Below are 72,089 nucleotides of genomic sequence, written 5' to 3' on the forward strand. Positions count from 1 at the left end.
TCTCTTTATTTAAACAATTTTAATTAAAACAAATTTCCTTCTTCACTCATACAAACTACTATTTAAAAAAAAAAAAAAATAGTATTTATACTTACACATCTTCTTTTAAGCAAAAAGTATACTACAAATGTATCACATAGAAGACTTAACATCCTAACTATGTTGGTTTTTCCTAATTCAACCATCAATCATATGTTGCACCGTAGACAATATATATATATATATCAAAGAAAATAGTCCCTTTTGGTATTTTTGGGTTTTTTTTTTTTTTTTAAATTACTCTCAATTTTCAATACAAATAACAAATATTTAAGAGTAAATTCAAATATTAAAAAAAATGTAACAAACGTAATTATTTTTTGTTACCACACAATATATCGTGTAACAATATATGTCTATTTATTTTTTATTTTTATCCTTAAAAAAATGTAACAAAACTAGATCAAGTATATTTATATTTATACTATATACTATATATAAAGAGAATATGAGATTTTGGGCTGACTTTTTTGTTACCCTTAAACAAATTTTTCTATAAAAATGTTATATTCTTGGTGTTATTAAAAAAGATAATTTTTTTGTTTATTTGTTATATTATTGTTGTCGTTGAAAAATATAAATATAATTTGTTGAGTTTGTTACATTTAAAAGTCACAAATATCTATACTTATAACTTCAAGTATATTTATATTTATACTTTTATAATATATATATATATATATATATATATATATATATATATATATATATATATAAAGAGAATATGAGATTTTTGGCTCACTTTTTTTGTTATTTCAATTATACCCTTAAATTTATTTTTCTATAATAATGTTATATTGTTGGTGTTATTAAAAAAAATTGTTATATTATTGTTGTCATTAAAAAATATAAATAAGATATGTTAAGTTTGTTACATTTAAAAGTTATAAATAATCTATACTTATAACTTCAAGTATATTTATAGAGAATATGAGATTTTGGACTGACTTCAAGTATATTTATATTGATACTATATATTTAAATTTTGTCCGACTAAATTTGGATGATCTTAATTACTCCTAGCATTAAGTAGAATCTTTTTCATAAATCATACCTATAGAATATTCACATAAAATAAAATAAATTTGACAATACTAATTGAAGGCAAAAATGTAACTTTCAGCACATAATAACGAGAAGATTAACTTCTTGTTAACTATTAATTAATTCTTTTTGTTTATTGTTTTTTAGATATCATTTGATAAAATCAACACAGTTATCGAGTGTTTACTTAATTTTCATCGGATCAAATGGTCATTTCCTTAAGTGGAACACACCATGACAACCAAGGCAAAATAGAAGAGAATAAGCAAAATAAAGAAGTGACACGTCATTATTCTGTCATCCATAAACTGCAGAAGCGACACACCATTATTACGATGTCTGTTGTTTTGTCGATAAAAGAAGAAGTCATTGATCACCGAAGATACGAAGAAACTTATGTACTCATATTATCAGTAGATGATTTTAACTATACTAGGTCACGTGGGACTCGTATTGAGGGGTTTTCCACATTATGAGGTGTGTGACTCGTATTGATGTACCCTCGTATTCAGGACCGTCCTTGAGGGGGTGCAAACAGCTCTACTGAGCTGGGCCTCAAAATTTTGGGTGCCCAAATGTTTTTATTTTTTGAATAGCGCGAACTTGTTGTTATAATTGTTTTCTCGTTCTAGCAGTATGGTAGCGTGTTTGCCATTTATGGGTCAGGTGTTCAACACCCACAATCCCTTTTTTCTTTTAAATTTGCCTTTGCTTTCGTTTGTTTTTTTTTGGGATTAATTTTTCTTCTTCTTTCTTCTTTGATTGATTTTCTATCCCTTTTTTCTCTTTTCCTTTTTTTTTTTATTAATTTTTTTTTTTAATTTGAGTCTATTCTATCCTTAATACACTATTTTTTTTTGGTTAAATCTCAATACTCTATTCAATTCAACCAAATTCTCCTTAACATATTAGATTATATATTTACAAATAAAAACGCAATATAATTTTTTTTAGAGCATTACTTGTAATTTTTCATCCATACTTATTGTATAAGATAGTAAAGTTCTAATTCTCTAACAACAAACATCATAATTTTTTTTTAAAGAACAAACATTATAATTATTCTCTCAAATAAAATATTATAAACCTTTTATTTTTACATGTGTGCAAATTAACTAGGGAAATTAACAACCTAAAAGATTGATAAAGATATTAGCTTCAAGTTGTGTTTTTATTTTTACGGATCTTATTTTCAATTGAAATAGATAATTGCTCTTTTAAAAAAATTACATTTTTATTTTATTAGGGGCCTATTTTTGATTGAGAGCCGAGCCTCTAAATATATAGGGACGGCCCTGAGTCGTATTGAGGATTTTAACAATTTAAATCATAGCCTTTCAGGAAAGAATTTAAAAAATAAAAAAAAATAAAAAAAAAACAAGAACATTTGGGCTCACTGTATCCCCTCATGTCATTTTTTTAGGAAATGCTTATGATTTAGACATGAGAGTAAAGTGCGAGCTCTTACCATTCAAACTCATTAACGTAAAACTTCTCATAAATACATTCACCCGAGACTGAAATCTCAACTACCCCTATGATTATCAGCCCGCTAAGTCCCGAAGAATACCCACACGGCCACACCAGAGCAAAAAGAAACATGCTGGCCAAAGCATACCTAAACATATTTACGCACAAGCTCCAATCCACACGCAGAACACAATTACATTCACAGGCACAAAGTTGGATTCCAACACCACTGATAAAAGAGACGTTGATTTTTTATCATTCTAATCAAAAACCATTTCCACGGTAGCTTCTTAATATCGTAGACTGCATCGGCCGCTGCACATGGCTCTCTCGAGAAAACTCTCATGTTCCTTTTCTCCCATAACACCTATATCACAATTTGAAATATAAGAAGCAATATTTTACAAACATATTTATTTCCCCTGTAACCAAGGACGCTGCTTAGCCTACTATGGCCTGGTGGGATGACCAAAACCAGCCCTAAGTACTAACGGAAAATCACAAGATCATATCAAAGGGAGCGATGTGATGCCATTTCAGGACACTCTCCACAAAATATGTACACTAAATTCTGCTTTTCTAATACCACTCTCCTAAGTAAATTGTCTCATAGGAGCCTTTAATCTCAAATGTGGCACTCTTGGAATAGAATTATCATTTGAGAATTCCTTCAGCCATTATAACTACTCTAACTCTTTCTTAGATATTAAACTGTCTAGTATCTTCCTTTAAATCAATCATGTTCAAATTCTTCTGTGAAGTAAAAATTGACCCCTTCTTAAAACCTCAAACATAGAAACTACAATCAGACCACCTAAATATACGATTGCCATTTCCAAAACCATCGAAGAAACTACTCCCATTTGCTTGACATCAAATATTCATTTCCATTGAAAAAACCATTGTTTGGTTGATAATATCCATATAAGTGTTTTTGAAATCACCTTCGTAGGTGGTCCCACTTAACCTACTAAAGCTACATTTTTAAGGGCCCAACTGGCAATGTCAAATTGCCAATATTGTTACACCAGACACATTCACATGAATGCGAACTCGGAACCTCACAACTGTTTATGTGATTTTAAGTGGTGTTTGTAAAATCACCTAACACGCTCCTTTAAACACACACCAATCAATTAATAACACCTCAAAATTTTGAAAATAAAAACAACGTTTGGGCTCACTCTTACATTTTCCAGTGTTTCATTATGATCTTTTTAAAAAGTTCATTCATTCCATCAAGGAGGACAAGTATGTATTTGAAGGGGACGATATTGTTACATTATTTCTAAATTATTGATATTTTTATTTAGTTGGTCAGTGAGTTAGACATCAATCTTTATTCAAAATTTTAAGACATTGTGTTTATATGTTGTTCAATCACTATTCTGTCATTAAATGTAAAACTTTAAACATCTCTCTCTCTCAAATATTTTGTATCCGTAATCCAACACTAGGAATCTTTGACGTCACTCCCCTTATCAAGTCGATCAATGGTTTAATAGTCTCGTTGGATTGGATCATCACATGAGACTACTAAAGTGGCTTAGACACCACATCTTTATCTAAAACCTTAAATACTTGGTTTTATAGTTCCTCTCACTTATTTGTTTCTCAACTTCAACTCTTACACGTTTGGTAGAGTAGAAATAGATAAGAGAGAGAAGTAGGTCAGAGAGAAATTGAAGAGAGAGTGATAACTTCTCTTGTTTGGTTAGGAGAGAAGATGAGAAGAGAGAATAAAAAACAGTGGGTCCTACAACTTTTACACTTCTCTCCACTTATGCCGAGAAGAAATGGAGAATTAACTATATTTTTTTTTGTTTTTTTCTCTCACAATTTTTAGATTTCATTTTTTTGGTTCTACTTCAATTTTCATTTTACGGTGAGCCATTTTACTCATAGAGAAAAATATAAAATATACTTTTTTTTATACGGTTGTTTAATTAAACATAATTAAATCATATCAAACAAAGAATTAATTTAATTAATAAATTATATGTTGTTTTTATATTTAATTGTGTTTGAAAAAATATTTTAATTTCTTAATGAAGTAAAATTAAAATTAAAATACATTAACTTCATTAGAAAATTCAGCTCAATTATGATAAAATTGTATATTAACTTTCTTAGTATAAGGATATTTTGGTATTTTCAAAAATTAAACACACTTCTCTCTTCTCTATTTCTCTCATTTCTCTCTTGTAACAAACAACTAATTAAATCTACTCTATTTCTCACTTTTTTCTCTTTTTTCAAACTCTCTCTTATTTGTTTATCTCTTCACAACTTCTCTCCTAAATCAAACACACCCTTACATCCGATATGAGATTAACCCAGCACAACACAAGTGTGGTGGCAATTTGTTAGAATATTCTTCCTCTTCTAACACTCTTGCCTGTATTATGACAAGAGTCTAATGCATGCGACAACACATTTAAAAAAATAAATAAATTAATTCCTCTCTCTCTACTTAAAAATAGTCTGCGATTGAGCATTTAATTTTACTGGAATTTTCCGTAAAATAAGAATCTTCAATTTGTGATTGGAATGGAATAAATAAAAATAGACTCTCTTTTTTTAAGGGAGATAAAAATAGACTTATGTGTGAAGAACGATATTTTTTTTTACTTGATCTAGAGAAAGATATTGAAGCGGATGCTTTAAAGAATATACATAATGATAGTCCTGTTTTTGTATGGGGAAGAATCATTGCTGATGCAATTCACGATTTGGATCTTTGTAAATTCTTTTTTGTTTTTTAATTTAGTTAAAATGACATGTCTTTCATTAATCCACTTGGATTGCTCCACATCCCCATATCCATTGCCATGTCAATAAATATATGACACAAAATCAATTTTGAATCTAAAAATCTGAATGACGGACTAAAGTTGGGCGATATTAAAATAGAGGGACTAATTACGTAATTTTTCTCAACAATCAAGACACCTTTTAAGTAGTCTAAATCACGACTAAAAAGTTAAAAGGTTTGTTAACACTCAAGTTCGCTAAGATATTGTAAGCCTTAACATTCATATATGTATGCTTTTAAACTTGTTCTCAAAAATATGTTGGTGGATTCAAGGAAAGTGTGTTCACATAAACTTTTTTTTTTTTTTTTTTTTTTTCTATAACCTCTTCTTAAATAAATTAAAACCAAAAAAATAATTTTAAATTTATTTAAAAAATTTGTTTGTTTGTTTGTTTGTTTTTTTTCTTTTCTTTTTCTATAACCTCTTTTTTTTTCTTTCTTTCTATAACCTCTTCTAACACTCTTTTTTTTTCTATTACTGTTATTAGATATCATTGTTGCTTAATAAATTTATAAAAAAAAATTATAGATTGTAGTTAACTTTCTTTTTTTAACAAGTTAAAATGGAATATAATATTAACCCAAAGGTGATTCAAGCAACCAATTACACGGATCATGCAACCACTTCCACTATCATTAACATGGTCCTGCAAAACAACGTTATGTAACAAAACAGAGCACTCCCTCACACACTTATTCTCCCACGCCAAAAGTCCTTTCCGCCACACCCATCCACCCCTACCTTCCTCCCACCCTAACGCCGCCATATCAGCCACCAAACATTCTCGATGCACGGCTAAATCAAAAAGTCGACGGAATTTAGTTCGTAAAGGCACTCCGCCAACCCAATTATCCGTCCAAAAGAAAGTATTTTTTATCATCCCCGACTGCCCGACGAATGTTGTCCTCAAACCAATTCCCCACTCCCGTCCCCGCCTCTCCACAAATGTTACACAACACCCTCGACCACAAGGATAGCACAACTCGTCCTTCTCAACAATCATTCTCCAACATCACGTCCCTAAAAGTGAAAGATTAAATTCTCCTAACCACCACACCCCAAACCCCCTTCCTCCTTCGGTAAACATATATTCTCGTTCATTGTATAGATTCTCAATTGTGGAGTACCAGTAGTTTGGCCATAAGAAAGTCATGCATTCAACCATTCACTAACAAACTAACAAATAACATTTTTTATTTAAAAAAAAAAAATAGGTGGGCGTGTTTTTATCTTACTTTTAGCACAATTCTTCATTTAACTTTAAAGATTATGTTTTACAACCACTTCTATTTTATATGTATCATGGAAATTTATCCTGTTTCATTTATACCAAATATGATTATTGTTGTAGAAATAGATGACTCTTACATTCATGCATTTTATGTGAGAATTGGTGTTATATATATATATATATATATTAGAAATACAAAGTTTTTTAAAATTAAATGTTAACCTTTGGTGTAGCTTCTCTTTCAATTTATCTCTATGAATTTAAACTATTTTAATTTACAGTTTCTTTCATTCTTTACTCAAACAAACTACTAGTTTTTCAAAATATATATGTATCTATACTTACACTTCTTCTTTTTTTTGAGCAGAAAATATAGTGCAAATGTATCACAAGGAAAACATAGCATCCTAACTATATTATACGTCCATCAACAACCATCACCAGCACCCTAATCAATATTATTAAATTTGTCAAAAATAAATCAATATTATTAAAATAAATAAGTATTTGAAATAAAACGTAGGGAGATAAGTCCATAACCTAAGATAACATATAGGAACAGCAACATCAAATATCCCATTAACTTTACCATAAAAATCCATATATCTTTACTATGTAAAAATTGAGTACCAACTTTAGTGTAACCTTTTCCTCTATCCATTTTATCATTCCTTTATTTTATTCATAATTTTACACTTCTTTACTCAATCTAACAACTATTTTCTTTTTTTAATATAAATATTGATATGTAAATGGGATATCAAGCTTTTTCCTATACTTTTTTTTTTCTTTCAATTTTCATTTAGACTATTGAATGTGTATTTTTTTTATTTAATCATTTTTTTTTCTCTAAATAGCCACACAAGATTTTAAGTTCCATTATGTTTTTTTTTTTAACTTCCATTATGTTTTTAACAAATTATATATTCAGTCACTTACCACTTAAAATTGTATTTGGATCCTATCCTTTTGTTTTTCTCTCGATCTCTTCCTAACTCTCAATATCTATCTTAATTGCTTTCTCTCTCTTCACGATCAATTCATTTTATAATGAAGTGCGAGAGAGAGTGAGCGCTTAAGAGAGGGATAAACTTATATGAGAGAGATGAAAATGAAAATGAAATGAGAGGGTCCAAGTTACCTAAAATTGGAATTGGAAAAATATCATCATTAAACAGATCAAAAAAACAAAAGTGGTTTTCGCTAGGTCTAATAATGTTTGAGTAACATTTCTAATAATAATAATAATAATAATTTTCTTCAAAAAAAAAAATATAATTATAATAATAATAATGTTTGCCTTTGAGAAAAAATACGAAAATGTTTATTAAAAAAAATACGAAAATCGGATGGCTAATATATTCCATGGTATAGATGAAACCTATTTTGAATACCAACAAACCCTATTTAAACTCTTAACTCATCTCCCCCTCAAAGAAAAATAAACTCAACTCATTAAATTAGCACACCGTATAAACTCAACTTCAATTAAATTGTTAGAATATACGAATAAACTTTATTCTTCACACACACATAATTCTCTTGAGAACTATCCAAATTGATCGTTATCACTCATCTTTTCTAACCAAATCCAAAACCTCCTAACCTTTCGCCAAAGTCACGACACTATCTTTCTCTCTTATTCCAAATTGTTAAAATGTCAATGATGAGTTTTATTTTATGTATTATTTAGAAGACATCAAAGGTCATAATGTCATATTGATAAAATAGTTCATCATAAATTTGACAAAATAATTACCATCTTAATCATTTAAACCAAACGCTTGAAGTTTTGTTATCAATATAATTATGAGTTATTCTTATCTAACTATATCTTCTAATTGTTATTATATGAATCAAAATATTTATAAGAAAAAGAGAGAACAAAGATATTATATTCCTTAAATCATGTCCAATGGGAAAATCTCAAAGATTTAAGACCAGATAACTATATAGATACCCCTATTGGGGAGAAATTTTTTGAGGGTCCTATAAAACCCAGAGTCTAAAACAAGCGACGAATTTTTAAGTGAGCCCACAATTTTTTTTAATAAATAAATTATTCTTGCACACATTTTTTTAATATTAAATGGGACCCACACTTTTTTAGTATTAAAATTTGAAATATAATATATAAAATTATTGATAGTTGATTAATGTGTCTTATTTGACGGTTTTTAGTTGTCGTCGCGGTACACCACCGATGATGCAGCAACATCCAATCTTTCATCGTTGTCGTCGACGGATCCCCGTCCACCGATCTTTCGTCGTTGGCAACTGCCTCAAGAGGTATCGTTCTTGTAGAACTTCCAAGAATCTATATCACATCGAAAAGGATTTAGAAATGAATCTCAGATATTTTATTAGAAAAATGAAAACAAAATCTGGAAATTCGATTGTCTATGTTCCATGTAATTAATCTAAACATTGAGATGTCAATACTCTCTATCTGGATTAATATAGTAAGTTGTACGACGGGTATGGAGGGACCAAAGAGGATCGAATCTCAAAAATAAAATTAAATCACAAATCATCAATTCAATGTAATGCATAAATGACATGTTATGAACCAAAAATCATATAAACTAAACCCTATAAGAAAAAATATGTAGGTATTTTTACATCTAAGATTGTACCTTACGACGAACATCCAATGCAAGGCCAGTTACTGGTTCAGAATTTTGACTGTCAATTTTGATCAAACGCTTCAATATTTGTATTTGGTCAAAACTAAGGTGATTAGAGTACATCCACAATGTTTTCCAACAATTGGAAAGTACACTAGTTCTCACAGCTTCCTCGCCTCACAGAAAAGAAATTATAAAAGCTAAAAGTATATCAGAAAATATTGCTGATCAAATCTGCCTCTTCCTCCATAGAACTCACTTATTAGACTTTGTAAGAAAATATAAGAAATGGGTTTGGGGAGGTGATTTTTGTTTAACTCTTAGTGACATAAGCTTCACCTTTTTCCTTTATCATTTGACAAATTACAATAATAACACCTTAATCTTCTATACGCAGAAACAACAACTTGTATTCTGGCCCATTGTAAATTTCACCATTTATTATTATCTTTATAATAATAATAATAATAATAATAATAATAATAATAATAATAATAATTAAAAATACGGTTAATGGTGCTTTACCATAGGCCATTTCAGGTTTATCTCTTGTAAAATATTTTTTTTAATTTACCTCTTGTAAAAGTTTTTTTTTTTCTTCAAAATACCCCCTAATAGGCTATAGAAAAACCGAAATTTTTGTAAAAATAAAATAAAATGTTTGCTTATGAATAAAGCTAGATCAAGTATATGAAATATGTGATGTAAAATTATTTAACGGTTTGAATTTAAAGGCAACATTTATATATAAATGGCATGAAATGATATACTATATATTTTTTTTTTTTTTGACAAATTATACTATATATTTCTAGAGTGTCACTTGTAACACCCCGTTACCCAAAAGGAATAAAATAGCATATAAACATCAGAGTATTACACCAAACGGGCATGCTACATCGCAACATCGAAATTCTTATTTAATTCAACAACAGTCATAACTTCAAATTAATGCAGCGGAAAGTTTTGCATTTTCAATAGCAACAACAATATTTTAATCTCCAACAACATCTTGGCATTAAGCCTAAACAACAAAAGTTAGCCAATGAAAGGGCACATCAACAAGTTCCAAAATTTGATACATGGAAGGGAAAACAACAATGAAATAATAAAATGACTCCCAACCCACGTATCAGAGCCCTAGACACGACTCTTGAGCCACCACCGACTACTCAGGATCACCTGCAAGTTACCCATAGGAAGGGCAACATTTTCAAGCAGAAGGGGTGAGATTCACAACAATAAATATAGATATTAAAATCATCAAATGAATCTAACACCCTATAACTTCAACATGTTCACTTGCAAATATTATAATTATTCACAATCACAACAATACCATCATAATCATCCACTTAACAAGTAGTATACAATGTATATAATATCATCAACATCAACAATACACCAAGACCACAATGAATACACATATATAAGAATGTATATCAAACATCAACATCATCATTACATCAAGACTCATGCAAATGACATGACCACTGCTAAGACACCATCTTAGACTTCTGAATGAGATGCAATTATGCATGTGGTACCAATCAGGACCGAGGCCCTCACCGCTTTTGAATGGTTAAAGCATTCATCAGGACCGAAGCCCTCACCGCTGTTGAGCAACTAGTACTCCAGGACCGAAGCCCTCACCGCTGTTTTATGCATATGCAATGGACCTACTTGTGTATATCTACATACAACTGACCATGCAATGCAACTCCATGTGACTCAACTTAAACAACATGTATGATTCATTACTTTGCATACATTACATTCATCATCAGCAATCATCAATCCAGAAATCAAAACAACCACAATAATGCATAATTACATGAAACTATGCTCAATACATCAACATTAAGGTACTACCATTCAAGCACGAAATTCAACATTCAGGAACTGAGTAGCTCGCCTCGCGAGCACATCTGCTCGCCATGGCGAGTTCACAAAAACACTAGCTCGCCATGGCGAGTTCAAGGCGAACTCGAGGCGAGTGAAAATTAGGTGCTCTCGGGAAAAATGCTATTTTCTCACTCAAACTCCAATTCTAGGCTCCCTATTCATCTTTCTAACCTAAAACTTCCACCATTCATCATTAAAATCATCTAGGTACCTTAAACCATCCCCAAAACATCTTATAACAACTTTTCAAAAATTAAGTTTTAATCTGGGCTACTCGCCATGGCGAGTTGGATTGCTCGCGAGGCGAGCGATGAAGTTGCTCACTCGCCATGGCGAGCACAGCTGCTCGCGAGGCGAGCGATGAACTTCTGTACGGGCAGAAAACTGGTTTTACCCAAAAATCCCATTTTTCTTCCAATCACTCCCCAAATCAGTTTACAGATGCAAATTAACTTTCTGTATGCACTTAGAACCTATTTCTAACATCAAATTCATGCTTACAACATCAAAACTACCGTTTCATCATAAAACCCAAAATCCCCAATTTTTACCAAAACCTGTTAAACTCAAAATCAGACTTTAAATTCTACACTATTGAAGTAAACCCCACCCTTACCTTAATTCAGAATGAAAATTGCACAGCAAAAAGGGTTCCTCTGGTTCTTCTCTCTTGCTCCTGGTTTTCTCTTGTTTTCTCCCAAAACTGCTTCTACGTAAAAACTAATTCCAACTTCTCTGTATTAACCTCCCACCAAAATGTAACTCCCTTTAATTATACTTAACTCCCCATAACTTCTAATAACTCCTATTATTTCCCCAAACACCAAAATAATTACCATTTCATTCTTATTTTAATTATTACTAAATAAACCATATAATAAAATAATATACCATATAAATCACCCAAAATCACACATATAAATATAAGTATATGCATATACTCCACATAAATCACCAAACCATCATATATAAATATATATATACATACTCCACATAATAAAATAATTAAATAAATAACTAGGGCGTTACAACTCTCCCCAAATCACAGAATTTCGTCCTCGAAATCTTACCTCAAGCAAACAACTCCGGATACGACTCCCGCATCTTACTCTCCAGCTCCCAAGTCAAACTTTCACCAGTCGCTCCACCCCAAACGACTCTAACAAGAGGAATCTCTTTACCCCTCAAAGACTTCACCTTTCTGTCATCTATCCTCAATGGCATAGTCTCAACAGTCAGGTTGTCCCTAACCTGCACATCATCATCCCTCGGAATCACATGAGAAGGATCCGCAACATACTTCCGAAGCTGAGAAACATGAAACACATCGTGCAAGTTCGAAAGATGTGGTGGCAAACCAACTCTATATGCCACAGTACCAACTCTCTCTGAAATCTGATACGGACCAATAAACTTAGGAGTCAACTTCCTCGACTTCAAAGCACGTCCAACACCCGTCAAAGGAGTGACCCTCAGAAAAACATGATCACCCTCCTGAAACTCAAGATCTTTCCTTCGCTTGTCATGGTAACTCTTCTGTCGACTCTGCGAAGCTTTCATCTTTTCTCTTATCAACCTGACTTTCTCAGTAGTCTCATGCACCAAATCCGGTCCCAACACAACACTCTCACCCGACTCAAACCAGCATAAAGGAGTCCTACACCTCCGACCATACAAGGCTTCGAACGGTGCCAAACCAATACTCGAGTGATAGCTGTTGTTATAAGTAAACTCAATCAAAGGCAAGTGACTGTCCCAAGCTCCACCTTGCTCAAGCACACACACTCTCAATAAATCTTCCAATGATTGAATTGTCCTCTCCGACTGACCATCTGTCTGAGGATGATAAGCCGAACTCAACTTCAATTTCGAACCCAAAGCGTCCTGTAAACTTTTCCAGAACCTAGAAGTGAACCTCGGATCTCTATCTGACACAATGCTAGACGGAACACCATGAAGCTTCACCACACTGTGAATATAAATCTCTGCTAACTGCGCTACCGGATAACTGATATTAATAGGAATGAAATGTGCCGACTTCGTCAACCGGTCGACAACTACCCAAATGGCATCATGTCCTTTCGAAGTGTTCGGTAAACTCGTTACAAAATCCATGGAGATACTGTCCCACTTCCACTCCGGTACATCTAACGGTGTCAACAACCCTGCAGGCTTCTGATGCTCAACCTTGGACTTCTGACAAATCAAACAGGCATAAACAAACTGAGCAACATCTCTTTTCAAACCGGACCACCAAAACAGCTTCTTCAAATCATGATACATTTTTGTAGCCCCCGGGTGAATACTCAACCTACTCTTGTGACTCTCCTCAAGAATCAACTTCTTCAACTCTTCATTGTCAGGAATACAAACTCTACCTCTAAACCTCAGCACACCCTGATCATCAACTTTGAAGTCACTATCCTCAGTGTCATTACCAGAAGTCATCAAATCAACAAATTTCAAATCTTCTTTCTGAGCTTCTCGGATACTGTTCAAGAAATCACTATCAATTTTCAACATTCCCAACTGTATACTCTGGGGTGACAATTCACAAACAAGACTCATGTCTCTGAACTGTTCTAACAACTCAAACTCTTTCACCATCAAAGCAGACATATGCAAAGTCTTCCTACTCAAAGCATCAGCTACTACATTGGCCTTACCAGGATGGTAATTCAAGCCAAAATCAAAATCCTTCAGTAACTCTAACCACCTCCTCTGCCTCATGTTCAGTTCCTTCTGGTCAAATAAATACTTCAAACTTTTATGATCACTGAACACCTCAAATCTGGAACCGTACAAATAATGCCTCCAAATTTTCAAAACAAACACCACTGCAGCTAACTCCAGGTCATGTGTAGGATAATTCTTCTCATGAATACGTAACTGCCTAGAAGCATACGCTACCACCTTACCATCTTGCATCAAAACACCACCTAAGCCCAGCTTAGATGCATCACAGTACACAACAAACGGTTCTTCTGGTTTAGGCAAAATCAAAACAGGAGCAGTTGTCAATCTTCGCTTCAATTCATTGAAACTACTCTCACACTGAGCATCCCACACAAAAGACTTACCCTTACAGGTCAACTGTGTCAACGGAAGAGCCAACTTCGAAAACCCTTCTATGAACCTGCGGTAATAACCAGCCAAACCCAGAAAACTTCTAATCTCAGTTACCGACTTCGGAGTCTCCCATTGTGATACCGCATCAACCTTTGAAGGATCCACTGCAATACCACTACCAGAAATAATGTGACCCAGGAAACTTACTTCATTTAACCAGAACTCACATTTTGACAACTTAGCATACAACCTCTTTTCCTTCAACACTTGCAACACTATTCTCAGATGCTCTGCGTGTTCCTCCTCATTCTTGGAATAGATTAAGATATCATCAATAAACACCACAACAAACTTATCTAGAAAAGCATGGAAAATTCGGTTCATGTACTCCATAAAAACACCAGGCGCATTAGTAACACCGAAAGGCATCACTTTGTACTCGTAATGACCATAACGTGTCCTAAAGGCCGTCTTCTGCATATCCTCATCCTTTACCTTTATCTGATGATAACCAGACCTCAAATCAATCTTACTGAAAATCTTGGCACCAACCAACTGATCCATCAAGTCGTCAATTCTAGGAAGCGGATACCTGTTCTTGATCGTAACTTTGTTCAACTGACGGTAATCTATGCAAAGTCTCATACTACCATCCTTCTTCTTTACCAACAACACCGGTGCTCCCCAAGGTGAAACACTGGGTCTTACAAACTTCTTATCTAATAGGTCCTCCAACTGTTTCTTCAACTCAGCCAACTCAGAAGCTGACATACGGTACGGTGCCATCGACACCGGCTTAGTTCCTGGAACAAGATCAATTGAGAACTCAACCTCCCTCTCTGGTGGCACATCAGGTATCTCATCAGGGAATACTTCTGGAAATTCATTCACTACAGGTAAACCATCAACCACAGCTTGATTTTCTAACGACAATTGTGCCATTAAAGAATACATCAGGATACCATCACGTTCAAACTGTTTCATCTGTTTCGTAGACAGAAGCTCAACCTCACCTTCTTCTTCAACAGAAGAGAAATGTACCGTCTTACTAAAGCAGTTGATATGAACCCGATTATATTCTAACCAATTCATACCAAAGATAACATCCATACCCGTCAACGGAAGACAAACTAAATCAATCACAAAATCTCTACCAAACATAGATATAGGACACCGCAGACAAACAAGAGAAGTGGTTACTGAACCCTTAGCTGGAGTTTCAACAACCATTTCCCCTTTCATATCAGACACATCCAAACCCAACTTATATGCACATTCAATAGCAATAAAACAATGAGTAGCACCAGTATCAATAATAGCAATTAAAGGAGTACTATTAAAGAAACAAGTACCTCTGATAAGTCGGTCCTCGTTAGGAGTCTGCGTACCAGTCAAAGCAAACACCTTACCACCAATTCTAGTCTTCTTCGGCTCAGGACACTGTGAACTGATATGACCTTCCCCATTGCAGTTGTAACAGACAATGTCCCCACGCTTGCATTCAGCTAAACTGTGACCCTTCTGACCACACCTGAAGCACTTCCTATCATCCCTTCCACAAACATTACTCTTGTGGCCTTTCTCACCACATTTGTAGCAAACAATCTCAACAGGAGCATCTCTCCTCTTGGGCCTCCTATCATCACCCATTCTCTGCTTTCCTTTGTCAGCAGGAGCACTGTAAGGCTTAGGACGATTCTGTTGTCCCTTACCCCTCCTCTCACTCATAATCTTATAATGAGCTTTGGTGTCTTCCTCATAAATCCTGCATCTGTTAACCAACTCAGAAAAGACTCTGATCTGTTGATACCCAATGGCTCTTTTGATATCAGCCCTCAGCCCATTCTCAAACTTGATACACTTGGAGAACTCAGCGGTCTCCGCACTATAATGAGGGTAGAATGTGGCAAGCTCCACAAACTTTGCAGCATACTCTGTGACAGACATGTCACCCTGTTTCAATTCCAGAAATTCAATCTCTTTCTTACCTCTGACATCCTCTGGAAAATACCTGCCCAGAAACTCCTTCCTGAACATGGCCCAGGTAACCACCGCATCATCCTGTTCCAACACAGGTAACAGGCTAATCCACCAATCATCAGCCTCTTCAGCTAGCATGTGCGTCCCAAACCGCACCTTCTGAACCTCGGAACACTGCATGACCCTGAAAATCCTTTCAATTTCCTTCAGCCACTTCTGAGCACCGTCAGGATCATACCTACCCTTGAAAGTTGGTGGATGATTCCTCAGGAAGGTCTCTAGCATCCTGGTTCCATCACCACCAGTCTCGACCTTAGGTTGCTGTTGGACAGCTTGAGCTACAGCCTCAAGCGCAGCAACTAAAGCAGCATCACTACTCCCAGTCATCTCGAGATTCTACATGACAAACAACAACTCAGAACAACAACAAAAATCAACAATAAAGTTGACACTCTATCCTAGGTGGCTCAACACGACTCTACTACTTGGCCGGACGGACCAACCTGCTCTGATACCAAATTGTAACACCCCGTTACCCAAAAGGAATAAAATAGCATATAAACATCAGAGTATTACACCAAACGGGCATGCTACATCGCAACATCGAAATTCTTATTTAATTCAACAACAGTCATAACTTCAAATTAATGCAGCGGAAAGTTTTGCATTTTCAATAGCAACAACAATATTTTAATCTCCAACAACATCTTGGCATTAAGCCTAAACAACAAAAGTTAGCCAATGAAAGGGCACATCAACAAGTTCCAAAATTTGATACATGGAAGGGAAAACAACAATGAAATAATAAAATGACTCCCAACCCACGTATCAGAGCCCTAGACACGACTCTTGAGCCACCACCGACTACTCAGGATCACCTGCAAGTTACCCATAGGAAGGGCAACATTTTCAAGCAGAAGGGGTGAGATTCACAACAATAAATATAGATATTAAAATCATCAAATGAATCTAACACCCTATAACTTCAACATGTTCACTTGCAAATATTATAATTATTCACAATCACAACAATACCATCATAATCATCCACTTAACAAGTAGTATACAATGTATATAATATCATCAACATCAACAATACACCAAGACCACAATGAATACACATATATAAGAATGTATATCAAACATCAACATCATCATTACATCAAGACTCATGCAAATGACATGACCACTGCTAAGACACCATCTTAGACTTCTGAATGAGATGCAATTATGCATGTGGTACCAATCAGGACCGAGGCCCTCACCGCTTTTGAATGGTTAAAGCATTCATCAGGACCGAAGCCCTCACCGCTGTTGAGCAACTAGTACTCCAGGACCGAAGCCCTCACCGCTGTTTTATGCATATGCAATGGACCTACTTGTGTATATCTACATACAACTGACCATGCAATGCAACTCCATGTGACTCAACTTAAACAACATGTATGATTCATTACTTTGCATACATTACATTCATCATCAGCAATCATCAATCCAGAAATCAAAACAACCACAATAATGCATAATTACATGAAACTATGCTCAATACATCAACATTAAGGTACTACCATTCAAGCACGAAATTCAACATTCAGGAACTGAGTAGCTCGCCTCGCGAGCACATCTGCTCGCCATGGCGAGTTCACAAAAACACTAGCTCGCCATGGCGAGTTCAAGGCGAACTCGAGGCGAGTGAAAATTAGGTGCTCTCGGGAAAAATGCTATTTTCTCACTCAAACTCCAATTCTAGGCTCCCTATTCATCTTTCTAACCTAAAACTTCCACCATTCATCATTAAAATCATCTAGGTACCTTAAACCATCCCCAAAACATCTTATAACAACTTTTCAAAAATTAAGTTTTAATCTGGGCTACTCGCCATGGCGAGTTGGATTGCTCGCGAGGCGAGCGATGAAGTTGCTCACTCGCCATGGCGAGCACAGCTGCTCGCGAGGCGAGCGATGAACTTCTGTACGGGCAGAAAACTGGTTTTACCCAAAAATCCCATTTTTCTTCCAATCACTCCCCAAATCAGTTTACAGATGCAAATTAACTTTCTGTATGCACTTAGAACCTATTTCTAACATCAAATTCATGCTTACAACATCAAAACTACCGTTTCATCATAAAACCCAAAATCCCCAATTTTTACCAAAACCTGTTAAACTCAAAATCAGACTTTAAATTCTACACTATTGAAGTAAACCCCACCCTTACCTTAATTCAGAATGAAAATTGCACAGCAAAAAGGGTTCCTCTGGTTCTTCTCTCTTGCTCCTGGTTTTCTCTTGTTTTCTCCCAAAACTGCTTCTACGTAAAAACTAATTCCAACTTCTCTGTATTAACCTCCCACCAAAATGTAACTCCCTTTAATTATACTTAACTCCCCATAACTTCTAATAACTCCTATTATTTCCCCAAACACCAAAATAATTACCATTTCATTCTTATTTTAATTATTACTAAATAAACCATATAATAAAATAATATACCATATAAATCACCCAAAATCACACATATAAATATAAGTATATGCATATACTCCACATAAATCACCAAACCATCATATATAAATATATATATACATACTCCACATAATAAAATAATTAAATAAATAACTAGGGCGTTACATCACTCATTGTGCTTGTTTATTTTGTCACAGTAGCAATCAGCTTTTTTGTTCTATTTCTTCTTTGTTGTTCGTTTTCTTCTTTTTTGTTTGTTTATTTTGTTTTTCTTTCATAAATTCCTGCTCGTTTATTATTGTCTTCTAATATCCAAAAGTTCATATTGACGTGGAAAACCCTCTTATTCGAAGGAAAAAATCATTGGACAAACAACAAAAAGTATTTAGATGCTACATACAATTGAGGAAACATTGAGAAGAAATTAATAATTTAAAAAACTTTTGATATTTTCATTTGCTTTGTCCATTCTTCCAGTATTCTTATCCATCTTGTTGTCAAGATTTCGAAGAATATCATTCTAAACAACCATAGTCTCGGATTGCATAATTCTAAGTGCTTTGTGATCAAAATTGTTTTGAGAGGGATTTAAGTTCTAGTGAGTATAGATATCACTTTTTAAAATAACAAAATGGATTTATTGTCTGCAATGCATAGAAGCTTATAATAAAGTATGCAATTGGAAAATAGGACAATGTATCAAAAATCCTAGATATATAAAACTAGGAAATTAAAATCACCACTACCAGTTTGTAGTGTAATAAACAAGAGTCTAATTGAAATTTTGATGGTTCTAACCCCAAGATTTATCACAACAAAAAACATTGTTTAACCAACAAGCATTTTATTTTAGGGTTGTGACCCACTTTTCAAAGCTACCACCATATTTTCTCATATACTCTACCCCAGGTTTGAGATCAAATGACAATCCAGGAGAGAGCTTTGGATAGGAAAGCAAGCAATTTGTTGCAACAACATTAACCCATGAACAATCTTCCAAAAACCAAATAGAAATCTTCTCCAAAACTCCGCCATTTAATATTAAGTACTTAACAAATTCAACTTCAAACTCACCACCTGTGTATCCCCTTATACAAAGCGACTTTAGTTGATAAGTGACGCACCAACATGGCTCCCTCAATTGCCAAAACAAGACTCCAGGGTACGGTAAACAATCATTCTCATTCTGATCACTCGTCCCACGATCACTCGTCCCACCATTGCAATCCATATTGACCTAGAGCATATATGATAAACCATGTCAAGGAATGTATTTAAGTATACTTTAAACTGGGGTAACCTCACAATAAAATATAACTATTTCGACTACAATAATATTCTTGATACTAATGAAAAAAAAATATTGATATCATGACCACAATAACCATTGCACGCTGTTTTTAAAGCTGATTCAATTAAACACATATAATATGAAATAAAGATTTCCAAGCACACCTGATTGTTGATTTGCAGATTCTTTAGTCGGTGGCAAGATTTAACAGCGAAAGAAAGAGATATTGAATTTCTAATATTGGTGAAGTCTAAGTCGAGGCAAAGGGTAACCAAATTGTTAAATATACTTCCCATGTTTGAACCTCGGCGTCCCTAAAAAAATAAAGAAATATGGTTAAAACATATATATAAAAAAAAACACAACATTGTTAAATTTCTAAGAATTACAACCACAACATAAGGTATTTAAATAATTGTTTGCTCTTCCTTGCTAAGATTAATTAGCGTGTTACTCATCAATCTAAATAATATGTACTTATGTTAAGTAAAAAACTACAATATAGTTTCCAATTTTTTTAGAGAACATATACTGATGACTAGCCCACGACAAAAATGAGGAAAGGTGAGACACTGTGAGGGAGCCGGTCAAGAGCAAACAACAGGTCCGACAAGGCCATCGACACCCCTCTCCAACACCCAAAAGAAACCTATCGGCTAAAGCACATAGTAGGCTTCATTTCACACTTATAGGAGAAGCATATGCTACTAGGGTTCTTACTCAAGAATAATTTCCAAAAAGTGAATTTCACCATTTCCATCATATACTTGAAAGATGGTATCCCTCGACAAAGAAAAAATCATTTCAAGAGCTAACCTAACCCTCCAACCAACACCCAACCCTTGAAAACTATCAAAATGTAGTACAACACAAGAAGGGTATAACCAAGCCGCATATAGGCGGTATCAATGACATACTTCCAAGTGTGATCCAATCTAGGGTTAGCCTCTATTGGTAACCCAAGATATGTAGTGAAGAAATTGCTCTCCCACTCCTGGAAACTCGCTATTTACATTGGCATTCAAAACACTACTTGTGGAAAAGTTATCATTGTGGCAAGTTTAAAGCACCATAAGATAGCTTTGAGTGACCAATGGTTCTCCAAAAATAGATTTTCCCAAGAACAATGTATCATGTGCATACTAAAGGTAGGACATTGACATACCAAAGTTACCCACCTTTAACCTAAAGTACATATTACACTCCTCTTCGCTCAAACCCTCTCAAATCAAGATTAAGGAGCCAGTAGGTCATCTTCCTTCAACTCTCTTTGGATATTAATTTATTAGGTTCGGCTTCCATTAACCAAAATTGAGAAGTTCGCACTAAAAAACATATGTCTTCATCCAATTGTGCCACCTAACAAAATAATTTGAACCTCGTCATTATGTAATCCATAAAACTCCATCCAACCGAGTCTAATATGCATTTTCAAAATCCACTTTAAAAATAAGACATTCTTTCATCATTTTATTGGCCAAATCAATAACTTCGATAACAGCCACCACTTCATCCACAAACTACCTTTCATTGATAAAAGCATATTGATTTGCAGAACACACTTGTCTTTCTCCTTGGTCAATGTCTCATCTAGGACTTTAGCCTAAAGATTATACAGGAAACCCAAGAGAGAGATAGGTCAAAAGTTCTCACAATTTAGTGTTTAGTCCACATTGGAAATAAGGGTTATAAGTTGATATAGAAACTATGAAATAGCTTGATACTAGGGAAGAACTAGTCAAACATAGTCCCAAGTTTAACCATGAGGAGTCTTAGATCTCTTATAAGGTGTTGATAAGGTCGAGTCATCCATATACATGATTTTGTGGAACTCCATAAAATTCAACATGGGATGATCCTCCATCCATAGTCTTTGCAAAGTGACTTTTGAAATACACCTAAACATTCACTACAAAACATTGCTAGTATTGGGGAAAAATTATTACTGTTCGGTATGGTGTCAATGATATATTAGCTAAGTAGAATAATTTCACCGTAAAAATTATATAGACACTATAAATAACATGTTGTATCATCCCATAATAGCTACTTAAATATTCTACCTATAATTTTCTAAAAGTGTATTATATATTTGATAAGCTATGATATTTTCCTAAGTATTATTACTCAATAAACAAGATTTTTGACCTCCTTAAACACATTATGGGTGATCTTAAAGGGACTCAAACACACATTTGAGGGTATTATATGTAAATCATTAACATTGACAACTTTCTTAAATTAAGAGTTACATCTAGGAACATGATTGTATTATTAAATTGCAATTAAATACCAATCATATAATTATTGGTATTTATCCTAGACAAAAAGTGGTGAAACCACAATTCAAAAAATGGAATGTACACTTTCGTCAAAAACAAATTATTGATAATGATCTATTGGCCAAATTAAATACAGGTGATATGAGAAGAAAGACTCACCACAATGCCACCACAAATTTCAATAATGTCCCTTGTTCTCAAATATTGCCCAATCCTTTTAACATCATTATGAACACGAAGAATATGAAGTTTTGGGGTCTCAAAAGCTAGATCTTTATCAATACAAATGATGGATTCAATCTCTATGACTTCCATATTAGCTGCAGAAACCAACATCTTTTGCACATTCATATCCAAAATTTTAAAATATTTGAGACTTGAACTATCAATGTTAACTTCATCTCCAGAGAAATCACAGTTATTAAGTGTGAGGTTTTCAAGAGATGAACAATGAGAAATAATCTCTTGAAAATTGTTTGATGAAACACACACTTGATTGAGGGTAAGAGTTTTCAAAACCTGGTTGAGATCAAGGGAAGGTGTAGTTATAAAACAATAATGATTCAACTCAAGAACCTCAAAACTAGTGAAAATCTCAAAAGGTAAATCCAAAGTTCGTTTAGCTTGCCCCAAAAGAATATAATTTAGTGTTATAAAATATTCATAGGACTCAAGTCCCATTGAAACCTTTACCACCCCTTTCTCAAGTAGTTTCTTCATCCACCGCACAACATCTCCATTGACACAACTCATACCTAAATGCCGAATATTACAGCTTTTCAATGGACCAATGTGTTTATCCATGATTGACATAATTAACATGGATGCTTCAGCAACTGTATCCAACTTTGCATTATCTTCAGGATGAATTCCGAGAATCTATATCACATCCAAAAGGATTTAGGGTTGAATCTCAAATATTTTATAAGAAAAATTGAAACAAAATCTGAAAATTCGATTCTCTATGGTCCTCTTCAAATGAATGTAAAAAAAAAAAAATGTAAACCATTTAATTATTCTAATTATTGAGATGTCAATACTCTCTATCCATAGATTAATTTAATGGCTGGTACGGAGAAGATGGAGGACCAGAAAGGACCAGATCGGAAAAAATTAAATCATAAATCATCAATTAAATATAATGAGTTAAATGAAATGTCATGAACCAAAAATCATAGAGCCTAAAACTATATGATAAAATTCGTAAATAATTTTACATCTAACATTGTACCTTTGGATGAACATCCCTTGCAAGGCGACTTCTTGGTTTAGAATTTTGATTGTCAATTTTGATCAAATGCTTCAATATTTGTCTTTGGTCAAAACTAAGGTGATATGAGTACTTCCACAATGTTTTCCAACGATTTGAAAGCACGCTTGTTCTCACAGCTTCCTCGCCTGACAGAAAAGAAATTATAAAAGCTAGAAGTACATCAGGAAGACTACTAATCAAATCTGATCTTTCCATCATAGCTCGCATTTTTTTCTTTTTTCCTTTCGCCATAGCTCGCGCTTATTAGACTTTGTAAGAAATTATAAGAAAACGAAGACGTTGAGAGGTGAATTTTGTTTAACTCTTAGTCAAAAGCTACTCTAGTTGCCTCTATCATTTGGGAATTGGATCCTCTCCTAATCCAACTGTCTCCTTCTCCAAATCTTGGCCGTTAGATCAATCACACGGTCACAACTTTAAAAGCTAATAAAAGTTTTTAAAAAAAAGTAATAGTTAAATTCTAAAATTGTAACAAAATAAAATCCCAAAGACATTTAGGGAAGGAGAGGATCCATGTCCATCATGTATTAAGCCTTAATCATCGATACGTAAAAACCATATCTTGTATTCTAGCCTATGGTAAATTTCATCAATATTATTATTATTATTAGTATTTAGTCCCTTAGAGGAATTAGATATTCAGTACTTTAACTTGTTTATGATTTTTAGTAACTAGTTGTTATGTTTAAATCCGTTAAGGTCACTTCCGTCAATTAAATTATTCATTTTCCGTTAACTTGTTCCTAATGTCTCCTCATTAATTTTTTAATTTTAACCGTTCAATCTTTTTTATGAAAAAAAAAACCATTAGATCATGCATATCTACTATATTTAATAGTGCATCATCAACATCTAATTAAAGTTTTTTTTTTTTTGTGGGGGCGGTGGGTTGTGGGAGTAAGCTTGCTAACTTACTCCTTCATGTTTTTAGGTGGGAGTAAGTTAACAACATCAAATTTTTTTAACAAAAACAAAGTGAAATTCGTTCATTCAAATCGATAAAGTACATCAAATATAATCATATATTCAACATCGCGAAAAAATAAAGAATATATTTGTGAAAAAACCAACAACGCCCAAGTCCTTTTTAGATAAAAACATCCAAGTTAGTAGCATGCAACGATAAAATACCTATAAATAATAAGATATAATCAAGGTGACGATAATACTTATGCATCGAGATCTGCAACGGTAAAGCTCATATCAATTATTGAAGTTGATTTTTTAATACTTCACAAGACGACGTACAACATAACACCACACTTAGAGAACAAAATCATAACAAAACACAAGAAAAAAAATTTAATCTATGTAAAAACCATTTATTTAGATTTTAAAAAAAAGACGCATATGAATGATTCAATACAAATAAATAATATTTTTGTTGAACGAAGAAGAAAGATAACCTAAAAAAATAAATCAAAACCTAAAAGGTAATAGTCATTTTGGTCCCTTAACGTAGAGTAGTTAAAATAGTCTCTCAATGTTTCGATATTTCAAAGTGGTTTCAATTGTACACTTCGTTAGTCAAAATAGTCTTTGATATTAAAATAGTTCTTCAACAATGACAAAAATTCTTTTTATAAAAGAGTTAATATCACATTAAGTGCTTATAAGGACTAATATGACAATTAATAATTATATTGAGGGATTAATACGACGTAGATGACTTTCAATACATTGAGGGACTAATACAATAAAAATTACTTTCTATATACTTAAAGATTATTGTTGCTGCTCGTTACACATTCATCATAAAAACAAGACTATTTCTAGTCTCATCCCATATAATTCTAGTTACACCCAAATTTATTTAAAATTTTACAATAATACCAAAATTACACTCTTCATGTAAATTTCTAAAAATCCTTCTTTCATTATCATTCTGAACCATCGCCCCATTTCGTCCATAAATCACCATAGATGTGCAACCAAGATCAAAGATTGAATCAACATCTTTTTCATTGATATGTACTCCATTCATAAAAGTCAGTGAATTTCATAAATTTAATTTTTTAAGAGTTTCTATTTGTTTATTGTTTTTTTTTTTGTATGAGATATGTCTCTATTAACGGTAATTTGATTTTACATAGTGAGAGGTTAGTGTAAACTCAATTCAGGTTTGTATATAAGAGGTTAGTGTAAACTCAATTTATGTAGTTAATGTAAATTCAGTTTACGTATGTATATAAAATGTTTACGTAAAATGAGTTTATATATATATATATATATATATATATATATATATATATATTAGTGTAAATTCTGTTTAAGTATGTATATGAGAGGTTAGTGTAAACTTAGATTAAGTAGTTAATGTAAATTCAGTTTACATATGTATATAAGATGTTAGTGTAAACCCGGTTTACGTAGTTAATGTAAATTCAATTTACTTGTGTATATAAGAGGTTTATGAGTTTACGTATGTATATGAGAGATTAGTGTAAATTCAGTTTACGTATGTATATAAGAGGTTAGTGTAAACTCAGTTTACATAGTTAATGTAAATTCAGTTTACGTATTTATATAAGAGGTTAGTGTAAACTCAAATTACATAAGTACAATTAGGTTATTGTAAATTCAGTTTACATAAGAGGTTATTGTAAATTTAATTAAACATATCTATATAACAGGTTAAAATAAACTCAATTTTCATCGTAGTTAAAGTGTATGGTAGTCATTCCATGATGTAACTTTAATTTTATGGGGGTGTGAATAGTATCTCTCTTTTAAATTATGGTAGTATCTGTTTTTTTTGGGGTGTAACAATTATTATTTCAAATCAAAAATAATTTTTAAATTTTTGTTGGTCATCTCAGAAACACAAACAATGCAAGTTTAAAAACAAACATATCATCTACACATTCGATGCAACCGAGGTCTCTCTTCTCTTCTTAGTACCTCCGCCCTCTCTCTCTCTCTCTCTCTCTCTCTCTCTCTCTCTCTCTCTCTTCAACAATGTCACAAGTTGTAGCCACACGATCCATCCAAACCTCACTCCCCACTACAAGATCTACACATGAAAGAGTTCAGAAGCTGTTGAAACCACCAACTTTTGCTTCAAAAGTGTTCCAACAAAAAGGGAAGTGTTGTAGATTGGTGTTCAGAAGCTCTTGTATCAGTGCAAGGAAATCAGCTCCTGTTGAAGTTGTTCCTGTGTCACCTGAAGATGATTCAAAGGTTTGTTGTTTTGAAGTTTTTTGTTGTGAAAGGGTGAAAGTTTGAGGTTTTTGTGATGGCCCAGATGGTTGAAATGATGGATAATGGAAATGGGTTTTGGGTTTTGATTATACTTTAGTAAGTTCCTGAAAAGTATAGAAGTTATATGTAGTATAATCTTGAAATTGTATAAAACTGGTATTGAGTTTGAGCTATGAATCACATACACTTCTCGGATTACACTGTCCCGTGTCGGACAGGTCGACACATATAATTACACTGAATTATGTGATTTTCTCAAATTGCGTATCCGTGTCGTGTTATTAGGCTTATGACCTAGGAGTGACCTATAATTTTTGAGTACTTATAAAATTATGGTTAGTTATTAATTTCACATAATTTAGGATTAAATTAAATAGGAGACAATGAGGACTTCATGAACTGAATTGGAGGGTTACTCTTTTGTGACCCTTTTTGTGTTATGGTGGTTAGATTGCGGAGCAGTTGCAACGTTTACATGGGGTGCTGCCATTTAGTGATGCTTCGAATGGAAATGGAATGTGGTCGAAGCCGACGTTTAAGCGTAAGACAAAGATAGTATGTACTATTGGACCATCTACTGATACTAAGGAAATGATTTGGAAGTTGGCTGAGGCTGGTATGAATGTTGCTCGCCTCAATATGTCTCATGGTGATCATGCTTCTCATCAGAAAGTTATTGACTTAGTTAAAGAATATAATGCACAATCCAAGGACAATGTTATTGCAATTATGCTTGACACTAAGGTTTGTTCTTACCTCAACATTCTTTTTACCCCTTTTAAAGGGACTTCAATTGTGCAGTTTCATAAATAATGATTTTATGGAATGCGACAAATTGAATGCATCTGTCAATTTTCTATTGTATAGTGTTTGAACTTTTCTTTAAAAGTCGTCTGTAAAATTCATACTTGCTTAATTGAAATTTTCGTCTTTTCTGGTTTGATTTGCTTTTTCTGACCACTATTGTCTGGTGTCATATACTATATTAAAAAAATGAGAGAACTGCTATTATGAATGTCCCGTATGGTTCCTCAGCTCCATTTTTCTTTGTATTTCTTTCACCATTTTGTTGCAGGACCCTCCATGACAGCTGGTGTATAGTGCTCCTCTTCATTGGGTTGACTATGTTTTCTAGTTGAAAAACAGTTTGAGTTATATGACTTTGTATATCAGGGTGGCTGGTTCATATATTGAGGCCAATGTTTTAAAACCAGACCAGTAGGACCTCTGGGTCATAGTTCAATCAGTTCATACACGGTCGAACTGAATGACAAATAAATATATGAACAGAACACACAAGTATTAAAAATGCAAAAAGTTACTAACCGGCAAACTGACCATAACTTATGCTCATCAGCTGACATGTCGGTGATCAAACCAAACCAGTGAGCTGTTTGAGCCATTAATTTTCATGACCAAATCCTATTTCATGGCAGTATGCTGTTATTGAACCAGATCCTGACCAAATTCATTTGACCATGGCAGTATGCTGTTATGATCCTTTGCGTTGAATCCAGTCATAGATCTAGACAGGGTATAATCCTTTTTTCCACCTTATGTCAAAGCAAGAACCAACCTCGTCCTTGACAGAAATCCTAATCAAGCTGCCAAGGATTCTGTTATGCAGAAGTTTGTCAAGATAAATAAACAAATAAAAACTACTAGTGATAAAGATTATGTTATGCTGAATCTTACCAAGATAAGAAATAAAAATTAAAACTACCACTGATAAGGATTCTATTATGCAGTATGTTATCAAGATAAGCAAACCTTAAATTCAAATCAAGAATGTTTATTTGTGCGTTATCTGATAAAAAAGTTCTTTAATTGTAGGGTCCTGAAGTTAGAAGTGGGGATTTGCCACAACCAATCAATTTGACAGTTGGGCAAGAATTCACTTTTACTATTCAGAGAGGTGTTGGAACTGCAGACTGTGTCAGTGTAAACTATGATGATTTTGTCAATGATGTAGCAGTGGGGGATATGATTCTTGTTGATGGTATAGTTATTTACTGATAAATCAAACTGCTCAAGTTGCATATTTCCTCTGTTCTTGATTACAAGCAAAAATACATAACTTCACGGAGATTAAGAATTTTTGTTGATATTGATAACAATTAATTTTCGTAATTAAATCAAAAAGTAATTGTAATTCCCAAATTGCCCTTCACGGGAACTTGTTCCATTAGAATAAAAGAGTCATTCAAAGTTAAAGCATATATTAAATGAGGGAAATTTTATGAATAAGAATGACACCAATAAATAGAGTGAAAGTAGTTCAATTTGCTTTTTTTGCAGTTTGCAGTATATTGTATACTATCATTATTATGTTTCGAAGCAAGCATATTTGGACCAGTTATCTAGCTTTAAGTCACATTTAATTAACATCTGAAATAAACCAAACTGTTGAAAAATGTAATGTTGATATTTTCAAAAGAATTATATGATAGGCTAGATATAAAATGTTCAACATTGTCAACAACTTACTTATTCGACACTCATAATTGTATGGTATCTTCATTTGTCATTTTAATCTAAAAGCAATGGAACTTTTCGGTGAAAAGGAAATATTGCTAATTGCTTGTTGCACACTTTACAGAAATGATAGTTTGACAAACTTATGACACTTTTATGTATGATATAGGCGGTATGATGTCTATGTTGGTTAAGTCTAAGACGGAGAATTCAGTGAAATGTGAAGTTGTTGATGGAGGAGAGCTCAAGTCAAGGAGACATTTGAACGTTAGAGGAAAAAGTGCAACATTGCCTTCAATAACTGGTCAGAATTCATATGATGTTAATTAATTCATTCTTGTTGATTATAGTGGTTTCCGGTGGATATAATCATCACATTGATTTGTTGCAGAGAAGGACTGGGATGATATCAAATTTGGAGTGGATAACAAAGTTGATTTCTATGCTGTTTCCTTTGTTAAGGATGCCGAAGTTGTTCATGAGCTGAAGAATTACTTGAAGAGTAAATATCTAACAAAAAAATATATAGTTTTTAAAATTTGATTGATTAGTTTGTTGCCTGTTTATATTAGGATTATGATGAATTTCCCATTGAATGCTGCAGGCTGTAATGCTGATATACATGTCATCGTGAAAATTGAAAGTGCGGATTCTATACCAAATTTGCATTCAATCATCACTGCATCTGATGGGGTGCTAGCCTAATCCTTGCATTATTTCTTTATACGTGATGCTTGATCTTGTGGATTCATTGGAATATGTCGTAAATACAGAAATCTTCTTTAACTTAAGGCTTTGTTTGGATAAACAGCTTCACTAAGCATTTATACCATATGCGCTTACTATACAAGGCCTGGTTGTTGATGTTGACCTTGTACATTTGCCATCTTGTTTAGGCTATGGTTGCCAGAGGAGATCTTGGTGCTGAGCTCCCTATCGAAGAGGTTCCTCTTTTGCAGGTAAACTCCTTTTCAAAACCGAGAATCGATGGTATAGATGGTTATCGATTGGTATCATTTATCAAACTTGACATCAAGTTAAGCTCATCTTTTAAGTCTTGAAATCGTCAATGCCTGTAAATGTAGGAAGAGATAATCAACTTGTGTCGTAGCATGGGAAAGGCTGTAATTGTTGCAACGAATATGCTGGAAAGCATGATTGTTCATCCAACTCCAACTAGAGCTGAAGTATCAGATATAGCTATTGCTGTTCGAGAAGGTTCAGATGGAATAATGCTTTCTGGAGAAACTGCTCATGGAAAGTATGTAAAGTTCCAATAAGTCAATCACTCTTTTTAACCACAAAAAATCTATCTATTTACTTCACTATTAATAAAAGAATGTCTTGATGAAAGACGCGTCGCCTCCTGGTGATTTGGTTTCTCACCCCAGCACTTTTGTTTTATATTCATACTTCAACACAGATTTCATTGCTACTAGTGTTAAAGAAAAGCAATATTCAGCAAAAAAAAGCACATCATTGTCACCTTAAGGTAGCATAACGATGGTTAGAACATAACATAACACATGTATTTTATTCTGCTTGGCACATATTGCAAATAAAACAAAACGTGTCAAATGCCAAGAAGAAAAAAAAAGGGCTTTGGTTCCACTAAAAATATGGAAATTGGAAACAAAGATAAAATTGGTGCAAAATGTTTCTATTTTGTTTATGTGTTAACACAACATATAACACTTTTGAATTTTAATAATGTGCATATTTTAGGGTAGGTATTTGTAATTTTATATGCTTGAGTGTTACTATTGAGTCACTATATTTCAGTAGTATTAGCATGCATGTCAGTGACCTTGTGGAACAAATGGTAATGTTTCTAAGTTTAAACAGAAGCAAGGGCGTTGACTAATGGCTTGAAAAGAATACACAATTGATTTATTGTATATATGGTCAAGCGAAAAAATATCATTCAAATGATTATGAAAATGCAGGTTCCCTCTAAAAGCTGTGAAAGTGATGCACACAGTAGCGCTACGTACAGAAGCCACTATACCAGGCGGTCAAATGCCGCCTAATATTGGTCAAGTGTTCAAGGTCTAAAGTCAATCTATTGTGTACCACGTTCTTTGTTTTTTAATCCGTGGTAATCATCATTTGAATATCTGAACAAATGTTGTATATTTATTTTATTTTGTTCTATGCAGAATCACATGAGTGAGATGTTTGCATACCATGCAACCATGATGTCTAACACTCTTGGAACCTCTACTGTTGTCTTCACTCGAACCGGTTTCATGGCTGTCTTATTGAGCCACTATCGTCCTTCTGGCACAATATTTGCTTTCACAGACGAGTGAGTTATTTTCTTCGCCTTTCTCTTATTGATGCAAAAACTTTTACATGTATGGATATTTCCCCTTATTCGTTCTAGTCTTGTCAATTAGCCAGCTATAGTGTAGCAGAGTTTAAACAAACCGTTATTTTTTGCTCTCTGCAATTGACAACACTAATTCGTTCGAATATTAACTTGAAGATTTGAGGGTCCTGGTTGAATGTATGTGCATACTACGTTCAAAACTGTATGATTATAAACTTTATCCAGCGTTATCAATTGGTTTTTCATAAAACTGAAATAACGTATCAGCTTCTTTAAATGATTCACGACTATTGTGCTTCTTCTGCAGCAGTTTACCTGAGTTGATTTCTGTCGTTTTGTTGACATGTGTATGGCGAATCTGTAAAATCAGAATTTGTTTGCATCTATCTTCTTTTATATATTATGACATAATTATTAATTACCTACTTTTGCTGGACATGCAGGAAGAGAGTACAACAAAGACTGGCTCTGTATCAAGGAGTTACTCCAGTATACATGGAATTCAGCGATGATTCTGAAGAAACTTTTAGAAGAGCCTTGGATTTTCTACAGGTAACTTTAGAAGACGTATAAAGATATTGAATTATTGTGGCTTCATTGTATTTTTAACAAAGTTTTAAACCTCAATCTCGGTTGCAATCCTTTATATTGCGGAGAATCGTTGTCAAATGCAACTAATATGGCCTCAGTTGCGAACACGCTATGGTTGTACAGACAGCAATAGATTTGGTGCCGCGGTTTGGATTGTGGCCGCAAAGCCTTTTTTTAAAACCTTGCATCTGACAAGTAACATGATAAATGGTAGTTTGAACTTAATTTAAAGCCCCATCTAAGGGATGCTTTTACATTGTCTGCTTTATAATGCAACTAGTAAGTACGGATAATTGAATTGTTAAACGGATTTCAATTCCACACAGTAAATGTGCGATGCATTTTTTTACCTTAGTCATCCAATCTAAAATCAACAGTGAAGATTATTTAAAAATTATTTGGTGAAGGTGTAACGTTCACCAACTGATCTCAAACCAATGACTTAGATCAATTAATGTGTGTAACTGCATGGCTTTTTAAATGTAGGGAATCCAAACTTGTACTTAATGCAAACTCTATTTATGGTTTGATTGTTTAAATTTGTCGCAAAAGATGAAATTCATAAACTTCTCGAACGGACTTTAGACATCTTAAACTAAGATTGCCCTAATTCTTTTGGTTTCTTGATGATCATATGCAGAAGCAAGGAATGGTGAAGATAGGAGAAGAAGTTGCACTTGTACAAAGTGGTAGGCAACCCATATGGAGGTTCCAATCCACTCACAATATCCAAGTCAGGAAAGTTCAATAAACAAAAGAAAGAAATAATGGTTGGAGAAAAGAAAAAAACACTAATAGTTGTTTCATGACACTTTTATTTTATATTAGAATAACATCATTTTATTAACTCGGGTTGACCTGGTGGTATTGGCTTGGGATCTGGGAGTATGCTCAACCTCATGTTCTCAAGTTCAATTCTCCCAGTGTCAATTCGGATGGACTAATTTAGATTATTAAAAAAAAAATTATGTTATTAACTTTATTATTGCCTCTATTGGTTTGTTTCCTTCATAGGTTTCTTGTTCTCTTCCATTGGTATTAGTGTTTCTACTTTCTATTTGTTGTTTTGTTATGCTTTACAAAGTGTAATGCATGTTGGTGAAATTTTTGTTGAGAAATTGAAATGAGGAATGCATTCAGCTATCATAGGACTGACGTTTAACAACCAACTTTGCATGACTATCACATTCCACAATGTCTTGGAGATTCTTTTGTATTGTTATATTTCAACTTTTTTGTTTGTGACCTTTCTTCATTATATTAAACTTTGTTTCAAAGGACAAAGAACATCAAATGTTTTAGAATTAACAATTAAGTACATTGTTAATGTGTCAAATTGAGCAAGTCTTTGACTAAATTGCAATCTAGTTTATATTACACGTGAAATAGTCTAAGTGTAGGTTTGGGTTTACTTTGACAATAATTGATGAGTGAATTAGTTTTGTTTTATAAATAGTACCTTAAAGTAGAATTGTTTAGTCCCCAAAATTGATTTCTCAAAAAAATGTCAGACATAAATTTAGAGTTAGAATTTCTTCTAGTCTTGATCTATACATAGAGGAAGTTCAAATTAAATTGATCAACAAATGAAATAAACTACATAAGTACAATGTAACTATCAACAAGTTGAGTCTAACAGAAGGGGCTTGTCTTCCATAACATGACGATCCAATGTTCGAATCTTGGTTGGAAAAAGGGTCCATATCTCTAGTGAAGGAAATCTACTAGAAACTAAAGTAAGTGCAATGTCTCAACTCAAGTTTACAATTACATACAGTTGAAATGAAATCTCTTGGATTGATTTAGGGTTCAACACTGAGTTTATGTTTGAGCCAGGATAATGAAAAGAAAACGAATTTTGCTCTTCACCCTGCACATTTTGCTCGCGCCCTGCACTTTTTCCAAATATAACCCTGCGTGAGTTAACTCACACCGCGAGACTTAACTCACGCACCTCACAAGCTCTGCGTGACTTAAGTCATGCACCACCGAGCCTATGCGCGAGTTAACTTGCGCAAGTTGGCCGGTGGTAAAAACTGAAGCACAAACGTTTCTTGGACGGTAGTCAATGGTTTTGTTTTACACATTTTTCTTAAGTTTTTCACACGTTTTTGGACCTCATTAAGTGCCATATACTTTATACCACCTATAAAAACCCTCACATACTTCCTCTTTTCCTCACATTTTCTCATCCCACTCTCTCTTCTTCTTTGTTTCTATGGTCTCTAGGGTCTTTATACCCCTTCTTAGGGAAGTAGTGGTCCGTTAGGTTGGGGAAAAAGAATAAATATGGGGGTATAAGAGGAACCAAATTTAAATTTAACTCAAGGGGCCTTGATGTCGTTTTCCCCAACAGGACGGATCACTGTTTTCCCCAAGAGCTATTGGCATATACCGAAGAGGGTAAAATATATGTATTATATAATGTAATGTTTGAATCATATTAATAAAATGAGAATTATTTTTATTAATTGTTTTTTATTTGTATTTATTTTCGCATTTATTTTATGTTTATGCTTATGTATTGAATAAATAAAATCGATTTTATTTTCTAATTTTGTATTTAATGAATAAATAAATTAGAATAAAAATTGAATTAGTATAAAATCGAATTTATTTTAAGTGCATAAATAAATTAGAATAAAGTGACCAAATAATTTAGAATAAAATAAAATAGAATTTATGTTTAGACTTTGCGCCATATTGACTAAATAAAATAATTTATTAAATCATATTGAATAAATAAAATATTTTAGACTTAGCGCCATATTGAACAAAGTAAATAAAATAATTTATTGAATCATATTGAAGGAATAAAAAAAAAATAGGCACTTTGCGGCTCTTAACGTTCGCACTAGTTTACATTTGCGCCACTTAACATGCGCAACGCTACTTAACTTGCGCACAAGTTTACACTTACGCTAGTTAACTAGCGCAGAGGCATTTTGGTCATGGCTGCAGGGTGCGAGCGAAATGTGCTGGGTGAAGAGCAAAATTCAAAGAAAACTATATAGAATTGGGAAAGTTTTAGAACATTAGAACCATTATAGCATGACCTAGAGAGTGGTCTAGTTTGTCTAAAAATATGGTTTCAACCACATTAGAACCAGAAGCATCATCATCACTTTCAATCACAAAAGTTTATAAAAATATTGAAGAGTTAGAACTGAAGCAAAGGTGAGAAAACACTTTCAGAACCATGAAAGCTTCAGATAAGGTGTTTCTACATTTGAAATTCCTAAGAATCTCAGTAAGCAGTTTGACAATTTTTTTCAAAAATGTTAATCAAAGATTTCTTAACTAAGCTGTTACTGAATAACTTTAAAATGTTAGATTCAGCCCCAAACAAAATATAAGTGCTGCTAAGGGAAAACAAAGGGGACACCATGAAACTTATTATTAAGTTTCACCTATCTACAAAACCATGGAAATTATCTCATCATAAAACATTCTCTCTAGTCCTTTCAATAGAATGAAATTTGACATGAAAATCAATGATTTCACATATGAAATAACTTCCAACAAGGAATTAAACCATTGTATATTTTGAAAGTATAAAGCAAAATGGCTATCTATCTATGGTCCACCAAGCACAGCATTCTCAATGTCTTCTCTGCTCAAAGCATAGCTGAATCTCCTTTCTACATCTTTTTCAAGATTCCCAGGTCCACTCTTCAAATACCTGCACCAAATCAAAATGTTTCAATGTCAACATCGAGAGAGTTAAAAGCCTGTTTGGACTTTGGTTTATTTGAGCATTTCTACTGACATAAACACTTGTGAGGCTGTTTTGTAGAGTTTTTGAAAACAGCTTATGACATGTCCAAAAACTATTTTCAGCTTATTTTCATAGGCTCTTCAGAACAGCTTATGAAAATAACTTATACCTTACATCTTATTCATAAGAACTTATACTATACACGCTATATTAAGCGGTTTATCCAATCAGGACAGTATACAACGGGATTACTCTATAAAATGTTACCACGTGTTTCACATCCAAGAAGCTACTAAAAAACATAATACAATGGAGCTTTTTAAATGAAATAAACATTTAGTTTCTAACTATGAGAATGTCTTATGTTTATATTTATAAATGCCAATGAAGAAATTAGACAAAGGAAAATATCAAGAAAAAAGTGAGATGCTCATCTCAACTTATGTAAAGAAGAAATTATTTAGAAGACTTTGTCATTGTAAGATCATTTCAACTTTTCTTGTTTTTTTACAAGTGTTTGAAGGAAATTTTATCCGAACTGGCTCTTACTAAAGGATGTTTAAGCATCATTCGAGCATCAGTGCAGCTACTGGTCTTATATCGCATAGCACTGTTATCAGTCACAGTAGCTTTTGTTATCTGCACATTCGGTTAAATGTTGTTGTGTTTCTGTTATTATAATAGAGATAAACAACTAATATAATGCCATTGTATCAGTACAAACCTCTTCAATCAGTACAAAAATTAGTTCTATCCTATGAAACACCGACACAGATGCCAAGCACAAGACAAATTCTGATTCTAACATGTCAGTTAATGTAAACAAGTTAATAAAAAAAAATGCAAGACAAAGTCTACGTTTGTATTATTATCTATGACTTTCAAGACATCGTAATCAATGGCTTCTTTAAAATCAGCATAGTCTTTCAGGAAGAATTGAATCACCAGTTTTCCTAAAATCTAATACAGTGGACCATAATCACTGATAGTGAATCAAATGACGGTGATTGCCTAAAATAATTTGTTTGTTTTTGAAAAGCAAGACCAGACGAGCTGAAGGATATGACAACTTTTAGAGCAAACAGTGGACCATTGATATAACGCAGCTAAAGCCACTATTTGACAACACTTTATACTACATTGTGTATCCCAGAACAATAACAAGTTGTTCAAATTCCACTTCGTTATAGCACTATTTGACAACACCGGTTAAAGCCACATTAATTGTAATTCTCCACAAATTTAAGACCTTTTCTACTTATAAAACTCAACAGAAGTTAAACTCTTCACCAAATTCCAACTCAAATATCGAAATCTCAAAAACCCATTAAACTATTTTGGACCACACAAAGGGGAATAACATAACACCTAGTGTACACATTCATACATACACCCACACAAACATCAAAATCTAAAAAACCCACAACACAAAAGCAAGAAAACACATGTTAGCCATCACATTAGCTACTTACAAAATTCAACAGAACTTAAACTCTTCACCTAAATTCCACTCAAATATCTAAACCTCGCAAACCAATTGAGCAATTTTGAACCACACAATGGTGGATAGATAGCATAGTACCTTGTGTACACTTTCATACATACATTCACAAAAACATCAAAACTTCAAACTCACAACACAGAAGCAAGCAAACAAAAGAAGAAAAAAAAATTAATCAAGAGTAAGAAAGAAATTAGTCTCGCAAAAATAGGGCTTTGTTCAGAAACTGCTATGCTAAAATGCTATAGCGCAGCTAAAGCTTCTATTTGACAACACTTTATACTAAATTGTTTGTTACAAAACAATAGCGATTTGTTCAAATTTCACTACGCTACAGCACTATTTGACAACACTGGTTAAAGCCACATTGATTGATATCAAGAATTGAAATGCGGCCGCAATTTAAAACCTTTTCTACAAACAAAATCCAATAGAAGTTAAACTCATCACTAAATTCCAATTCAAACATCCAAACCTCATAAATCAATTGAGCAATTTGGAACCACACATAGGTGAATAGCATTAGTATAGCAATGTGGCACCAACACCTCTGATCAAAGGTGTGTCCGGTGTCCGACACTTTCCAATGTCGGATACAAACACAACACTAACACATGTGATTATGTTCAAATCCACCATTTTCTAAAATTATTACCAGTATCGACGTGTGTCAGTGTCACATGCAATGATTTGTTTCATAGATAGTACCTTGTGTACACATTCATTCATACATACACCCACACAAACATCAAAACCTCAAAAACCCAAAACACAAAAATACAAAAGAAAACAAAAACCTTAACAAAAAGGAAGGAAAAAAACTGACCTAACATAGAGGTCAGTAACATCAAGAGAAAGCTGAGCACACCAATCACTCTTATTAACAACCCACAAAGCCCTATCATCCTTACTCTGATTAAACCCCAAACTCTTCAACCAAGCTTCAATACAAGGCAAGCTATGTGTATACAAAGGCTTAGTCTTCTCAGGTAGTTTCTGAAGCCACTCATCTTCAGGAACAAAGGGCACTTCAGATTCTGATTCTACTGAACCTTTGCATAAAACAATGGTGGAAATGGGTTTTCTGAGGGAAATTGAAAGTGGGTTTTGAAGATGAAGTGGTTTTGTGAAATGGGTTGTGTGAAAGATTGGATTTTTCGTGGAGATTGAGGTTGGGAATGTGATGTTGGTGGTGTTTGTGAATGTTAAGGTTGTTATGGCGGACATGTTTTTTTGTTGGTTTGATGATTTTTTTTTTTTTTTTTTTGTGTTAAGGTTTTGGTTATTTGAGTGATGAATTTGAATAGAGCTGGATTGTAGTTGTTTGAATGTTATCCTGCAAAAAGTGTTTGGAGGGTAGTTTTGTCATATTCAAGAGTTTTGAGAATAAGATATGCGTTTTTGTGTATATTTATTGCCAAAATTAATTTACTAATTGTAACTCAAGACCTCACATTTGTACACAATTTTCGATGATGCGATTTCGTCTATGAAAAAAATTACTACCTTATAAAAAAAAAAAAAATTACTACCTCATCTTTGTATGTAAGATTAAAATAAAAGCACACACAAAGAAGATTGAAATACAAGAATGAACTAAAATAATTTTTTACATTAAATTTGACAATAAGGTAAAAATGATTTTGTATTTTCTCGCTATAATTGGATATAGTTTTTTTCTTTTCTTTTCAAAAGATAGTCGGATTAGCTTTTCATTTTTGGCATATATTTTTTAAATTTTTTTAACAAAATAGTTGATGAACAAACAAATATAATTACAACATTAAACATAAGAGATTAGTTACATTTTTTTTTTTAAGGAAAGATGTTTATAGCATTTCATTAAAGATGATATTATTTATACAACGCGGGATATTAAAATAAATGACGGGACTAGCTAAAGAAGTGGCCTCCCCTGCAAGTGCATGAGTTGCCGCATTCGCTTGTCGCCTAGTGAACTCAACCTGAGAATTTGTAAAGTGAGTGGAGAAGAGAGCTTGACTGGGTGAAATGATATGTCCAAACTCGGAGAGGTCATCTTTATGAGAGTGAAAGGCATCATTGGTAATTTTAGAATCCGTCGAAAAATCTACATTGTCGAATTGCATATCACTTAGCCATTCCAAAGCATGGTATAAACCCAAAGCTTCACCAACCCGGACCGTGTGCACAATGTTGAAGCTGATTGCTTTAGCAAGCACGTAAGCATCGTCATCATCTCGCACACAAATGCCTATTTCGGTTCTGTTCTTAGCCGTTGAGAAACCTACATCCACATTGAACTTAAGACGACCATGGGATGGCCGCTGCCATGTAGCAGAATATGAAGCAGCCATAGGAAGTTGCTGTAGGTGCGCAGGACGCTGCTGTGCAGTAGCAGCCGAAGCCTGCAGATGCACAATCTGCTGTGCAGTAGCAGTTGAAGCCTGCAAATGCACATTCTGCTGTGTAGGAGTGGAGCAGTTAGCAGTCGCGAGTTTCCATTCTTCCATCATTACGCGCACTCGATCAACAGTCATGGCACACAACTCATTCTTATTCTCCCACACCATAAGATTCCTATGCTTCCATAAACTCCACATTGTAGCAGCAAAAATCTGACTTTGTTATATTGTAAGATGTTGCAGCAAGTGGAAAATGACAGCAGAAGCTATGTCTAACTGACTTAAGGCTTGCTGAATTTCTGACCACAAACCGGACATCTGACATGCCTGAATAGCATAAGGGCAAGCAAAGAAAAGGTGTGACACATCCTCCCTTGTTGCTGGACATATAACACACGCTTCTGGACATTGCACACCTTTGTCTCGTAATTGGTTTCTAGTTGGCAGCACTCCTCTGCAGACGTGCCACACAAAGTTTTTGATTTTTGGAGGGACTTTTAAACACCAAATCTCGGACGCCTAAGGTAGGATATATCAATTAAATCCTCAACACAAAGCCTATAGGCACTCCGAACCGAGTACTTTCCATCCTTTTCCGCTTCCCAAATAATACGGTCCTGCTAAACCTGAGAGAAGAGAGGCGTGTTTATGATGACAGAAGCAATGTTGTGACTGAAAACTTGCCGGATCAGCGGTTCATTCCATATTTTTAAATTTTCCTCAAGCAAACTCTTAACAGTAAAGTCGCGAACAAAGTGAGCACCTTCAATAGAACCATCAATGCGACCCCCGTTCAATAACCATGGTTCATCAAGAATATGGATGTCACCACTTGTTCCAATACTCCAGCGAGCTCCCCCACGAACAAGGAATCTAGCACGAAGGATACTCCTCCAAACATAACTCGGATTGTGACCGAGATTGGCTGTGAGATAAGATGCGGAGGGGAAATACCGTGCTTTGAAAATACGGGATACAAGATAATCCGGTGTTGTGTGCAGCTTCCACCCTTGCTTACCGAGCATTACTAAGTTGAAAGAAGTGAGGTCTTTGAAGCCCATACCTCCATGATTTTTATGCATAGAGAGTTCCTCCCAACTTAGCCAGTTGATACCGCGTTTATTAGTTCTGCCATGACCCCACCAAAACGAATTCATCATTTTCTCGATGGTATCAATAAGAGTTGCTGGCAATTGAAAAATGCTCATGACATACGAAGGGATAGCTTGAAGGACCGATTTAATCATGACTTCACGCCCTGCTTTGGAAAGACACTTACTACTCCAAGAATTGATTTTATGCCACACTCTATCCTTGATGTAAGCAAAGGTATAATTGAGATCTCTACCAATCATTGACGGCATACCAAGATATTTTCCGGTTCCTAGAACAGCCAAGACCTCCATAATATCTATGATGCTTTGTTTCAAAGGGTCGGGGGTACTACAGTTGAAATAAATTTCAGATTTTGGAAAGCTGATAGCTTGACCAGACGCTTCTTCAAATACAGTAAGAATGGATTTCATCACCTGAGCCTGACTCACTTCAGCCTTAAAGAAGAGGAGGTTGTCATCCGCAAATAAAAGATAAGAGACAGAAGGAGCACCTCGGCAAACACGGACACCTGAAATCACACGTCGTTCCTCTGCATCTCTGATAAGAGATGAAAGCCCTTCTGCACAAATAATAAATAGGCAGGGAGAAAGAGGTTCACCCTGTCGCAAACCTCTCCCTGGAATGATTGGGCCAACAGTCTCACCATTTACTAGAACCGAGTAATCCATCGATTCTACACACATACAAATCCATTGAATCCAATGGTTGTTGAATCCCATTTTGATCATTACCTCTCACAAATATGCCCAGTCCATCCGATCATACGCCTTACTAATATCAAGCTTCAAGGCGACACTACCATCATTTCCACGAGTTCTAAGCTTCATTGCGTGAAGAACCTCAATGGCTACCATTGCATTATCGAGAATTGAACAACCCGGAATAAAGGCCGATTGATTGTCAGAGATACACTGCGGGAGTACCATCTTAAGTCTGTTCGCTAGGACCTTTGAAATAAGCTTATACAAAACATTACATAGCGCAATTGGTCTCCAATCCTTCATAGAGTGTTGAATATTGCCTTTAGGAATGAGGGCAATATTTGTCATGTTCAAGCCAGGAGGGAAGTGTCCCGTCTGAAGCCAATTGCAACATTCCGTAAAAATGTCGTCACTACAAGTATTCCAAAAATGCTAGAAAAAACCTGGACTGTACCCGTTAGGACCCGGGCATTTGTTCGGGTGCATAGATGATGAGTCATTTATTGACTATTTTAATATGCTTTTTAGTTTAGTTTTATTTAGATTTTATTTTATGTTAATATTATTTCCTTTTTAGGATAGTTTACTTTAAATTGCATTTTATTTTATTTCATGAATGAATATTGGATGGATTGAGTCTGGGAGCAAAAGAAAGGGACTTGGAGCCGATTGGATGCAAAAATATGAAGATTGAGAGACAAAAATATGTCTCCCCCATGCCAGAAGCTTGGCACGGCCCGTGCTAACCTTGGCACGGCCGTGCCACCCTCCAGAGTCACTTTTGCTGCTTTTGCTTAGATTTTAAGCTACTCTATTTTTAGCCCGAATGTAATAGCTTAGATTTTAAGTCGAACAAATGCTATAAATAGAGTAGCCATCCATCACAAATAATTATCTTTACTTGGAATTCAATAAGTGACAATTGCTTTTCTAATTAAAGTTCTTTTCTTTTCCTTTATTTTCTTGTCATTTACCTTTATGCTTTCTCTCTTCTCCCCCATGTCTACGATGAACATGAGTGAGTAGACTTCTCCTTGTCTTGGGATTGTTGGATAAGTCTAAATGACATAATCCTAATCAAACCAAGCTCTAAGCCTTAATCTTATGTAACCCTAATTTCTTATCTGAATTCACCGTCTTAACATGGATCAACCATTATCAAACTGTGGAAACGAAAGTGGAGGGTTTGATAATTGTTTATCCATTATTCCAAATATCAATTCATAAAACTAAAGTGGAGCTTTGATATTCGAACAAGTGAATTCAGACAAGGATTGCAAAGTCAGCGAAATAGGCTTTGCAATCTTTGAGACATATAGTTTCGATCTTCAAGGAACTAATAACAATCAAGTCAGCGAAATAGGCTTGGTTGTTAGAGGAACCAAAATCTGATAGTAATCAAGTCAGCGAAATAGGCTTGGTTGCTAGAGGAACATAAGAGAAACTGTCTTGAGAAATTAGGTCTAACATAACATTATAAGCTTATAGTTTTGGTTTGAGAAGGACTTGTTATTTAGATGAAACCAACGATCCCAAGGCTCCTTTTATTATATTCATTTTCAACCATTTGAAAACCCCCAACTTACAATTCTCTTCTCTTCTAATCATCTCTAAAGGTTAATTAAATTGAACTACTCCTTGTCGGAATGATACTCTTTTCATACTACTTCGGTAAGACCGTGCACTTGCGGTTTTATCTCATCAATAGAAAACATAGCTGCCCGAAATTCGTCCTTAGTAAAAGGAGTCGTGAGTGTACTATTGTCGTCGTCCGAAATTGAATACTGGATAACTCCAACAACAAGGGATGAAGCGCTATTTTGTTGCTGAAATAAATCATGAAAATAATTTTGAGCTAACATGCGCATACCATTAGTATCTGTTACTTTGTTACCTGTTGCATCCTCTAATGACAAGATAAGGTTAACCTTTTTTCTCGCTGAAGCGGAGGCGTGGAAAACCTTCGTGTTCCGGTCCCCGTGACAGTACCAATGAGTCTAAGCTCTTTGTCTCCAATAGGCATCATCTTGCGTAAGGAGCCTGCTCATTTTCCTGCAAATTTCTACCAACTCAGCCTGACCCTCACCGAATGAATTGAGACGAACATTGTGTAAACAACGTTGGCTGTCCTCAATATCCTTTTTTAAATTTTTGCAATGATCTCTACTCCAAGCAGATATGTCCTCTGCGCAAATACTCAACTTATGAAGGAGAGCAACATTACCTTGTTGTTGCCAAGAGTCCGTAACAAAATATTTGAACCCAGGTTCTAATTGCCATGCGTTTTCGTAACGGAAACTGCGTTTGTGTAGATGAGGTCGAGTCCCGGGGTTACGGTTCAGCACAATGGGGTAGTGATCGGAAGCTGGGGCTACAAGGTTCGGTTCTCTAACACAGAATTGGGAAACAGATTAAACCACCCAGCAGTAGCTAGTGCTCTTTCTAACCGTTCCTCCACCACACGGGGGGTGCCCAAACTCTTGAACCACGTAAAGGGATAGCCCTCCATCGGAACATCCAGCAAACCGGAATCAAGAACGGATTGTCGGAAGCCATTAATGAGCCAATTGGGTCTAGTTGTTCGACCTCGCTTTTCACTCGCATCCATAATGTCATTGAAGTCATCAAATATGCACCACATACCTGAATATCTACAAGACAAATCATGATGAAACTCCCACGCAACACGCCTACGTCCCCCATTAGGGTACCCGTAGTAGCCGGTAAGTTTCCAAGGACCCAGATTATAATCAATAATCTCAATTGTTATATGGTTATTTGAATAATCAATAAGTTGACAATTAAGAGAAGTGCGCCAAAAGAAAGCAAGACCGCCGCTTCTACCGGTTCGGTCAACAGAAAAACATGAGTCAAAACCAAGAACATAACATAATTCTTCAATTTTTTTACGGTGGACTAATGTCTCTCTTAAAAATAAGAGGTCCGGATTGAATTGCCGAACTAGGTACTTTAAATCTGGAATTGCATTCGGGCTACCCAAACCCCTGCAATTCCAACTTATCAGGCTCATTTTCCTCGACACCTAATCGTCTTCATGATCAATCCCTTTTTGGAAGCAAATTTAGAGATCAGTCGTACCAACATCCAAACAATTAAAACCGTAATTGAAAACTCCACTACCATGACAACATAATTCAAGGATTACCAACCACCGCATCCAACTACCATGTAATCATGAGTCACGAGAAGCTCACATAATGCAATTTTAATTCATCAACACAATTCTTTGAAAGCTAGCACAACTAATATACATGGGGAACAAATAGAAACAACGATCAAATTGAGAAGCAATCTGATCGAACAACAAGCTCTCACAATTGCGTGGCGGCAGAGAAACCCTAGGAGAAAAACAACAAGCTCTCACAAATTGAGAAGGACAACTTGTGTGCCCCAAAAATTGTTCTACAGACGAAACACGGATTGATTAATCTATTAAAACTTTGTATCTATAATATAACATGTAATAAAAAAAAAACATTAAAGATTTCATAAAAAAAAAAAATTAAAGATACTTCTTACATCACCCGAAAAAAAAACTTTCTTACTATATTTTTACTAAAAAATAATAATTTCTTACAATTTTTTTTTTGTACAATCTTAAAATATACTATCTAACAAAATTTGGATGAGATGATGAAAATTCTTTTTCACTTTAACGAGAAGTATTGAGTTCGAATCTAGTCATGACGATCCCTTTTATCAATTCGTCATGGCTTCAACATTTAGGCTTCAATCCTAGGTCACTCTCAATTTCTCCAATATTTTCATGTCTCAAATTTTCAATTGTTTTGTATACATGATACTTGCTTATATCAATACCAATTTTTTCAATTTTTTTTTGAAGTATTACAGCTATAGCATTTTTTCTGTTTTGCGTTTTCGCAGGCACCATGTAATTGTACATCTCGTATTTTCTGGTGTTAATAATATATGCTATTTAAAAAAAAAAAAAAATATCTTTCACTTTGGAAGATAATGGTAAGAAATTTGGCCTATATGTGATCTATGCTTCCACTAACTACATAAAAAGAAGATCCTTGTGGCAAACCTTAACTAATATACTTCAAAATTCAAATCTTCCATGGTCTTGTATTGGTGATTTTAACACAATTCTAGGAAGTCATGAGTATAGAGGAGCATATGTCTTTTCTAGATTTTCAATGGAATACTTTTCTACTTGGACTGACAACAATAGTCTGCTGCATCTACCAACTAAAAGAAGTAATTTTACATGGTCCAATGGTAGAAGGGGAATACACCTTACTGAGAAAAGTCTCAAATTATGCATATTTTTTCCTCTCTTTGGTGTGGAATAAGTCTCAAATTATGCATATAAAAGATAATACTACAATGGTTACTTGGAGATGGCAAGCTTGTCAACATTTGGTTAAATAACTGGAGTGGAATGCCTTGACAGACTTCCTCAACATTCCTTGTCACATTTAACACCCCTTTCAGGCAACAGTCTATGATTTCATTCAAAATTCTCAATGGGATATCCCTCAAGATCTCCAAACAATTTTTCCTAATCTTTTTCAACAGTCTATGAATTAAAGAATTAAATAAATTGAGTGAGATCTTCTGACAAATAAAAAACTCCAAGGCTCTTCTCGTTTTAGTTATAAATAATAAGAAAAATATTGTAAAGAATGAAATCTTCTAAAAATGATTTTTTTTTTAAAGATAAACTTCTAAAATTGATTAAAAACCATTAAACAATGTATTTTGATAGTTTGATCCATGTACAAAGTTTCTTGGTGTTAAATATTAGGCTAAATTCGATATTTGGTCTCTTAATTTTTTTTTTTATTGTTGTTTTATAATTAATTGTTGTTATGTTTAAGTTCTTTATCCCATGAGCTTAGTTCATTTGGTAAGGGACAATGCACAAATATGTGCAGGAGTTGGGAGGGGCTGGGGTTCGAACCCTGGACACCCCACTTATTCATCTTTAATGTGAATTTCTCTAGCAATTAGGCTACTTGACAAAAAAAAAAAAAGTTCTTTAATGTCACCTTCATTAGTTAAATAGTCTCTTTTCTATTAAGGTTTAACTTCAATGTCAAACATGGATCAACATTATAGATGATTCATCAAAAAATTTATTAATTTATTTCATTTTAATCGTATGATATTTTTTCCCTAAAAAAAAATCGTATGATCTTTTTGTTGAAAAGATAACCTTTAAATCATCCATGTCAACTAGATCATTCATTAAAAAATCTAGAAAAAAATTCAGAAAAAAAGAGAAAAAACGTATTCCAAAATCATAGTTTGTTGATGTCATTAGAAAAAAGAATTTAGATTATATATATTTTTTATATCGTTGATGTCATTGAAATAGTTAATCATCGTTAGTTTGATTTGTCATAACTTAAAAATATAAGATATTCAAATTTTTAATTTTAATCAAAATCAAAATTTTATAAAAATAAACGTTAACGCAATAAAAGAGACAATAAAACCATCTTTTCGCTAGTTTGAAAGAAAAAAAATCGATGTTAGGAGCCTACAACCATTGTATTGTGTACATCGTTATTTTAACACCCTAAGGGTTGTCTTATTCTTAGTGATTATTTCACTTCTTTTTAGAGTATCTGTAATAGAAGTATCATAAAATATTTTATATTAAGATGAAGTCATATCTTATTTTTCACTTTATTGGAGAAACTTGACGCAAGAGTTTCATATAATTTTGGAGAAATGATATATGAACAACTATCTATGACAATTTTTTCTCTTATACTCACATTATCTTTTTACTTTCTTTCTCTATTGCTTTAATTTTTGTGCAAATACCTCATTTTCTTTGTAAAATTTTGATTATCACAAAAATTATCACATATATAAATATTCAAATAACACAACTGTAATTTTGTGAGGGACCGTATTAAGCTACTAACATTTATTGGGGAAGTTGTCTTGTTATTTTATTTCTCTAGACAACCACACCTAACTTGATTGAAAAATGTTAAACTAATTACTTTTAAAGGATTCATGCAGATATGATCTAGATATGTTTATTCATGTGAAACATGCATTGATTATTTTTCAATTATCACTTCCCACGTTCATTCCATTTTTATACTTTATCCCATTCTTAAATGAGTATTCTTTCTTCTTTTTCTTTTCAGACACGTTCTATCTTCACAATCCATATGCTAGTTAACCAAAAGCTGAAAAAGGACCTAGTTGCATTGTGTGCACTAAATTGGTTTAATTGGTAAGAAATTTGACCCCTTATTCTTGTGTATGTAAAAAATTCGGTCGAGATGAAAGAATCCTTGAGTGTTCAACAAGTTACTCGACGAAAATTAAACACCGTTAAATGGCTGCAAAAACTTTGTACTCATAGATCATGTTGGAACATTGGTGATGTTGGAAGGAAAATTGAAAAATTAAACATAAGTAATTATACTTTTTGATCTAATGTTATATAAATTGAAAAAATAGAGTGTTGAGGTCCCACATAAAATAAAACACACACATTAGTAGTGTTTAAATTTCGGTATTTAATTTTAAATACTTGATAATGATAAAAATAATAGTGATTAATTAATTTTATTCGTGAATATCATTTTCCATAAATTTAGCTTATGGTGTTGTGATAAGAATAAGAATTCAATTGAATTTCTTATCTTTCATTCATTCAAATTCAATGAGTTTGTTTCCTCCACTTTTGTGGATTTATTTCTTTTGATCCTATCCACAAGTGTTGTTGAACTGATTAATGGATAAGATCTTTTTTGATCTTATCCATTAGAGTAACTGTTGTCACAACTTTTGTGCTTACAAAATCTTTTATATAAACAGAGGACTTCACTCAGTTTAAAAATTACGAGTGTTCTTAAGACTTTAGTCTCTGTTCGGTATTAAAAACATAATCCCTTCAATAATGTATAATAAAGAACTTTTAAGATCATAGTCACTTTTGGAACAATAATGTTCCGTCAGAATTAAGAATGATCTTAACAATATATAAATATTCTTTTAATATTTTCTACTTGCGGAGAAATTAAAAAGTCGAAATGGTGGTATCACCATAATTGAGTGGTCGTAGGCTATATTGATATTTTGGAGAACTCAAAGTTAGAATGGTGGTAACACCATATTTGAGAGGTCTTAGCACCATAATAGAGTGGTAATAATACCATATATTAAAGTGGTTTCAGTATTAAATAGTGATCTTAGTACCATATTTGAGTGTAGGGTGCGTTTGATTTGCTAAAAAATGAAGGACAGGACAGAACAACTTTAGTTGTCCAGTGTTTGATTTGTAAAACTGTTTCAGGTACAGGACAAACTGGAGACAAGGAACAGGACAAAAACTCATATTTTTGTCCCTCACCAAACCACAGCACAACTTTTTGTCCCACGTACAAGTTGTATAAAATACCAAAATAGCATTTTGTCCCTCAAAAATCGTATAAAACAAAAAATTACTCAATGCCATAAAAAATTTGTCCTGTGTTGTACTGTTCTATCGTGTACTGTTCTGTCCAATACTTGCTGTTTTGCAAACCAAACACACCCTAAATCTCAAACAGTTTTCTAAAGTGCATTAGTTAACCGCACAATTGTAATTGTGCTTGTTTTATCCTGGAGGCGGCGTGGTTGATAGTCTGCCTTGCACAATTTTGAGCAGTGCCATAAAACGTTTTAAAGAGAACAACCTCATCGTGACTCAACCTAGTAACAACTTCGATAGATATTCTTTTTCAAAAAAGAATTTAAAAATCCAAATACAGTTTGGAAATCTAAAATCAACAAGTCATAACATTGTGTAAAAAAAAGATATGTTCACATTGCATCTTTTCTTTGTCTACCAACATTGACTTTAAGCTTTCACGTGAAACTAGCTTTGATTAATTTTCTACTTTGTTTCATTTGAGAATTCAATTATATTAAGGGCTCTCTTGTTTCCTTCTGTTTCATATTCCAACTCTCATTTTTCATCTCTTTCTTCTTATTTCTTTCTAAATTTTAGTATCTGAACAGACATTGTTGCATGCACTGAAAGATATGTCAATAGTTTCTTTAGAGAAGTACATTGTTTTTTTTCGTCGTAAAATTAAACTAGTCCACTGCAATTGACATCAGAGAGATTCAAATCTGAAACTTTAAGAGGAGCACATTCTAAAATCTCAAGTCAATAAAAATCAAATCAATCCATTTGATGTTTGCAGAAGTAATCCACTTCTTGTAGTGATACATGGAGTAAACTGATCACATTACAATACGGTACAAGTCTTATTCTTTTTTCTTTACCGGTGTTTGCTATAATGTTAGGGCATATTTTAGTAGAGTAAAAAAAAAACAGAAAAATTTCCCACGAGAGACAAACACATCTCACTTGATTTTAGGTCAAAACTAGATGTGAAACATATTAAATTCTAGGCTTAATTGCACTTTTGGACCCCTATCTTTCTAAAAGTTGCGGTTATGGACCCCTAACTAATTTAAATACAAAACAGCCCCCTATGTTTTGATTCTTTGGCAGTTTTGGACTCTCAGTCCATTGTTGACTCGGTCAACGCTGACGTGGCACCCTAAGTGAGGTGCCACGTGTCAATTTTTTTATTTTTTATTTGCCTTGGGGGTCCAAAATTGCCAAAGAATCAAAACATAGGGGGCTGTTTTGTATTTAAATTAGTTAGGGGTCCATAACCGCAACTTTTAAAAAGATAGGGACCCAAAAGTGCAATTAAGCCTAAATTCTACCGTGTATTATGGGTCAACATTAAATTTTAAGGATTAATGTGAGACTTGCTTTCATTATTTTTTTTATTATAACTTGTCATGTTCATATATATTATTGATTTACTTTTTCTTTATTATAATGAAGTCTACTACTCCCTCCGTCCCAAATTATATGTCACTTTAGAAAAAATATTTGTCCCAAATTGTATGTCGCTTTACAATACCAATGAAAAATTAATGTTACTTTTCCTATTATATCCTTAACTATTTATTACTCTCTCTTCTTTCAATTCCTTCATTGTATCTTTCCCATATCATTTATTAAGGACAATTTTGTAAAACAACTCATAATATCTCTTTCCCACATAATATTAATTACATTTCTTAATATGTGTGAAATGTCCAAAACGTCATACAATTTGGGACGGAGGGAGTATGATTTTTGTCATGTTCCCAATGAGAATTAAACTATATCAAGGGTCTTATGTATCATTCAACTTTTCTATTCCATTTTCTTTCTAAATTAACCAAAATGTTTTTTTAGAGCATAATTGAAAAGATGAAAAAGAACCTAGTTCATGCACTTGTTGGTTGTTTCCATATGATGTTTTCAACAATATTCGTATATAGTATTCTACCTTGAAGTACACAAAGTGATCAATAGTTCAAATTCCAAGGTATAAAGCTTTTGTATTTTGTCTTTTTTTTTACAAGTTTCCGTTTGGATTCTTTCTATGTTTTAGAAATCTTATTATTCTTTTTTCTTATGGAATATTTTCTATGTTTTAGAATCTTATCATTCTTTTTTTTAGGGAAGAATGTTATTATTCATAAAATCAACTTAGAAACTACTATTAGAAACTACTCCTTACGTCTTTTATATTTAGTATCAGTTTCTATTTTTAGTATAGCATTAATTACATATTTCTAAGGTCATGATAACCGGTGTCCCTGGAGCACTGGTTAAGAATACCACAAAAGCAAGTTATTATTAAAAAAAGAATATTTTTTGACATTTTTATGTATTAATTATACAATTTTCAATGCAATAACTACTATATAATTACTTTTTTAGTATCCTTAATTAACCGGAGCTCCGGAAGCAATGTTTAGTATTTCCCTATTTCAAATTATACATTCTAATTAATACGATGTGTATATTACTTCTAAGTCGATATATTTTACTTTGTATTTATGATAATTGTAACCACAGTAATATTTGATAAGATTAATTTGATAAAATTGTCATAAACAAATGTGACACTCATAAATGACCTGATGTGATAATTCATTAGCATTTTCTACAAAAAAAAGTCACATATACCTTTCAGAAAAATTGACCTTTATCTTCGTGTCAAAACTTGTTTACCTGAAAAGTTTTAACTATTCTAATTAAGTATGAACCATTTTTTCTTACATTATCAATAAGTATAAGAAAATTTTTTGAATAAAAATTTACATTATTTTGTTTCTCTTTTGGTTATAGATTTTGAGCAACAAAGTAAAGCTAAAAGATGGAAAACTTTTGGAGCATGATTTGTGGAGACTGTGGTAATGTTGATAATGAAGGAAAACCTTTCTGTTATGATTTAGCACTTTTGAAAGATCCTTCTTCATGCATCAACCATGTGTTGGTCATTTCATTTGATGTGATAGTCCTTACCATGTTGATATTTATCATGATCCTGAAGTCTTCCTCGAGACCTTTTCGAAGTCTAGTACGATATTCAAACTTGCAGTTAGTTTCTGCCATAACCAATGGCTTTCTAGGTTTGTTGCATTTATCCTTAGGAGTTTGGATTTTAGAGGAGAAGTTAAGGAAAAACCATGAAGTCTTCCCTCTTAATTGGTGGTTGCTAGAACTCTTTCATGGTTTAACATGGTTGTCGATAAGTTTATCTGTCAGCCTTCAGATGAAACAACTTACAAGAGCATGGTTGTGGATGTTTTCTGCTCTCATGCTCTTTGTTTCTTTTATATTATGTGTTTTATCCGTGTCTTATGCGATTGGGAGCACCGAACTGTCCCTCGAGGCAGCTTTAGATGTTCTATCTTTTCTAGGAGCAACTTTGCTGTTGTTATGCACATACAAAGCATGTACATGTGAAGTCGATCCTGTAAATGGTGAAAGCCTTTATGCTCCTTTAAATGGCCAGTTCAATGAAGTTGATCCTGCTAGCAATGTAACCCCTTTTTCCAATGCTGGATTCTTTAGAAAGACTTCGTTTTGGTGGTTGAATCCATTGATGAAAACGGGTCTAGAGAAAACACTTCTAGACGATGATATCCCAAAGTTAAGAGTGTTTGACCGAGCAGAAAGTTGTTATTTTTCATTTGTTGAACAGTTAAACAAACAAAAACAACATGAACCATCATCACATTTGTCGGTTTTATGGACAATAATTTTGTGCCACAAGAGAGAGATTTTGATAACAGGATTCTTCGCTTTTCTCAAGGTACTCACACTATCTTCTGGTCCTATGATTCTGAATGAATTTATATTGGTTGCTGAAGGTAATGAAAGTTTCAAATATGAAGGTTATTTATTAGCCATATCAATCTTCCTTGTAAAGATCATAGAATCTATATCTCAAAGACAATGGTATTTCCGCAGTAGACTTGTTGGAGTGAAAATTCGATCTTTACTTACTGCAGCCACTTATAAAAAAATGTTAAGTCTATCAAATTCGGCTAGATTGAATCACTCTGGTGGTGAGATAATGAATTATGTTACTGTCGATGCTTATAGAATTGGAGAATTTCCATTTTGGTTTCACCAGACTTGGACAACAAGCCTCCAATTGTGTATTGCATTGATAATTCTTTTCCGCACAATTGGACTAGCAACACTCGCATCATTGGTGGTGATAGTTCTCACTGTGCTTTGCAACGCTCCACTAGCAAACTTACAACACAAGTTTCAAACCCAACTTATGGTGGCGCAAGATGAGAGATTAAAGGCGAGTTCGGAGGCTCTTGTGAATATGAAAGTGTTGAAGCTATATGCATGGGAAACACATTTTAAAAATGTTGTAGATAATTTAAGAAATGTCGAACTCAATTTTTTATCTCCGGTGCAATTAAGAAGAACATACCATATATTTATCTTTATGACATCCCTGATGTTGGCGTCAACAGCATCTTTTTTTGCATGCTACTTCTTGAAGATTCCTCTGAATGCAAGTAATGTTTTCACATTGGTCGCAACTTTGCGCCTTGTTCAAGATCCAATTGCAAACATCCCAGAAGTTATTGCAGCGATCATTCAGGCGAAAGTTGCATTTGCTCGGATTGTTAATTTCCTTGAGGCACCAGAACTGCAGAGTGAAAATTTTAGGAACAGGTGCTTTAAAGATGACCTCAAAGACACAATTTCAATAAAATGTGCCGACTTTTCATGGGAAGGTAACTCGTCAAAGCCATCACTAAGGAACATAAATTTAGATGTTAGACATGGGCAAAAGGTGGCCATTTGTGGAGAAGTTGGTTCCGGAAAATCAACCATCTTAGCAACAATTCTTGGAGAAGTTTCTAAAACAAAGGGAACTGTAAGTTTCTAGTTTCCTATCATATAATTCAACTTAATGTAATGAGTTTTTCCTTTTTTAATATTATTTTTTATTATAAATCATTTTCTTATTACCTATTTTGAATTATAGATTGATGTTCATGGGAAGTTTGGATATGTTTCTCAAACAGCATGGATACAAACAGGCACGATACGTGAAAATATTTTGTTTGGATCTGAGTTGGATGATCAAAGATATCAAGAAACACTTCAGAGGTCTTCACTGGAAAAGGACCTTGAGTTGTTTCCCTATGGAGACCTCACTGAAATAGGCGAGAGAGGAGTTAATTTAAGCGGAGGTCAAAAGCAACGAATTCAACTTGCTCGCGCTCTTTATAAGAATGCTGATATATATCTTTTGGATGATCCATTTAGTGCCGTTGATGCACATACTGCAAAAAATTTGTTAAATGTAATGACATCATTTCTTCACATGCTACTTATACATGTCTATAGTCATTTTTTTATACTGAAGACGGCTTTGAAACTTTTCAGGAATACATCATGGAAGGACTGAAAGGGAAAACTGTCTTACTCGTGACTCATCAAGTCGATTTCCTCCCCGCGTTTGATAATATATTGGTAAATTCATTCCTCCTTCGGCATTGGTTATCTCATTGTTCATCTTGTTATTTTTGTTGCCAACATGTAACCGTTAATTATAAATTTAAAATAAATTTGAAATGACCGATTTCATTTTTGTAATTAAAATTTACTGTATTTGACTTTATCATATAACTTTACATATGGTTGATCAATTATTTTAATTTCTTTACAGTTAATGTCTAATGGAGCAATACTACAAGCTGGTTCATATCAACAGCTATTGAGCTCAAGCCAAGAATTCCATAACCTTGTCAATGCTCACAAGGAGACTGCTGGTTCTAACCAACTTGTGAGTGTTACTTCTTCCGAGAGACATTCAACTTCCGGAAAGAGTACGCTGGATCGCGTGTTGAAAGAATTTATACCCCCAAGTGGAAATCAATTAATTCAGGAAGAAGAAAGAGAGATAGGAAATACAGGATTGAAGCCTTACTTACAATATCTAAATCGGACGAAAGGCTATATATTATTCTCTGTGGCTTCCCTTTGTTTCCTTTTTTCTGTGGTTTGTCAGATACTGCAAAACTCATGGATGGCTGCTAAAGTTGACGATCCCCTCGTCAGCACATTGCAATTGATTTTAGTTTATTTCGTTATTGGTGTTTTTTCAATAATTTTCTTGTTCATCAGATGTCTACTTGTAGTTGCTTTAGGTCTTCAATCGTCAAAAGATTTATTTTCACAGTTGATGAACTCCCTCTTCCGTGCACCCATGTCATTTTACGACTCTACACCATTAGGAAGAGTCCTTACTAGGGTAAGCTTAATAAACAATTATTTTGCGGGCTTTGTCTAACATCCACAAGTAAATTACTGTTGCATCATGCATAAGTCTTTTTTTCTATCTGGTTCAATAAGTCACATCATATTTCATTTTATTTAATGGTGAAAACGACTTTGTGCATGGCGCAAGACTTATCTTCCTTGTGAACCATAGACTTGGCCTATTTTGTTTCCTATGAAACGCAAGCGAAGAAATAATAATATTCTAACTGATTTTTCCTTGTTTAGGTCTCATCTGATCTTAGTATTATGGATATTGACATTCCATTTATCCTCAGTTTTGCCGTGGGGGGCACTATAGTTCTCTATTCTAATCTTATAGTTTTGGCTGTTGTCACATGGAAAGTCTTGATTGTGGCTATACCAATGGTTTATGTTGCATTTCGCTTGCAGGTAATACACAGATCCATCTTGAAATTATACTACAATGGTGAAATATTATTAAGAAAACCGTCAAGTTTAAGTAGATAATGGTGAAATATTTTTGTTTGTGTTTTAAGCAGAGATACTACTTTGCCTCAGCAAAAGAACTAATGCGGTTGAATGGCACAACAAAATCCTCTTTAGCGAATCATGTAGCCGAAACTGTTGCTGGAGCTGTAACAATAAGGGCTTTTGAGGGGGAAGATCGTTCTTTTGAGAAGAACCTTGATCTAATTGATAATAATGCAAGTGCTTTTTTTCATAGTTTTGCCTCAAACGAATGGTTGATCCAACGATTAGAAACACTCAGTGCAGTTGTTCTCGCCGCTGCAACACTTTGCATGGTTATGCTTCCTCCCGGAACATTCCCCTCAGGTGAGAATTTGGTCTTTATTATCTCTAAAATGTCATTTTTTTTAATATTGTAATTATCCTCAAACGTATTTGATTTTCTCATTGAAAGTACCTTATATATCTTAATAAAGTTTCTAAATGTTACCATCCTTCATTCCAGGAATTATTGGCATGGCTCTAACTTATGGCCTATCACTAAACGGTGCCTTAATATTTGCAATTCAAAATCAATGCACTCTTGCTAATCACATAATATCAGTAGAGAGGCTAAATCAATATATGCATATACAAAGCGAGGCCGAAGAAATTATAGAAGGAAATCGTCCTCCTTTGAATTGGCCAGTTGCTGGAGAAGTAGAAATAAATAACTTGAAGGTAATTGGTAATTACTTTAAAAAAGGAGTGAAGAGTCATTTTGGTTCTTGAGTGTGTGAAGCACTATTTCTATAATCCTAAAATGTATTAGAATTATAAAAACATTCTCGAATATATATATATATCTTTTATTAGTTAGTTCGGTACTCAAAATGTGCCTGATATGAATTATACAATTTGTTTGTTCATACCATACCAGATACGATATAGACATGGCGGACCACTTGTACTTCATGGCATCACATGTACATTTAAAGCAGGTCACAAGATTGGTATTGTTGGCAGAACAGGCAGTGGGAAGTCCACTCTTATCGGTGCTTTATTTCGCCTTGTGGAACCAGCAGGTGGAAAAATTGTAGTTGATGGCATAGATATCTCATCTATTGGCCTACATGATTTGAGGTCACGTTTTGGTATTATACCTCAAGATCCTACACTTTTTAACGGGACAGTAAGATTTAACTTGGACCCTTTATCTCAACACACCGATCAAGAGATATGGGAGGTAAAACAAGCTTACTTTTTTTTTTTCCTTTTGCTTTGCATAAAAAATGCGGACTAATTCTTTATTAATATGAAGGTTCTTGGGAAGTGTCAATTGCGAGAAGTCGTCCAAGAGAAAGAAGAGGGTTTAGATTCATCAGGTACATTTTCAAGTCTCATTGTCATAGCTACGTTAGAAGTTCATTGTGTTTCCAAGTTAGTATTAACTAGTGAAGATTGTTACGCAGTTGTTGAGGATGGATCAAACTGGAGCATGGGACAACGACAGTTATTCTGTTTGGGACGTGCTCTTTTGAGAAGAAGTAAGATTTTGGTATTGGACGAAGCAACTGCGTCAATTGATAATTCTACTGATCTGATTGTGCAGAAAACCATTAGGGCTGAGTTCGCAGATTGTACAGTAATCACTGTCGCACACAGAATACCAACTGTGATGGATTGCAATATGGTTCTTGCTATAAGTGATGGTAAGTTTCTTTTCGAGTTTTACTATCCCTCAATCCCTCCATCTCATGTAACAAAAACATACAGACTAATCAATAGCTTTATAGCCATTTTCTTTAACGATAATAATCCATTGCTAATACACGGACAATGTAAGACTACAAACAATAGAGTTTATCGGACAACGAAACCTACTTATAGATTTTTTATTTAAGATTTTGACCTTGTATAGCACATAAGCGATAACACGTACAATATGGAGCACTTAATGTGATCATTTACTTGTTTTCTTCAAAGAAAATGAAACCTTTGACTATGTTTTCAGGAAAATTGGCGGAGTACGACGAACCAACGAGCTTGATGAAGAGGGAAAACTCGATGTTCAGGCAGCTTGTCAAAGAATACTGGTCTCATTTTCAGTCCACAGAATCGCATTGATGCTACCAATATCTTTCAAGCCAGCACTATTGTTTGATTTGTTTCTCTGACTTTTTCTTTTTCTTTTGTACAAAGACCTAATATTCCAATCATTGTTATGATTTTTTTTATTAAAATCATTGGCATGATTTTATTCCTATAGTTTTTCAGTTGAGAATATTGTAATAAGGTCACTTCATCAGATATAGATCAGATTTTGGTATCAATATTTCATTTTACCATTCAGAGTTCAGACACTATATATACTAATGACCAACATAACAATGAAAGACAATATCATAGTCTTTTGACACTTTTTCTCATGGAATTAGAAACCAAATTCATGCAACATTACACATGACATAAGTTATAACCCTAGAAACCAAATACACCAAGAAAATAAATTAAAAGTTAAACTGAAACACTAGAGCAATTTGGTTGCAATCATTGGTGCAACTTGCAACAGATGAACATAAACATTTTGGCTTAATTGCACTTTTGGCCCTCTATGTTTCAAGAAGTTGCGATTTTGGCCCCCTAACTAATTAAAATACAAAACAGCCCCCTATATATTGAATCTTTTGTAGTTTTGGCACCCTAACTAATTAAAATACAAAACAGCCCCCTAAGTATTGGATCTTTAGCAGTTTTGGTCCCCTAGACCAATTTTGACTCGGTCAACGCTAACGTGGCACTTCAAAGCTGCCACGTGTGCATTGTTTTAATTAAAAATAAATAAAAAAATCACATATAAATTAAAGAATAAAATAAATGAAAAAAAACAACAAATAATTCAAAAAATAAAAAAGAAAGAAAAAAAAGGAAGGAAATCGTGTTCCAAAATCTGATTCTCCCTTTTCTTTCTCTCATCTTTCTCTAAAACACTGATTCTCTCTCTCCAAAGATTATTCATAGTTTCATACTATTAAAGATTATTAAGATATTCTTGCATTATTCATGCTGACACTGATAATATTGCATTTATAACTGCAAATTAACAAATAACTGAGCAGTTTATAATAAATATATAGATGGGAAACGACAAAGTAAGGAAGGAAAAAAAGAATTTATATGATAAATATATAAGGCTATTGGATTGTTAAGGAACAATGGAGGTGTAATTCTTATTCAAGTTATGTATAAGCAACATGCAACTAATATAGCTGCCTTGTTTTGTGCCCTTTATATATGTCAAAGTGCATGTGATATGCTCCTTTTTCTTTTGATAAAAACGAAACTTTCATTTCGTTCAATAGAACATTATTTCATCATCGTGTTTGCATTGAGCTACTCATCCTTTTTTCACTTTTTTCATACTTCTATCAATGAAGCAGGTTCTTGAATCAGTGTTTTAGAGAGAGATGAGAAGAGCTAGAATCAGATTTTGGAACACAATTTCCTTCTTTTTTTTTTTTCTTTCTTTTTTATTTTTTTTAATTATTTGTTGTTTTTTTTCATTTATTTAATTCTTTAATTTAAATGTGGCTTTTTTTTTTTATTTTTAATTAAAACAATGCACACGTGGCGCCTTTGAAGAGCCACGTCAGCGTTGACCGAGTCAAAATTGATCTAGGGGGCCAAAACTGCCAAAGATCCAATACATAGGGGGCTGTTTTGTATTTTAATTTGTTAGGGGTTCAAAATTGCAACTTCTTGAAACATAGGGGGTCAAAATTGCAATTAAGCCAAACATTTTTTTCAAAGTGACATATAATAAAATACGGAGGGAATATAATATAAATTATCTTTTTTCAATAACACAGACAATATAGCATTATTGTAGGTAAGTCATTTTAAGGGTATAATTGAAAGAGTAAAAAATACAAACTAAAATTCACTATATTTAGGTTGGCTTGGTGGACAGTGGGATTGAATCATCGGATTAGTCGGTTATTTTTGTTTTTACTAAGTAAAAGTGTTTAATTGACTACTTCATCATCATAAAATTTGTTTGAGTAAATAGTCAATTTCCCCCCTGAAATTGTAAGTTTCATCAATTACCCCCCTGAAATTTCACAACGTTAGTCAATTTACCCCCTCCGTCAAATTTTTCTGTTAGTGAGCATGACGTTTTGCAAATACCCCACTGAAGTTTTGCACTCATGTGCAAAATGCCCCCAAAACTTAAAAATTTATATTATTTTTTTCTTAAAAACAAACAATTAATAGTTAAATATTAAAGCTAACTATTAATTTTGGATTTTGGAAAAACTACATACATATATACATCAAAATAGAAAAAAATGTGTATTTTTAAAGTGACAATAATGGTTACGTCTAATAGACAGATTATTATTTTTAGAGGTTTATAAACAAATTAATAATCAGATTTAAATTTATATTTTCTCCTTCACCATCTTAGTCTTTTAACTCCTCCAACTCCTTCAACAATTTGCTCAAACCATTTAAACTACACAACTCCCAATATTAATCCACAAATCATCCCATTATTGTCACTTTAAAAAATACATATTTTTTCCCATTTTGGAACCTATTTTGATGTATATATGCATGTAGTTTTACCAAAATCCACAATTAATAGTTAGTTTTGATATTTAACTATTAATTGTTTGTTTTTAAGAAAAAAATAATATAAATTTTTAAGTTTGGGGGGCATTTTGCACATAAGTGCAAAACTTCAGGGGATATTTGCAAAACGTCACGTTCACTAACAGAAAAATTTGACGGGGAGTTAAATTGACTAACGTTGTGAAATTTCAGGGGGGGTAATTGAAGTTTTGTTAATTTTAGGGGGTAATTGATGAAACTTACAAGGGGAAATTCACTATTTACTCAATTTGTTTTTACCTCTTGTATGGTTTCAAATTTTATTTTCATTCTACATGTGATTCACTTGGAGATTTGTTTTCCATAATATTCTCAACTGCCATATCATGCAAATCCTCATTTTTCTCATCCACTAAATATATTGACTCATTCAGTATCATCACAACCTCTCACACATTCAATCACTCACGTTCACTTTCCTATATATACCCTCTCATTCTCACTTAGGGTTACAAAAACTGCTCCTTTCACATTTTGAGCAAATACTCACGTACTTTCCCTCAACTCCCATGTAACCAAAAGCTTGAAACCATGAGTCAGGCAACAACTAGATGCACCGTCAGTGCATCTGTTGGAGATCTGATGCGACAAAGATTTTTGATGGTGACTTTTGTATCTTTACCATCAAAGATAATTTTATTATTTCATCGAGTGTAATTTCCTTGATTAATTCACTCTCTTAATCGAGAGTAGTAACTGGCTAAAAGTCTAACAAGGGTTCTCTGTACCTTCATCAACATCAAGATTCTTTACTTCAATGCTAGTGATGTTGGTAACCTTGTTACCAGGTTGAAAGTCCTCATTGTCTGTGTTGTTGTTAGCCTTGTGGTGGGAAAGTGTTTGGGTGTTTGGGTCGGTTTTGGTGCTAGCTCTCGTGATTTTTTGGTAGGCCGTTTTCCGATGGTTAAATGCTGCCTGTGTTGTAAGACGTGTCAAACATTTTCTTGGCCGTTTCATCCCTTACACTTACACATTGTTCAAGATCTAAAACTATTGGGATGAAGTTGATAAGATCTACAAACTATGTAGTATCACAATATGTTTTGTTTTTTTGAAAGATGTCGTATCACAATATTATTTTGTTAATTCAAGAATTGTGGGTAAGAAGACAAACCTCGCACAAAATAAAGTATAGGGTTCAACTTTCGTGTACTTTTGAAGGGATGTAAATAACTTTTGAAGGGATGTAAATGTAAATAACATTGTAAATGCTCTTTGAACCGAAAGTCGTCCCTCTTTATACTAAAACATCATCAGCTCATGCTAAATTTCTTTTGTATAAAAGAATAGAAAAATGTTGCTTTGCTGATTTGTATGGTCAAACAAAACTAGTTGTTCTATTTGTTACAATTCATATTGTTGGGAGGATGAAAATCAATGTATTCATGAACAATTAATTTAGTTTTATGTTAAATATTAGTTCAATTCTACATAATTAAGTGTTGTTTAAGGTTAGTGGTTTCCGAGTTTTATGACTATCAGTGCCTAATCTATTATTCATTCATCAATTTAGTCCCTAAACTATACAAATATAAAACGTAGTTTCTGCTATAAAAACGTCTATCAATTTAGTCCTTGCTGTTAAGATGTTAGAGACTAAATTGACAGATATTTATATACTTTAAAGATTATATTTATGGATTTCATATATTGTAGGGGATACTTATTATGTTATAAATTTTAGGAACTAAATTGAAGAGAGAGTGATACTTTAGGAGCTACATTGATGGTTTATTCGTTTATAATTTTCCGATTGTTTTGTGTTGTTTGTTTACTTGCTTTATTTGTGATTAGTTGCTTCTCGGTGTTCATGACAGACGATAGTATTGAGGATTTTTTACCTTATTTAGAATGAGACTCATTTCGACAATGAGGTCTTATCTGTTGGAATCTGCTATAATGTCTCAGAGATGGTTCACTGTTGCTTTTCCAAAAAATTTCAATGCCGAAACACCTAGGTCCGAGGCGTGTGTATATATGTGTTCTTATCATTCCTCTTTTCAGTTCCACGATTTCGACATGTTATCGTTACAATTGCATACCTTTCCATGAGATTACTATCTCTGCCCATGAACACCTTTAGATGTAGCTTTTTAATACTTCAACTGTGATGAAACTAGGTTACATCCTTTATTATAACTTATGCCAATAAGGCTTGATCTGAAATAAACGAGGACACACGAAAAGCAATGTTTCGTGAATTTGGTTTCTAGTGTTATATGAAACTGGTTTATAATTTCAGGAGTATATGTATGAAAAAGACTGTTTCTTTCCATTTATTTTATTATTGCGTTAGTCTGATAGCTTCTGATAGGGGAAGAATCTAACAACGAAACGGAATTAATATTAATATTGATACTGAAATCTGATCGGTATCGGAAGAAGTAATCTTCTTACAATATTCAATTGCAAAACTATAGGAATAAAACTCAACCAAATGTACTCCTCGCAACATGCAAATGAAGAAAGGACCAATACAAAGAATAAGAGAAACTGCTAAGGAAGGAGTGACTCATTCACTCTGCCTCGCCAACGATTTCCACAAAATTCAGAATTCTTCTCCTACTTACCTAATTCTAGATTTTTCTACACACTCACTCTGTCACGTGCTTACGTTCTTGATATATTGCTTGTTCAAGAGAAAAAGATCAATGCGATTCTGCAGACTGAAAATGAGACCAGTATTCCTTGACAAGCTTCCTGAACAACGATTCTTCTCTCTTCATCAAGTTCTTTGGCTCGTCATACTCCGCCAATTTTCCTGAAAACACGCTCAATGGCTTCATTTTCTTTGAAGAAAACAAGTAAATGATCAAAATATTCTTTACTTTTCTTTATAATATTTCAATTACATGTTATCTTTTATGTGGTTTGCAATCTTACCTTGTTGATGTATTAGCTGTGATTACGCATCATGAAAATAAGAAAATGACTATGTGTTTTTTAAATGAGAAAGAGGGTGTGAGAGACGGTAAAACTCGGAAACTCACCATCACTTATGGCAAGAACCATACTGCAATCCATCACAGTTGGTATCCTATGTGCCACTGTGATCACTGTACAATCTGCAAACTCAGCCCTAATGGTTTTCTGGAGAATAAGATCAGTAGAATTATCAATCGAAGCAGTTGCTTCATCCAACACCAATATTCGACTTCTCCTCAAAAGCGCACGCCCCAAACAGAATAACTGCCTTTGTCCCATGCTCCAGTTTGATCCATCTTCAACAACTGCGTAACAATTTTTCATTAGCTATTTGTACTTTGCAAATAAATGTACTTCCAGCGTAGCTATAAAAGTGAAACTTAAAGCATACCTGACGAGTTTAAACCCTCTTCTTTCCCTTGGACAACTTCTCGCAACTGACACTTCCCGAGAACCTTAATATATATTGACCAAAAATATTAACATAGCCGTTTAAAAAAATATATACGATAAATAGATTGTGCTATATTTTACCTCCCATATTTCTTGATCAGTGTGTTGAGATAAAGGGTCCAAATTATATCTTACTGTCCCATTAAAAAGGGTAGGATCCTGAGGTATAATACCAAAACGTGACCTCAAATCATGAAGACCAATAGATGATATGTCTATTCCATCAACTATAATTTTGCCTCCTGCTGGTTCCACAAGACGAAATAAAGCACTGATAAGAGTGGATTTCCCACTGCCTGTTCTTCCGACGATACCAATCTTATGCCCTGCTTCAAATGTGCATGTGATCCCATGAAGTACAAGTGGTCCATTAGACCTGTATCGTATCTGACTTGGTAAAAACAAAATAATTAGTTGGTTCATTTAAGCTGCATTTTTTGCGAATATCATTCTTCAAATTTTGAAAATATTTAAGAATTACCTTCAAATTATTTATTTCTACTTTGCCGGCAACTGGCCAATACGAAGGAGGACGGTTTTCTTCTACTATTTCTTTCGCCTCACTTTCTATATGCATGTATTGTTTTAGCCTCTCTACTGATATTATGTGATTAGCAACAGTGCATTGATTTTGAATTGAAAATACTAAGGAATTGTTTAATGAAAGGCCATAAGATAGAGCCATGCCGATAATTCCTGGAATGAAAGATGTTGAAATTTAGAAACTTGCATCAAGAAAGATAATGTTATTGTTTTAGCATAAAAAAATGATTTGAGTATAATTACAATACTCAGACAACGATATCTTCGAGATATTAACAACCAAATTCTCACCTGAGGTGAATGTTCCAGGGGGAAGCATAACCATGCAAAGTGCTGCAGCAGTGAGAAGAACTGCACTGATTGTTTCTAACCGTTGGATCAACCACTCATTCGAGGCAAAACTATGGAAAAAAGCACTTGCATTATTATCAATTAGATCAAGGTTCTTCTCAAAAGAACGATCTTCCTCCTCAAAAGCCCTAATTGTTGCAGCTCCGGCAACAGTTTCAGCTACATGATTAGCTAATGATGATTTTGTTGTGCCATTCATCCGCATTAGTTCTTTTGCCAAGGCAAAGTAGTATCTCTGCTTAAAACACAAAAACACATTAAGGTATTGTTTTTCTACCAAGAATTATTTAAACTATATAAAAAATATATGAAAAAGTTCCCTCAAAAAAGCTAAAGAATAGTTAAAAGTTAAAAACATGTACAATATGATTTAAAGACGAGTCTGTTTATTACCTGCATGCGAATTGCAACACAAACCATTGGTATAGCCACAATCAAGACTTGCCATGAGACGACTGCCAAAACTGTCAGACTAGAACAAAAAACGATTGTGCCTCCCATTGCAAACGTGAGGCTAAATGGAAGGTCGAGATCCATAATGCTCAGATCAGATGAGACCTAAACATGAAAATAATAGTTAGAATGTTATTTCTTCTCTTGTATTTCATTGGAAGGAAAATAGTTGTTTATTTTTCTCACCCTACTAAGTATCCTTCCCAATGGTGTAGAATCGTAAAATGACATCGGTGCACGAAAGAGGGAGTTCATCAACTGTGAAAATAAATTTTTTGATGATTGATGACCCAAAGAAACTACAAGTAGACTTCTAGTGAACAAGAAAACTACTGAAAAAGAACCAATTAGGAAATAAACTAAAATCAATTTCAATGTGCTGATGAGGGGGTCGTCAACTTTAGCAGCCATCCACGAGTTTTGCAATATCTGACAAACAACGAAGAGAAGGTGACAAAGGGATGCCAATGAGAAGAATATGTAGCCTCTCATCTCATTCAAATATTGTAAGTAAGGCTTCAACCCTGCGTCTCCTTTCTCTCTTTCTTCTTGCTTAATTAATTGATTTCCATTGGTTTCTTTAAACTGCTGTTCCACGGAATCTTGTGTAGCCTTTCTTGAAGATGAATGTCTCTGAGAAAAAGTAACATCCACAAGCTCGTTAGAACCAGCAGTCTCCTTGTGAGCATTGACGAGGTCCTGGAATTCTTGGCTTGAGGTTAATAGCTGGTGATATGGACCAGCTTGCTGGATTACCCCCTCTGACATCAACTGGAAATAAAATAAATTATTCATCAACCATAACTTAGCTATAAATCAGCCACATAAATACGAGTGCTGCATAAGAGGTCCAATTTCAAGTATTATAGTTTAAATGATTTGGAATCTTGTAACACTTTTTAAAGGGTGAATTACCAAAACAGAATCAAACGCAGGGAGGAAGTCGACTTGATGAGTCACAAGTAAGACTGTTTTCCCTTTGAGTCCTTCCATGATATATTCCTGTCAAATTTCAAAGCCATCTTTAGTAAAATATGAAACTAGACATGTATAAGTAGTACGAGAAGAAAGATGTCATTACATCAAACAAATTTTTTGCAGTATGTGCATCAACAGCGCTAAATGGATCATCCAATAGATATATGTCAGCATTCTGATAAAGAGCACGAGCTAGTTGAATTCGCTGTTTTTGACCTCCACTTAAATTAACTCCTCTTTCACCTATTTCAGTGAGGTCGCCATAGGGAAGCAACTCAAAGTCCTTTTTCAATGAAGACCTTTGAAGTGTTTCTTGATATCTTTGATCATCCAATTCAGATCCAAACAAAATGTTTTCCCGTATTGTACCTGTTTGTATCCATGGTGTTTGAGAAACATATGCAAACCTCCCGTAAACATCAACCTGTAATTCATAATAGATAATCAGACACCGATTAATATCACAACTAAAATGGACAGAAAAATTCACATAGTGAGAAAATACACTGTTGGTTGTTAAGGATTAGAAATCTTACGATTCCTTTTATTTTGGTAACTTCTCCAAGAATTGTTGCTAAGAGGGTTGATTTGCCGGAGCCAACTTCTCCACAGATAGCCACTTTTTGGCCGTGCTTAACCTCTAAATTTATGTTCCGCAGGGTTGGCTTTGATGCATTACCTTCCCATGAAAAGTTAGCAGATTTTATTGAAATTGATCCTTTGAGGTTGTCATCAAAGCACTCGTTCTTCAAATTTTCACTCTGCAGTTCTGGTGCATCAAGGAAAGTAACAATTCGAGCAAATGCAACTTTTGCCTGAATGATCACCGCAATGACATCTGGAATACTTGTAATTGGCTCTTGAACAAGGCGCACAGTTGCCACAAAAGTGAAAACATTACTTGCATGTAAAGGAATATCCAAGAAGTAACATGCTAGAAAAGAAGCAGTAGACACCAACATCGGCGAGGTCCAAAAGAGAAAGACGTTATATGTTCGTCTTAATTGCACTGCATATAACATTTTCAGTTCCGCATTTCTTAAAAAATCGACAACATTTTTAAAATGATTTTCCCACGCATACAACTTCAACACTTTCATATTCACAAGAGCCTCCGAACTAGCCTTTAATCTCTCATCTTGTGCCACCATAAGTTTGCTCTGATACTTGTGTTGTAACTTTGCTAGTGGATAATTGCAAATCACAGTGAGAACTATCACCGCCAATGATGCAAGCGTTGCTAGTCCAATTGTGCGGAAAAGAATTACTAATGCAATACACAATTGGAGAATTGTTGTCCATGTCTGGTGAAACCAGAATGGAAATTCTCCGATTCTATAAGCATCTACGATCATGTAATTCATTATCTCACCACCAGAGTGAATCAACCTAGCAGAATTCGATAGCCGTAATATTTTCTTATAAATGGCTGCATTAAGTAGTGATCTAACTTTCATCCCAACAAGTCTAGTGTGGAAATACCATTGTCTTTGTGATAGGGATTCTATGATTTTTATAACAAAGAGTGAAACGGCCAATACATAACCTTCATATTTGAAACTTTCGTTACCCTCGGCAACCAATATGAAGGCATTAAGAAGTAGAGGAGTAGAAGATAGAGCGAGTACCTTAAACAACGCAAAGAATCCGGTTACCAAAATCTCTCTCCAATGGCACAAAAAGATGGTCCATAAAACCGATGATTGATATGACGACTCACATTGTCTTTGTTTGTTTAACTGTTCCAGAAATGACGAATAACAAATTTCTGCTCGGTCAGACTCTCTTAATTTCGGGATATCCTCATCTTGAAGTGTTTTCGTTTGACCTGTTTTCATCAATGTATTTAACCACCAAAACCAAATCTTACTCAAGAATCCAGCATTGCCAAATGGAGTAACATGGCTAACAGGATTAATTTCATCGAATTGGCCTATTAAAGGCGCACGAAGACTATCATCGATTTCCGTTTCAACATCTTTGCGTTTACATGTTTGGTATGTGCATAAAAGCAACAAAATTGCTCCTACAAATGATATAACATCTAAACCTACCTTGAGTGACAATTCTTTGCTTCCAATTGCATAAGATATCGATAAAGCACATAATATACCGGAAACAAAGAATACGAGAACAGAAAACATCCACAACCATGCTCTTGAGAGTTGTTTTATCCGAAGACTTATAGATAAACTTATCGACAACCATGTGAGTCCATGAAAGAGTTCTAGCAACCACCAATTAAGAGGAAAGACTTCATGGTTTTTCCTTAACTTCTCCTCTAAAATCCAAACTCCTAAGGATAAATGCAACAACCCTAGAAAGCCATTGATTATGGCAGAAACTAACTGCAAGTTTGAATATCGTACTAGACTTCGAAAAGGTCTCGAGGAAGACTTCAGGATCATGATAAATATCAACATGGTAAGGACTATCACATCAAATGAAAAGACCAACACATGGTTGATGCATGAAGAAGGATCTTTCAAAAGTGCTAAATCATAACAGAAAGGTTTTCCTTCATTATCAACATTACCACAGTCTCCACAAATCATGCTCCAAAAGTTTTCCATCTTTTAGCTTTACTTTGTTGCTCAAAATCTATAACCAAAAGAGAAACAAAATAATGTAAATTTTTATTCAAAAAATTTTCTTATACTTATTGATAATGTAAGAAAAAATGGTTCATACTTAATTAGAATAGTTAAAACTTTTCAGGTAAACAAGTTTTGACACCAAGATAAAGGTCAATTTTTCTGAAAGGTATATGTGACTTTTTTTTTGTAGAAAATGCTAATGAATTATCACATCAGGTCATTTATGAGTGTCACATTTGTTTATGACAATTTTATCAAATTAATCTTATCAAATATTATTGTGGTTACAATTATCATAAATACAAAGTAAAATATATCGACTTAAAAGTAATATACACATCGTATTAATTAGAATGTATAATTAGAAATGGGGAAATACTAAACAGTGCTCCCGGAGCTCTGGTTAATTAAGGATACTAAAAAAGTAATTATATAGTAGTTATTGCATTGAAAATTGTGTAATTAATACATAAAAATGTCAAAAAAAAAATCTTTTTTTAATAATAATTTACTTTTTTGGTATCCTTAATCAGTGCTCCAGGGGCACCGGTTATCATTACCCTTAAAAATATGTAATTAATGCTATACTAAAAATAGAAAGTGATACTAAACATAAAAGACATAAGGAGTAGTTTCTAATAGTATAACAAACACCACAAAGTTGATTTTATGAATAAAAACATTCTTCCCTAAAAAAAAGAATGATAAGATTCTAAAACAGAGAAAATATTCCCTAAGAAAAAAGAATAATAAGATTCTAAAACATAGAAAAAAAAACCAAACGGAAACTTGTAAAAGAAAGACAAAATACAAAAGCTTTATACCTTGGAATTTGAACTATTGATCACTTTGTGTACTTCAAGAAAGAGTACTATATGAATATTGTTGGAAACATCATATGGAAACAACCAACAAGTGCATGAACTATGTTATTTTTCATCATTTCAATGATGCTCTAAAAGAACATTTTGGTTAATTTAGAAAGAAAATGGAATAGAAAAGTTGAATGATACACAAGACCCTTAATATAGTTTAATTCTCATTGGGAATACAACACATTATGCGTGTCTGAAAAGAAAAAGAAGAAATCATAGTATAGACTTCATTATAATAAAGAAAAAGTAAATCAATCATATATATGAACATGACAAGTTATAATAAAAAATATAATGGAAGCAAGTCTCAAATTAATCCTTAAAATTTAATGTTGACCCATAATACACGGTAGAATTTAATATGTTTCACATCTACTTTTTACCTAAAATCAAGTGCGATGTGTTTGTCTCTCGTGGGAAATTTTTCTGTTTTTTTTTTTACTCTAAGATATAAAATGTTCCTGCAGTTTTTTTACCATTTGAGTATGGAAATAAATATCTGCTTTGGAGAAAAAACAAAGCTCGGGTGTGAAAGTGTTGTTGGATATAGTCTATTTGACGTGAGACTTGGATTTTTCCATTACACTTCCACAGGTCTAGTCCAGTACTCTTTGGATTTCTTTAAAAATTAGGGTTTATGTTCTGATGTCCAACATTATTGAGCTTGGTGTATGTATATAAATGGTAGGTAGCTCGATTGATAGACTCTGATACCATGTTGAAATTAAGGTCTAATTCATCCTTACAAAACCAACTTATAAGATGATGAGTGTTTACTCTTTATAAATTCTTATTTATCTGATGTGAAACTTAAATTTTTTTTCCAATATTTATACATCTCCGACCAATATTTTAAAACATTATATATATAACCTTTATTATATATTTGATATTTTGTTCATTCATAATCGATATGAGAATGGACTACAGACACTTTAACCTTACAAGTGTAGTGTGTTTTAGAACAAGACACCACTTGAATGTTAAGAATGCAATTTTTAAAGAGCAGTCTTATTTGAACAACCCTTTATTGTGACAATTTCTTATACAACCAAATTATACAAAGAGATTTAGATAGTGGCACAAAAATCAAAGTAATAGAGAGAGAAAATAGAAGAGCAATGTGAATATGAGAGAGAAAGTTGTCACAAAAGTTGTCAAAAAATGATTGTTCAAATATCATTTCTCATTTTTAAAAGAGAAATGATATTTGTACAACAATTTTATGATAATTTTTTAATAACTTTCTCTTTCATACTCAAATTATGTTCTTTTTATTTCTCTTTATTTTTCTCTCTCCATTATTTTTGACCAATAAAAAAAAAAAAACAGAGTTGTCATCAAAATTGTCTTCAAATGGATGTATTACTCTTTTAAAACATTTATTCCATCATACTAAAATTCGTTAGGTGGTGAATCACTATCCTTAGATTTGCACAGAATATAGTTGCCGTAGGACCTATTTATATTTAAAATGTTAGGTACAGAAACTTAAACGTGTATTGTTTGTCTTGCTGGTTTGCAGGTGCATCGTGCAAATTGCAGTGGATCTAAATACTTTGTCTGATGGTTTCTACTCATCCACACAAAATAAATAAATTGTCATTTTAGTCTTTGAACATGTAAAATGTTTTATGTGTCAAGAGTTAAGGTTCAACAACATATAAATAATTGAATTTCTAAACCCGTAACTTTAAGGTTTTTGGTTAAGATATGATGCTCAATTCATTTATGTGGTTGTTCTCAGTTTCATGTGTCGATCAATAATAGTATTAGAGCTTTAGGTTCGACTAGATGGGGAGTGAGAGAGATTTTTGGTGTTGGGTCACGAATGTAGGGACTCTAACACTTAAAAGAGAGATATGCCACACTTGAGAGAGAAATGTTGTAATGTGCCTGTTATGAGTTAAAGTCTCAGATTTAAACGAAGAGTTGAAATTGAACAACATATAAATGAAGGAATCTATAAGTTCACTGTTTTAGGGTTTTGAGTTAAGATATTTTCAACTCACTTATACGATTGTTCTTATTTCAATTGAATCCAATGTTTGAAAATAAGATCCTTCGGTTGATAAAAACTTTGTAATATATAAAGGGTCACATTAATTTGAGCCCTCGGAGTACTGATTAAGGATATCAAAAAAAGGAAGTTATTACCAAAAAAAGGAAACTTTTTTGATATTTTATGAATTGATTACACAATTTTCAATCAATAATTATTATATAATTTCCTATTTTAGGATCCTTGACATGTGTCCCAAACAGAGACAATGCATTATTATATGCAGGGGTCGGGGTTCGAACCCCGGACACCCCACTTTTTCAACCCCGGACACCCCACTTTTTCATTTTAAAAGTGAATTTCTAACCACTAGGCTACCTGACCAAAAATAAAAAACATTTCTCATATAAAACTATACATTATTTGCATGCAATCTCATTGAAAAATGAGTAAATAATCAAATTTGTCTTTGGCTTAGGAGGACGTTCTCAATAGACCATAAGATTATAAATATTTAAAAAAGTTTTGAACTATGTCAAAGTTTATTTATTTTAGTAAATTTGAGAATATGATAAAGTAGTAAATGGTTAAATATAAATACCAAACTGATAGAAAGTTTTTTTTAGAAGACCAAATTT

The 72,089-nt window shown here is 33.6% G+C and overlaps 6 protein-coding genes across 8 annotated transcripts; 2 read left to right on the forward strand and 4 right to left on the reverse strand.

The window, feature by feature from the left end:
• Positions 1-22,345: 22,345 nt before the first annotated feature.
• On the reverse strand, positions 22,346-23,723 carry LOC25496019 (F-box protein At1g80960). Its single transcript, XM_024786390.1, has 2 exons — positions 23,451-23,723; positions 22,346-23,098 (listed from the first exon to the last, which is right to left on the reverse strand). The coding sequence occupies exons 1-2, from the start codon at positions 23,721-23,723 to the stop codon at positions 22,346-22,348; spliced, it is 1,026 nt and encodes a 341-aa protein (XP_024642158.1).
• Positions 23,724-26,310: 2,587 nt separating this feature from the next.
• LOC25496020 (plastidial pyruvate kinase 2) lies at positions 26,311-33,121 on the forward strand. The gene is made up of 12 exons (XM_013596287.3): positions 26,311-26,672; positions 27,144-27,437; positions 28,527-28,692; positions 29,338-29,472; positions 29,560-29,670; positions 29,773-29,861; positions 30,065-30,127; positions 30,254-30,429; positions 31,115-31,217; positions 31,328-31,476; positions 31,944-32,052; positions 32,732-33,121. Exons 1-12 carry the CDS (start codon positions 26,451-26,453, stop codon positions 32,840-32,842), a joined length of 1,728 nt encoding a protein of 575 aa, XP_013451741.1. The 5' UTR covers positions 26,311-26,450; the 3' UTR covers positions 32,843-33,121.
• A 2,282-nt stretch (positions 33,122-35,403) lies between these two features.
• Positions 35,404-38,638, reverse strand: LOC25496022 (uncharacterized). Its single transcript, XM_013596289.3, has 2 exons — positions 38,137-38,638; positions 35,404-35,773 (listed from the first exon to the last, which is right to left on the reverse strand). Exons 1-2 carry the CDS (start codon positions 38,535-38,537, stop codon positions 35,668-35,670), a joined length of 507 nt encoding a protein of 168 aa, XP_013451743.1. The 5' UTR covers positions 38,538-38,638; the 3' UTR covers positions 35,404-35,667.
• Positions 38,639-39,139: 501 nt separating this feature from the next.
• On the reverse strand, positions 39,140-39,892 carry LOC112422750 (uncharacterized). The gene has a single exon (XM_024786392.1). It carries the CDS (start codon positions 39,890-39,892, stop codon positions 39,140-39,142), a length of 753 nt encoding a protein of 250 aa, XP_024642160.1.
• Positions 39,893-49,465: 9,573 nt separating this feature from the next.
• LOC25496024 (ABC transporter C family member 10) lies at positions 49,466-57,945 on the forward strand. 3 transcript variants are annotated; one of them, XM_024785949.2, is made up of 12 exons: positions 49,466-49,773; positions 50,777-50,909; positions 51,719-53,780; positions 53,892-54,212; positions 54,296-54,382; positions 54,579-55,163; positions 55,418-55,582; positions 55,693-55,987; positions 56,127-56,341; positions 56,541-56,846; positions 56,922-57,312; positions 57,615-57,945. In XM_024785949.2, exons 3-12 carry the CDS (start codon positions 51,747-51,749, stop codon positions 57,725-57,727), a joined length of 4,512 nt encoding a protein of 1,503 aa, XP_024641717.1. In that variant the 5' UTR covers positions 49,466-49,773; positions 50,777-50,909; positions 51,719-51,746; the 3' UTR covers positions 57,728-57,945. The 3 variants fall into 3 exon arrangements, with proteins under 3 accessions (XP_024641717.1, XP_039682659.1, XP_024641718.1); XM_039826725.1 differs by lacking the exon at positions 50,777-50,909 and having other exon boundaries at positions 56,922-56,985; positions 57,073-57,312; positions 57,615-57,933; XM_024785950.2 differs by lacking the exon at positions 50,777-50,909.
• A 4,653-nt stretch (positions 57,946-62,598) lies between these two features.
• On the reverse strand, positions 62,599-69,654 carry LOC25496025 (ABC transporter C family member 10). Its single transcript, XM_013596292.3, has 12 exons — positions 69,399-69,654; positions 66,514-68,578; positions 66,081-66,401; positions 65,915-66,001; positions 65,186-65,770; positions 64,940-65,104; positions 64,487-64,781; positions 64,134-64,348; positions 63,734-64,039; positions 63,591-63,654; positions 63,265-63,504; positions 62,599-63,035 (listed from the first exon to the last, which is right to left on the reverse strand). Exons 2-12 carry the CDS (start codon positions 68,548-68,550, stop codon positions 62,923-62,925), a joined length of 4,428 nt encoding a protein of 1,475 aa, XP_013451746.1. The 5' UTR covers positions 68,551-68,578; positions 69,399-69,654; the 3' UTR covers positions 62,599-62,922.
• Between the last annotated feature and the right edge of the window lie 2,435 nt (positions 69,655-72,089).

This window comes from Medicago truncatula, chromosome 6 (genome assembly GCF_003473485.1).
Source record: "Medicago truncatula cultivar Jemalong A17 chromosome 6, MtrunA17r5.0-ANR, whole genome shotgun sequence".
Classification (NCBI taxonomy): domain Eukaryota; kingdom Viridiplantae; phylum Streptophyta; class Magnoliopsida; order Fabales; family Fabaceae; genus Medicago; species Medicago truncatula.

Bases quoted from the DNA above. Each gene is read 5' to 3' on its own strand.
- LOC25496019 (XM_024786390.1), bottom strand. From the start codon at position 23,723: ATGGCGAAAGGAAAAAAGAAAAAAATGCGAGCTATGATGGAAAGATCA. The intron at 23,099-23,450 runs GTACAATGTTAG...GATGTGATATAG, and splicing joins CAAGGGATGTTCATCCAAAG to ATTCTCGGAATTCATCCTGA.
- LOC25496020 (XM_013596287.3), top strand. From the start codon at position 26,451: ATGTCACAAGTTGTAGCCACACGATCCATCCAAACCTCACTCCCCACT. The intron at 27,438-28,526 runs GTTTGTTCTTAC...CTTTAATTGTAG, and splicing joins CAATTATGCTTGACACTAAG to GGTCCTGAAGTTAGAAGTGG. The intron at 28,693-29,337 runs GTATAGTTATTT...TGTATGATATAG, and splicing joins GGATATGATTCTTGTTGATG to GCGGTATGATGTCTATGTTG.
- LOC25496022 (XM_013596289.3), bottom strand. From the start codon at position 38,537: ATGTCCGCCATAACAACCTTAACATTCACAAACACCACCAACATCACA. The intron at 35,774-38,136 runs GTCAGTTTTTTT...GATTTGGTGCAG, and splicing joins GTTACTGACCTCTATGTTAG to GTATTTGAAGAGTGGACCTG.
- LOC112422750 (XM_024786392.1), bottom strand. From the start codon at position 39,892: ATGTGGAGTTTATGGAAGCATAGGAATCTTATGGTGTGGGAGAATAAG.
- LOC25496024 (XM_024785949.2), top strand. From the start codon at position 51,747: ATGGAAAACTTTTGGAGCATGATTTGTGGAGACTGTGGTAATGTTGAT. The intron at 53,781-53,891 runs GTAAGTTTCTAG...TTTGAATTATAG, and splicing joins TTTCTAAAACAAAGGGAACT to ATTGATGTTCATGGGAAGTT. The intron at 55,988-56,126 runs GTGAGAATTTGG...CCTTCATTCCAG, and splicing joins TCCCGGAACATTCCCCTCAG to GAATTATTGGCATGGCTCTA.
- LOC25496025 (XM_013596292.3), bottom strand. From the start codon at position 68,550: ATGGAAAACTTTTGGAGCATGATTTGTGGAGACTGTGGTAATGTTGAT. The intron at 66,402-66,513 runs GTAAGATTTCTA...TATGAATTACAG, and splicing joins TTACCAAAATAAAAGGAATC to GTTGATGTTTACGGGAGGTT. The intron at 64,040-64,133 runs GTAATTCTTAAA...TTACCAAGTCAG, and splicing joins TAGAAATAAATAATTTGAAG to ATACGATACAGGTCTAATGG.